Source organism: Gossypium raimondii, chromosome 6, assembly GCF_025698545.1.
Source record: "Gossypium raimondii isolate GPD5lz chromosome 6, ASM2569854v1, whole genome shotgun sequence".
In the NCBI taxonomy this organism is placed as follows: domain Eukaryota; kingdom Viridiplantae; phylum Streptophyta; class Magnoliopsida; order Malvales; family Malvaceae; genus Gossypium; species Gossypium raimondii.
The window spans coordinates 20,931,263-20,992,210 of NC_068570.1; the positions used below are offsets into that span (position 1 = coordinate 20,931,263).

General features: G+C 32.3%; 2 protein-coding genes across 2 annotated transcripts; one reads left to right on the forward strand and one right to left on the reverse strand.

Moving 5' to 3' along the window:
* The first annotated feature begins 26,550 nt into the window (after positions 1-26,550).
* LOC105773956 (leucine-rich repeat receptor-like protein kinase TDR) lies at positions 26,551-30,353 on the forward strand. The gene is made up of 2 exons (XM_012596189.2): positions 26,551-29,138; positions 29,808-30,353. Exons 1-2 carry the CDS (start codon positions 26,597-26,599, stop codon positions 30,116-30,118), a joined length of 2,853 nt encoding a protein of 950 aa, XP_012451643.1. The 5' UTR covers positions 26,551-26,596; the 3' UTR covers positions 30,119-30,353.
* Positions 30,354-53,437: 23,084 nt separating this feature from the next.
* On the reverse strand, positions 53,438-54,334 carry LOC105773239 (uncharacterized). The gene has a single exon (XM_012594964.2). It carries the CDS (start codon positions 54,332-54,334, stop codon positions 53,438-53,440), a length of 897 nt encoding a protein of 298 aa, XP_012450418.1.
* Positions 54,335-60,948: the final 6,614 nt, after the last annotated feature.

Consider the following 60,948-nt stretch of genomic DNA (forward strand, 5'->3'; position numbering starts at 1 on the left):
AGCTTTGTTTCTTTATTAGGTTAAATACTAATTTTAATTCCATTAACCAATAATTATGTGAACCAATTATTTTAAATACAGAACAAGTATAGGTCATACAAATAATATAAATAATTAACAATATATATATACTTTATAAATTTTTTTCGAACGGTTTAATACAAATTTGAATTGACTCGCCAGTTAACATACATTTCAACCTTTTAAATATATTTAAAAGTAAAATAATAAATTTAATCCAAAATTTAAAAGTAATTAATAAAATATTTTTAATTATTTTTTGGATAGGTTGGATACATATATTAAATTAATTTCTAAATTATCGCGTATAACACTCTTTAAATATGTTATTTAAAAATAATAATTAAGTACAATTTTTCTATCCTAGATGAATACTGAAAATTGTCATTATACTTTGCTTTCATTGATATTTGCTATTATATATAGAAACTATGAGTAAATTTAATATGATTGAATTTTACCACTAAACTTTGAATTTTATTAAGGTTTGCCACCAACTTTAATTTTTTTATTAAATTTTACCATTCAATATTAAATTTCATGATTTGAAAATATAATTTGATAAAAAATTCTTTCAAATATTTTATTTTAATAATTAATAATAACTTAAATCATAAATATTAAAAATTAGTAAACTAAATTAGAATTTCTATTTAATAAAATGAAAACTTGAAAAATAATATATATTGTAAAGGAATATTTTATGTTTATTTTATAACATAACCGTTTTATTTAATCTTAGTATTATATTAGTTAACTTATTATTGTTAAATATTAAATTAAAATATAAAAATATTTTATTAAATTTTATCTTCAAATTATTTTAAATAAAAATGAATAGCAAAATTTAATTAAAAAATTTAACTTTAATGAAAAATTCAATCAAATAAAAGTAAAGCCACAGAATTCAATACAAAATAAAAATATAGTGGTAAATTTATCTATAATCTATAAGAATAATAATAAGTATCAATCAAAGTGAAATAAAATAGTAAATTTCGATTTCCATTTAAAGTATAATGACAAATTAGTATATTAACATTTAATAAAACGATTTTAAAAGCTGCCATATATATTAAATCTTTTAAAATTAAAATAAAAATAAAAACAGTAAACTTGAAAAAGAAAAAAAATCATGATGCCATTAAAAGTATATATATGGACAGGTGTCCATCAATGGCTCATTTGGGGATTATTTTCATTAGTATAGATGTTATGCTTTAATTTATTTGATTGTAAAATTTTTAAATGATAATGATAAATTTTGTTATTAATATTTATATTTATTATTTTTGTAATTTTTATTTTTATTTTTTGAGTTAAATTTGGCTTTCAACTTTTTAAAATGAGTTGAATTTAACCATCAATATTTTAAAAGAGTCACATTATTGTTTTTTTAATGAAAATATTAATTAAAGCATTAAATTCTAAACATAGCATCCCACATGACAATTCATGTGTACTTCATGTTATTTTTAAATTTATAAAATTCCTTTTGAATTTTTCTATTTTTGAACAATTTTATAATTTTAAATTATTTGTTGGTGTAGTATATAAGACAAATAGTATCATTTCAAAGATGAAGTACATGTAAACTATCATGCTGCTTACCACTTCAACATTGTTAAAAAACTAATATTTTAGTCAACATTTTCATTAAAAAAGAAGAAGATGGTTTAACTCTTTTGAAATATTGATCATCAAATTTAACTTAAAAATCATAAAATGAATAAAAATATGGAAAAATTTATTTTCATAAAAGGATCCGAAATTAGAGGAAAAAAAACAAAATTCTCTGTATTATTTTAAGGTGACTTTATGGTTATTAAAATATTTTTTACTAAATTGTCATTAAAAAATTCTGCTCAATCTTATGATTTATACTCTTTTTTCCAAAAAAATCACATGGAGTGATAGAAAATTTTTTAACACTACTGTTTTGACACATAATATTATTAATTAATAAAATCAAAATAATTAAAGTAGAAACGAAATTTCAAATTTAATAAAAAAATTGGAGGCAAAAATCATGATTTGACCAATTGTTAATGTTGGGTCGATCTTGGGTTAGCCTTGGTCTTGTCAAGGTCCTCGCTTTAGGCCTCTTCTGGGTTTGATTTGCTACTTGGTCTTATAGATCATTGGGCTTAACTCAACCAATTTTATTTTTATTAATTTATAATTAATTTTAAATTTTCATGATTAAAATTTTTATATAAAAATATTTTTGAATTATTTATTATATTACTTGAATATTTTTAAAACAAATTATATTTATATTTAGCACCCCATTTTTACTCTAAACTATTGACATATTTACGGGGAAGCTAGAAATTGTTGGAAATAAATTTATAAATTTTTATATTAAAACTAAAAATCTAATTTTAAAAGAAAGTAGATGTATTTATGAATTAGGTTGGACAACGTAATGTAAATGATTAATGTAATCTTACCAACCATATTTTTTTATTTTTAATATATAAATTTCTTTTATTAAAATTATAAACCTAACATATTTTAAATATTCACATATATATAATTAAAAAAAAAAGCTGAGCTTAAGTTTTGCATATTGAATATAATAATTTTGTTTGGGAAATAAATTTTAAAGGTGGGAAGGAATCCAATTAAAAGTGGTGCTGAACGGCCATTGGGGTCCTTTCACTTTCTAAAACAACTTTACCTAAAGCTATACGTGGGATTAAATTCAATCCCCCTCTCAACATATCATTAAGAGATTAACCTCAATTCTTGTTGTTCAATAATTGGTAAACTTTACTCACTCCAGCTTTAACTTCTTCAACAATTTTCTACTTAACTTTAAATTAACTACCACCACATCACTTCCTTGGTAGACTTCTTAATTGTAAGTTTTCAAGTTTTCTTTTTGGAAAGTTTCACTTGTACCAAATAATTCTATTGATAAATGTCAATAGTAATATATTTTAGCTTCATTCTTATTGTATTTTTGGGTGCTTCTATGGGATTAATTGTGAATTATATATAACTAATCTTTTATATTCATGTTTTGATGCTTAATAGAGCACTTGGGAGCAATAGGAGTGAAAAACAAGTGGAAATTAAAACATTGGAGCATTCTGAAAGCTGCACACATGCAGCATATTTTCACCCGGGCAAACCTTGTGAACCATATAGGTGTGTGGATTTTGGGAACCACGTGTGCAAACAGCTGAAAATTACGTCTTTTATATTTTTTTAACACTTTGAGAATCTATATGTAATACCTCGAAAATTACTACAGTAAGAAAGTGAGATATTATCTTTGATATAATAAAATAAGGAAATAAAGTGATAAAAAGGGGAATTTTGAGTTATGTCAACACTGGGAAGTATATTATGATATATTAATTCAAGAAAGAACTAAATCGCAAAAGTGAGAAAAGTTTTGTTGCCTAAGAGTAAATACTCAAAATTTGAGGGGTTAAAGTGTAAATATGAAAAAGCTGAAGGACCAATAGTGTAAATATTTTAAGGGTGAAATGATCTAGAGAGAGAACTCTGGAAGGCCATGATGATGTTGGTGATATTTTAGATTAATTAAATAAATATTAGTTTATTAATATTTTGACTTGATTTTTAATTATATTTTTTAATTATTTTATTTAGTATATAAGGAAATATCTTCATCTTTCCATGCACCCACGTGAGAAGAAGAGAAAGAAAAGAAATTTTCTTTTTCTTTACAATTTGGTCTTTTTACAAAAAAATTCACCATTTTCACTTTGAAACCAAAAGAATTTACATAGCTACCAAGAGAGAAAATTAATAAGGAGACTATGGGGAGCTAGGATATCAAGTTAGATTCAAGAAATAGAAGCTGGAGGAGAGAGAAAATCAAGTTAAAGATTGAAATCAATGGGATAAGGTAAGAACATCAAGATTTCAATATAATTTTTAAGTTTGATATTATTGAAAAGGCATGAAAATGATGTTAAAGTAGAATTTTATTATATAAGGTTCTATGTTCTTGATATGTTAGTGAAGGAAATAATAGGAAGTGATGGGAAATATTGTAGAGAAAGGAAATGAGGGTGTTATAAACTTAGTTATCAGCATTTTACACTAAAATAGTTTTGGACAATAGCAGTAGTCTGACTTTGAAAATTTACCAAAAATTGTAGAAATTGAATTAGAGGTTAATTAAAGTATTAAATTAAAGCCTATTGAGTCTAGTTTTACATAGAAGAAACGTTGCAAGCAAAAGAATTTCATATTATGAGATATATGAATTTTTGTGAGACAAGGTCAAATTGATTTCGGGTTCCCCTGTTTTGACTTTGGAAAATCATCAAAAATTTTTAAAAAATAATTATGGGTTTAAATTTATATGTTTAAATTCTTAATGAGTCTATTTTTAAGAGAAACAACGGAAACATCATCCAAACCCGATACGAAGAGATGATTAATTTTTAGTAAAGAAAGGTTGAAGCTGTCAAACAACAAAACAGGGATAAATTTGAAGATTTTACTATACTTATTGGTTAAATATTAAATTCTAAAATTTTTATGGTAAAAATAAATTTGATACTAGTTTCAAAAACATCAAGCGGATCTTAATTTAGAATGCTGTAGCTCAAGATATAAATAATTTAGTGACTATGACTCAAGTGGACAGCTTTGATATAAACATAAGTAAATAGTGGAATTATAAATAATGTTACATATAAGCATGTTATATACATTAAGGATGTGGAATGGAGAGGAGGAGGAGTAAAATATATGAATATTCAGCTAGCATGGGTTTGCATTAAAAATGGCTAATTTGCATGTTTTAGGCTCAGGGACTAAATTGAATAAAAGTAAAATTTTAGAGGTAATTTTGTAAAAATATAAAAAGACCAAATTGCATGAAATGAATTTTTTATTGTCTAAATTAATATATATTGAAAGAAATTATTAATATCAAATGGGTTTAGAGCTTTAATTTTGTTGTATGATTATATTATAAAGTGATTTTGTGAAAATAGTTAAAATATTAGGGTTTGGTATTAAATTTATGTTTTATTAAGGGTTGTATTATAGCCTATAATATTTGTATAAATTATTAATTGAGAAAAATTAGTTGATTTGATAGATTAACTAGCTAAGGGACTAAATTGTAAAAGTTGTAAAAGTGGGTAATTGTGTAAATTAAAAAATTGAAGGGTATAAATTGTGAAATAAATTGGAACTGAAATATATGCTAATGAATGAGTAATTTTATATTTTAGATCAAGATTTTGTAGATACTTGTGAAAAAGGAAAAATAGTGTAATAGCCCTAAACTCCTGCAATTATTACAATCAAATTCGTAAGTTCGTATGGTTAAAGCTTAATAATTATATTGAATTGACGAATGATGTTACGTATTTAATATATTGTTGAAAAATGGAATGTTGCTAAATTATTATGTATTTAGCATATTGTTAAAAAAATGAAATATTGTTAAATTATGAATTGAAAAGAATATCCGGTTAAAGTGGAACGCGGGATTGGATACAATCGTTCTGTGGTAAAGGATGAATTGACGGCAAATGAAAAGGATGAACTGACAGCAAATTATCCAAGTAAACCGAGGTTTAGTATCTGTTGCGAACTTTCGTGTTTACTTTCCGTTTAGCTCTCACAAGCTTCTGTTAACTCATATGAGTTTTAGTTTAACCCTTATGGGTTTCTGTTCAGCTCTTTTAAGCTTTAGTTTAACCCTTATGGGTTTCCGTTCAGCTCTTTTGAGCTTCAGTTTAACCCTTATGGGTTTTTGTTTAGCTCTTACGAGCTTCCGTTCAACCCTTATGGGTTTCTGCTTATCACTTATGTGCTTCTGTACAGACTTCGAGATTCTGAAAACGATGTACTCATATCCATAAGTCATTCCCTGATTCGGTAAGATCTGATAAGTGACATATGAAATTAATGTTTGAAGACTTAAGGTTATTATTGGTGTTGATCTAAAATAAGTGTATTCATCGATTGAAATTGTGATGAGTAATAAATTCAAGTGTGATATGTTGATAAAATAAGTTTATTAATGTTGAATTTATATGAAATATGTTCAAGTATGCTAACAAATGTTGTTGTTGATGCTTAGACAAGTGCTAAGCTACTGGTTAAATGGTAATATGTTTATTTATATGATGCGTTGAAAGGGTAAGTGCTCAAATGAAAATATACTTGTGCTCATGAAAGAATGGTAAGTTTTAAGTTATGCAATTTCTTATGAAATGGTTTATCATGTGATTAATTTTAAAAAAGGCTATGTTCAAATGCATTAACTTGTGGTTATGGTGGTATGGTATGTTTATGACTAGTGAGTTATGCAGATGGAATGAGTGAGGAAAGTAAAGAAATGCAAATGAAAATTTAGAAATTTGGAATAGTTAAAGTTGTTGAATATACTTTATGATAAAAGGTTGCGCGCGGACCAAGATCGAGTTGTCAAGTCACGGGAAACTCCTACGAAAACTCTAAATGTTTGGATCTGAAACGAAACAGCAAAGCTTAATTAGAATCAATTAGATCTGGAAACTAAAAATCCCCAAATCAATAAAGAACAGACAAGAATCAAAACACTTATGAATAGATGTTCTTGGAAGCCAAGAACATGAAATTAAGCCCCAAGATTAACTTCCAATCAGCCGAATCTATCAAAGAACACAAAACAACATATAAATTAAAACAGATTACGAAATCAATTGAAACTAATTCTAGGGATTGGACGGTAAGAAAAAAAGGGTTTTTGTGAAATCAAAAACGTTTCTTTATGTCCAAGGAAGTGCCGAATCAGATCTTGGAGTTTTGGAAAGGCTGAAACACAACAAGAACAGCAAACAAAGTGATTAAATAAAATCGACACAAGCAGAATTTAAAAGAAAAAAATTGACAGCAAGAAATTAAAAGATAAGTCCTAAGAAGCCTTGAAATCCCGAAAGATATCACAACTTCCTTCAAACGGCTCTAATCTCCCCTCCAAAGGAATATCAATGGCAAGAAGAAGGCTGAAGATGACTCCCACAATCAAAAGATTGTTAAAACAACTTCTAAAGAAAACTCAAAAGAGAATTCTTGGAGAAAAACTCAAGGAGAATTCTGCACTTAAACAAATCTGAAATTTTTAATATATTTGAGAAGTGATTTACAAGGGTGGCCGGCCATGCCTTTAAATAGGCCTTATACTAGTCCTAATCTCATTAGGAAAACTTAAGAATAAAACCTAATTAACAAAAATAAGAGGGAAATTCGGCTAATTTACCAAAAAAGCCCATTTTTTTAAAAAATTACCGAAATGAGCCGGTTTTTTAATTATTTACCGGAACGGGCCATTTTCCGCCAAATCGCGGCCACGTCAGCGCGATGTCGGGGTACGTGACAGGACATCGCGTCCACGTCGCCAGTCGCTACCGACGTGACGCGATGTGGACGCTGCGTGAATAAGGTTTAACGGTCAAAAAATTGACCGCTGCCCCCCAACGGTCAAATTTTTTTACTATATAAATCCCCACCCTTTTATTTTCACAGACAAATTCAATATCAATTTCCTTCAAAAATTCTCTCAATTCCGTTCAAAATTCTCTCAAATTCCTTCCAAAATTCACTCAAACTCTCAAATTCATTCCAAAATCCTCTCAATTTCCTTCAAAAATTTCCAAATCCATATTAAATTTCTTTTCCATTAAATTTCATTATTTTAAGAAAATTTTAAATTTTTTATTTTTTTAAAAATAATTTTAATAATTTTAATATTTTCAACAATGGCAGGATCATTGATTCGTCTTGATAAGAATCACATATCGGTGGAGCAAATGAACATGGTAAGTATTAAATTTAAATTTTAAATTTTATTTAAGATATTTTTATTTATGTATTTTTAGATATTTATTAATTTATTTTTTGTTATAAAAGGCTGAAGATCGGGTATTGGAATGCAATATTCGGAATATGCATGCTCCTCCATCACCGTTAGTAGAGAACTACTTGCGGGAAGCGGGATTTTGGCACGTGGCGACCGTAGGCCGGGGATGCAAGTTGGAGCCGAAACTGATCAGTGCGTTGATCGAGAGGTGGAAACCTGAGACGCACACATTTCATCTTCCATGTGGAGAGTGCACTATCACTCTAGAAGATGTCCATCTGCATTTGGGATTGCTTGTGGGCGGGCACCCAAGGATCGGTCCGCCCAATCTAGCAATTGGGAGGCGGTGTGCTACGAGCTTTTGGGCGCCTTTCCGGATAAAATGGATGGAGGTAAGGTGGAGATGGGCTGGTTACGTGCTACCTTCCCCGATCTGAATGAAAATTCAACCGAAATTGAAAGAATCCGATATGCTTGATCATACATTCTTCAAATAATTGGAGGCTATCTCATGGCCGACACGTCACGGAGCCGTGTACATCTAAGGTGGCTGCTAAAACTCGTTGATTTTAGAGCAGCCGGTGAATTTAGTTGGGGGTCTGCCGTCTTGGCAAAACGGAGGTGAGCAGCCGTGTGCAAGGCGACCAAACCGAGGAGAGCAAAAATCGGAGGATGCCTGTCACTACTGCAATCATGGGCACGGTTTCGCTTTCCATTTCTACGTCCTCGAGTGAACCACCCATATACATTCCCACTCGTAACGAGGTAAATTTTATATTACATTTTGAAATTGTTATGTAGATTTTGTAAGAATAAAAGTATGCTAAAAATTTATTTAATTAGGTGGAACCATCCGGCGAGTTATCGTGGATTACCGTCTGAACTTGAAGATATACGGCTTCTATTGGACCAACGGTCGGAAGCAGAAGTAAGTATTATTGCAAATAGATATTTCCATACATTCGCTAGTGGATTGATATTTAGTATTTACTATTTAGTATTATGTATATAAGTAATATTTCTATCATGTTCATGTAGTTTCAATGGACAGCATACGAGGATCTGGCAATCCGGGCAGTAATCCCGGAAGAGTTTTTACAAAATTTGGACGCTTGGCACATGAAAGTGGTGTTGATCAACTATGCAACTGTGGAGCCCCACCAGACAGACAGAGTCCTACGATAGTTTGGATGTAGACAACCGATCTCTGCGGACCCTGAGGTGTTTAACGAGCACCACAAAATCGACCTTCGGCTATTAGGTACGGATTGGCCTAGATACTGGTCAGAGTACACGGAAATGTAGGAAAATCGGTATGAATATCTACCTACTCGGGAACAAATCATTGTTCCCAAGTTAGCGTGCGTTCCAGAATACATGCCATGGTTTAGGATCTATGGGAAGTCGTATTTACTTACGCTAGAGGAGAGGCAGCGGCAAATACGTGTCGGAAGGGAAAGGCGCGGGCCTCTAAATCCAAGGGGACAAGACTACGAGGGCAGCCCATCAACGAGGCCCAGACATTCACCCGGCTCATCATCAGAGGCCATGCAATCACCGTCCCCAACGAGAGCACCGACGCAGTCACCTGACGCAGCAATTCAACAGATGATACCCACGCAATCGCCTTTCCCTATGATGCCAGGTATGTTTCCTAGCCCTTATATGTACCCTAACTCGTTCATGTATCCTTTTCCGAATCCTATGGCAGGTTGGAGCCAAATGCCCGGATCAGCTCCATTTCCTGTAATGCCGAGCGGACCACCGTTGGGGAGCTCTCCTTTTTACCAATCGCCAGCAACGCATGGCTTTCAAACTCCGTCGCTGTTCATGATGCAAACACCTCCATATACACTATTCTTTGAAGGTGGATCATCGTCCCAAGTCCGACAAGCAGATGCCGAACCGAAAGAACAACAATCACCACCGAGGAAGAACAACCGCCGGAAGCTAGAGGAATGAGGAATCCAATACAGAATCACGACGGCCGCCATGTGGAACCGAATCCCCCGGTCATAGACATTGATTACCGTATTAAAATTTATCATTTGATGTAATGAAATAGAAGTTTATGACGATATAATACACATAGAAATTTTTCCGAGTTATTTTGACATTATTTGATTAAAACCCTAACCCTAACCTAATTTAATTAAAAACCCTAACTTAACTTAATTAAAAACCCTAACCTAACTTAATTTAATTAAAACCCTAACTTAACTTAATTAAAACCCTAACCTAACTTAATTTAATTAAAACCCTAACCCTAACCTAACTTAATTAAAACCCTAACCTAACTTAATTTAATTAAAACCCTAACCCTAACCTAATTTAATTAAAACCCTAACCTAACTTAATTAAAACCCTAACCTAATTTAATTTAATTAAAACCCTAACTTAACTTAATTAAAAACCTAACCTAATTTAATTTAATTAAAAACCCTAACCTAATTTAATTTAATTAAAACCCTAACCTAATTTAGTTAAAAACCCTAACCCTAGCCTATTTTAATTAAAAACCTAACTTAACTTAATTAAAACCCTAACCTAACTTAATTTAATTAAAACCCTAACCCTAACCTAATTTACCTAAAACCCTAACCTAACCTAATTTACCTAAAACCCTAACCTAATTTAATTTAATTAAAAACCTAACCTAATTTAATTTAATTAAAAACCCTAACTTAACTTAATAAAAACCCTAACCTAATTTAATTTAATTAAAACCCTAAACCCTAATTTAATTTAATTAAAAACCCTAACCTAATTTAATTTAATTAAAAACCTAACCTAATTTAGTTAAAACCCTAACCCTAGCCTATTTTAATTAAAACCCTAACTTAACTTAATTAAAAACCCTAACCTAGTTTAATTTAATTAAAACCCTAACCTAATTTAATTAAAAACCTAACCTAACTTAATTTAATTAAAACCCTAACCCTAACCTAATTTACCTAAAACCCTAACCTAATTTAACTTAATTAAAAACCCTAACCTAATTTAATTTAATTAAAACCCTAACCTAATTTAGTTAAAAACCTAACCCTAACCTATTTTACATGAAAACCCTAACCCTAACCTATTTTAATTAAAATCCTAACCCTAACCTAATTTAATTAATGTAAAACCCTAACATAACTCAATGGATTTGATAATCTTACTAACCATTTAAGAAATTGTAGTTTTACATAATGTTGGATTTAAGTAAAATGTTTTGACTAGTACTAACATTTAAGAAATTGTAGTAATTTGATAATTTTACTAACAATTAATACAATCATCAATTAATAATTGAATAAAAGGTAATTTTTTCTATAATTACATTCAACTATTGCGATTAGGGCATGATCGACTTGTATGGCCTGGGTTCCTACACCATCCGCACAACTTTTGTTGATCGGTCGTTTCTGATATCCATATTGTTCCGTATTCTAGTGGAGAAAGGTCGACCCTTGACTATGCACGCAATTCTCTATCCATGAATGACTTAAAAGGAGCAAGAGATACGGAGACCACTTACGTTCATCTGGGACCGGTGGGAAAACGTGTCTCCACGTTGTACATGTTTTCTAATTTGTACACTTCGTCCACATAACTCGGGGATCCGACGGAGTTTCGACGAGCTATAATAACATGAGCGCATGGATAACGGCGCATCGAACTTCCCATACCACAAGTCCTGTTTATGGCGTACGATATTGCCCGCCAACAACACCTTGGTGCGGTATGTCGAACTCCATCACGCGAAACCATAAATTGTCTCGATCGTGACACACAGCGTGCATGATGTTTGCCCTCGCCTTCGCCTTGTTAATTTCTTGAACTACCTTACTGCACCATACATGCCCACCCTGCATCTGGCCTGCATAAGTTGCTGCTCGCTTTGGAAATAGCGCCTCCAAACAGAAATATGTCTCTCGCACAACCGCTGTTATCGGTAGATGGCGCGTTCCTTTAAGAACAGAATTTATGCATTCTGCCAGGTTCGACGTCATATGGCCATATCGTAGGCCTCCGTCGTATGCTTGTGCCCACTGTTCGAAACGTATGTTGCAAAGGGAGTCCGCCCCTTCTCCGTTTTGGGATCGCAAGATTGCCAACATCTCGTGAAAATGATCTTTATTCATTTCATACCCTACCAATATAAGAACATAGTGAATATTTTATACTACTTCTACCAATAAAACTAATTCAATTTGACAAACGAAATAATACAGTTATACAGTAAATACCCATGTTGGTCACTTGTCGTCGTTCCGTCTTAGATGGATATTGCCTGTAGTAGCTCGAAGCAACGTGTCTCAGGCAATATCTATGGTGTGTACGCTGCCACAAGCTTCCCTCTCGATCAAATGTAGCTAGTATACCGGCGCCCCGATCTGAAATAACACAGATATCAGGTTGGGGGCACACATGTCTCCTTAACCTAGAGAGAAAAAAATCCCACCTCTGCGCCATCCGGCCCGGGCTCTCGAGGTGGATCCACATCGGAGTTACCTTCTAACCCACAATCATCTGCAGCGTACGACGTCCCCTCACCGGTTGATGTCGTAGGTAGTACGTCATCCCTTCTTCTGAGCATTTGATAACGTCCCCAATTGGATGTAGATTGTCATCCAGTAGAACTTGATGCAGTTCCCCAGCTCGTATTTCCAGCGTCAAATGTCGAGCCACTGACGTACATGTCCCATCCACCGACAGAGTGTCTTGGGGGGATGTGCATTCGACACCACTACCAAATATGGGCTGTTCCATATTTTGTAACACGCTAACTGAGTGTCGGCCAGGGGTCGTGTATACTTCTCGAACACCGGACGGAAGTACATCAGTTGGTGACGTAAATTGTACATATAACTCAATATAAGTTACTCCGCTAGCAAGATGAGTCTGCACCATTGCCTCCAAGCTACAAGCACATTTTATGTCGAACGAGTCATATGTCACCGGATCAACAGAAGAACAAAATCGATACGTTATTGACAGAACTTTCATTGGCGTCGTTCCGAAGATTTTACGCCTAATTCTTTTACGGAGTTCTGTCAAGTCTATGTTTTGGCTAAATGACAGTCGCACCGTATTCTCCGACAGAAAAACAACACCATTCTCGGTGTGGCAAACCTCACCATCGTAGTAAATAACAGCACTAATACGTTCACTCATTTTGAAACTCCAAGTTTCTTAGCCTCTCTAAAATGTTTCTGCTGTGAGTTATGCATTCTAAGAACATTTTTTGCCTAATTTATAGCCTCAGCCCAAACTTGCTACTGTAGCAAAATCGCGTCCACGAGGGCGCGATTTGACACTATTTGCTTAGAAACGTCAAAAAAAATATTTCCTACATGACCAATTGTAGCGAAATCGCGTCCACAAGGGCGCGATTTCACAATTTCTTCTCATATAGCATCCTGGTATCAGCGATTTTATACTATTTGCTCAGAAAACGTCAAAAAAAATTATTTCTTACATGACCACTGTAGCGAAATCGCGTCCACGAGGCCACGATTTCACAATTTCTTCTCAAATAACATCCTAGTAGAAGCGATTTCCCACTATTTGACCAGATACGTCAACTCGAAAAAAATTTTCCGGGACCCCTAACCCCTAAAAAGCTTGCACCCTAAACCCTAAAATCTAAAAAACCCAAACGTAAAATCAGCGTCAAAATCGCGTCCCCGGTACCGCGCTACGTGACAGGGCATCGTGTCCACATCAGCGCGACCTGCTGACGTGGAAGGAAATTGCGTCCTTGAGGAAGCGATTTCATTCCACGTCAGCAAGTCGCGCTGACGTGGATGCGATGCCCTGTCACGTACCCTGACATCGCGCTGACGTGGCCGCCATTTTGCGAAAAATAGACCATTCCGGTAAATAATTAAAAAACCGGCCCATTTCCGTAATTTTTTAAAAAATGGGCTTTTTTTGGTAAATTGGCCGGGAAATTCAGCCAGGCATTTAAATGGGCTGCTTGGGCCGAATTTTAACATATAATATTCCTAAAGCCTAAAAATTAAATTTACCAATTAAAATGTTTGCAAATTGGGCCCTTTATAAATTTGGCCTGATTTTCAACTAAGTATGGGCGGACTTCTTGATTGGGCTTGAAATCTTCTTATTAGGCCTTGCCTTCAAGAACTTGGGCTTGTGATCCATCTCCTACCGAAATTGGGTCGTTGACGCTCGTAACGGAGATCCAATGCGCTTTGGCTGCAAGATTCGGTTTCTTGGACCAAGATTTCCAAGATTTGAAATCTTGATTTTCTTGATTCTTGAAATCTCTCCAAACAGCAAGATTGGGCCAAGATTCGATTTCTTGATTTTCTTGAAAACAAGAAAGTGAATCTTGATTTTCTCTTTCTTTCGTGTACGCATCCTAAGGCCTTTGTGACTCGTATCATTCCCCCTTCCTCAAAAAGATTCGTCCTCGAATATGAAAAATCAAATGGAGATAATTCAGCCACATTGAATAAATCGCGAGTAATCATCTCAAACTGTTTCCACAAACCATGAATAAATTGCGAGTAATAAATCAAATGGTAAACGTAATCGTCACAAGTAGGTATTTGAAAAGGTTCACACGGTTCATAGAGTTGCACAATCATACCATGCATTAATCGACGAACTATAGATTCACTCACATATGCATCAAAAACAATAATATTTTTATCAACCATTAAAACAGATAGATCATCAAGAAATAAAATAGGATAGTCAAGCACATTTCGATCTAAGTGTTTTACAAAAATTAAATCATCAACACGATCTTTGTCACTATCCGAGGAGTACAAAGGTGTTTCAAAAGTTTCAAGCATCTTATCTTTATAAGCAGAAGAATAAGGGTCAATTTTACCTTTTTCATTGAATACAAACCTTCGCTCATCGGGGGCATAGTGTAGTCGAAGCTCCGTTGTTGAGTTAACCATTGTCAAATGGAACTCAAATTTTATGTATAACCACAGAAATTGTTTAAGGTATGAATATAAATTGAAAACAAACTTGGCAAATTTCATTACCTTATTCAAAAACCAAGTATCAAAACAATAGAAAGTATTTGCCAAAACAGATTTGCACAAATTCGAGGATTTTACACAAGGCAAATTAAGAGAATAACAACTCATGCTTCCTTTCGTAATGACTTTATCAACCACAATCGAAGAATAACAATTAATCGGATCAAAATGAATGGATCTTTTAAGAACTAAGTCACCAATAATTTTCAAATCTGCACGGGACTCTGTTGCTAAAATTTCCTTACCTCGCTTACCTTCGGGCTCATGTAGTGTGATTTCATCTTCAACCTTGCCTATGTTGATCGTATGAAAGCGTCTTTCATCGGAAAGGTATTGAAGTTGAAAGTTATCTTTCGGTATTTCAGGAACTTGAAAAGTAGCAACACAAGAAAAAATCGTATCTTTGTTAGTGGAAACATTCCTCACTACCCTTTCCTCGTCTTTTTCTTTTGTTTCTTCAATTTCTTTTTCAATTTTCTTGTCTGTATCACATTCCTTTCCACTCTCAATCTCTTTTTTCTCTTTTTCATTCTCTTTTTCTTTTTTGATTTCTTTTTCTGTCTTTCTTTCATTACAAGATAGAGATGTTACAAATGAATCAGAACGAAAAGACTCCCGTTGGGTATGTACGGAATGACTTGCATACGAACAACGATCCCCTTGAAAAACTTCACTCTCGAAACTTGCTTTGCATCGTCTTGAATTCCTCGTTGAATAGGAGTCATGATATGAATCTCTTCTCGAATATTCGTTGGATGTTCGCTTTCTTGGCACTCTCATTTCTGCCCTTTCACTTGAATTAAGTTGTCCTCGTTGGGCTCTTTTCTCCACTCGCATCTCATTGATAGTAGCACTCAATGTTCGAAGTATGGCAGCTCGTTCGTCTAACTATTGTTGGATCATTTTCAATTTATTATGGACATCATTCTCACCTTGACCAACCTTAGACATTTTCAAAAACCTGCAAAATAAACACTCAACACTCAAAAAGAAAGTTAGCAAACCTCATCGTAATCACTCAAAAAGAAAAATCAAATTCTCAATGAGGTAGAATTCAGTCTTGTGAGTTCTTTAGTAGAGTCTATATCAACCAATTAGAAAGTGTATGAACCGAACTACCAAAGAATCTTAATTTGCACTAGGAGTCCAAAAATTGACGAGACACCAATTGATTCGTGTTGCACCGAGGAAGAATTGTGCACACGTTTAAATCCTACTAACACAAGAAACAAGAAGGTGTTAGATATTGTAAAGGAAGAATAAAAAGCAAACAAATGAAAACCTACAGCTAAAAATCAATAAAAATTGCTGAAATCCAAAAACCCGAAAAACTGCGGAGTAACTTGACAACTTTGTCTGAGGTGTTACTGATCTCCAAAAATCACGAAATTAAATCTGGAATGTCCTTAAATATTAAATTTTTGATCTGGAAAGTTTGGGCACCAAACTCAACCCGCTGAATCTTTTTTTAAATTTTTATTGGATTTCGTCTTTTTCAATTTTTTTTGACTTTTTTGACTGACTTTTTTGCGGGAAATATTTTTTTATATTCAATCATAGTGCCAAAAATAGCTATGTAAAATTTCAGATCAATCGGACAACGTTTACCCACTGAAATGAATTTTTTTCGAAAATTTTTCTAGGTAAAACTGCTGTTTGTAGTTTTAAAAAATAGAGATCAGTTTAGAAATCAACCAAGAACACCCAAAACGCCCAAAATCTGATACAAAATGATAGAGGGTTGCACGCGGACCAAGATCGAGTTGTCAAGTCATGGGAAACTCCTACGAAAACTCTAAACGTTTGGATCTGAAACGAAACAGCAAAGCTTAATTAGAATCAATTAGATCTGAAAACTAAAAATCCCCAAATCAATAAAGAACAGACAAGAATCAAAACACTTATGAATAGATGTTCTTGGAAGCCAAGAACACGAAATTAAGCCCCAAGATTAACTTCCAATCAGCCGAATCTATCAAAGAACACAAAACAGCAAATAAATTAAAACAGATTACGAAATCAATTGAAACTAATTCTAGGGATTGGACGGCAAGAAAAGAGGGTTTTTGTGAAATCAAAAACGTTTCTTTATGTCCAAGGAAGTGCCGAATCAGATCTTGGAGTTTTGGAAAGGCTGAAACGCAACAAGAACAGCAAACAAAGTGATTAAATAAAATCGACACAAGCAGAATTTAAAAGAAAAAAATTGACAGCAAGGAATTAAAAGATAAGTCCTAAGAAGCCTTGAAATCCCGAAAGTTATCACAACTCCCTTCAAACGGCTCTAATCTCCCCTCCAAAGGAATATCAATGGCAAGAAGAAGGCTGAAGACGACTCCCACAATCAAAAGATTGTTAAAACAACTTCTAAAGAAAACTCAAGAGAGAATTCTTGGAGAAAAACTCAAGGAGAATTCTGCACTTAAACAAATCTGAAATTTTTAATATATTTGAGAAGTGATTTACAAGGGTGGCCGGCCATGCCTTTAAATAGGCCTTATACTAGTCCTAATCTCATTAGGAAAACTTAAGAATAAAACCTAATTAACAAAAATAAGAGGGAAATTCAGCCAGGTATTTAAATGGGTTGCTTGGGCCGAATTTTAACATATAATATTCCTAAAGCCTAAAAATTAAATTAACCAATTAAAATGTTTGCAAATTGGGCCCTTTATCAATTTGGCCTGATTTTCAACTAAATATGGGCGAACTTCTTTATTGGGCTTGGAATCTTCTTATTGGGCCTTGCCTTCAAGAACTTGGGCTTGTGATCCATCTCCTACAGAAATTGGGTCGTTGACGCTCGTAACGGAGATCCAATGCGCTTTGGCTGCAAGATTCGGTTTCTTGGACCAAGATTTCCAAGATTTGAAATCTTGATTTTCTTGATTCTTGAAATCGCTCCAAACAGCAAGATTGGGCCAAGATTCGATTTCTTAATTTTCTAGAAAACAAGAAAGTGAATCTTGATTTTCTCTTTCTTTCGTGTACGCATCCTAAGGCCTTTGTGACTCGTATCACTTTATGAATATTGGGGTATCAATATTGGATTATTTTGAATATGTATAAATTTCTTATTTAATATGAATTGATATGATTAAAGTTTATACGAGCCTACTAAGCATTCATTGCTTACGTAATTGTTGTCCTTTACTTTTCAGATTTTCGAAAGCTCGATTAGGTTGGAAGCTTGTCGGAGATATATCACACTATCTATTGGTTCTATTGGTATTTTTGGATGTTTTAATTTTAGTTATAATGGAATGTATAAGTATTTTGTTTAATGTTGGTCTATATGTAAATTGTTGAGATTGGTCACTTATTTTAGTTTGTGTTGAATGCCATGTTATAGTTTGTAGATTTGTGAATTGGTGGGGCTAGGTTAGTAACAAATTGGGTGAGAAATATGGCTTGTAAAATAACCTATTTTCGTCCACACGGGCATAGACACGGGCGTGTGTCTCAACCGTGTGTGACACATGGCCAGGTGACACGGCCATATGTCTCTTGTATTTTAAATTTGCACAAAACAGAATGCTCACACGGCCTAGCACACGGGCGTGTGACTTGGCCGTATGACCCAAATCAGTATACTCACACGGGCACGGACATGGGCTAAGACACGGTCGTGTGTCCCTATTTCAAATGCCCACACGGCCTGAGACACGAGCATGTCTCCAAACTTAGTGAGTCACACGGCCATGTGACCCATGCAATGTTGAAAATTTTAAATATTTCTGAAATTTTTTTTGAGTTTTTGACTTAGTCCTTATTTGTTTCTAATGCGTAATTTGGGTCTTGAGGGCTCGTTTAAGGGACAATATGTATAACTTTGATTGATTTCTAATATGAATGCTAGATGAAATGAAATGTCTGATAATTAATTTTGTAAACTTCGGTAATACTCCGTAACCTTGTTCCGGTGACAGATTCGAGTTAGGGGTGTTGCACTATAAATAAGAAAATACAAGAGGAATAAGGAGCCTTCCTAGTTTAGAACAAAAATTATGCAAAAGAACATCATTTAAGCTAATTTCTAAACAGTTCTCCATCAAGATTCAAGATTCCAAGTTGATTTCCTAGGAAGTTATCACAAGTTTCTTTTATTTTAATGGTTATACTATATTTACGGTGTTTATTCTTGCAAGTATGAACTAATTTTTTAAATACCTAGGGGAGATAAACCCTATGATGAATTTTATTGTTTAATTTCTAGTTTTATACAATAAAACCTTACTTCTTTGTTTTCAATTATGAATACTTAATTTTTATTGGGTTAATAATTCAAGAATATTAATCCATGTTTGATGTACACAAGTTTGAGGTTGAATAGACCCTTCTTGTGATTAGATCTTGCATAATTGAATGAAGTTGCATGTAATCCTAGAAATAGTGTAACACCCTATACTCGACCTGATCGTCGGGTCAAGGTACTGGGATGTCACATTCGTTGCCAAAGCAACTATAGATTTTACTCATTTTAGTAATAATTGATTTTATGATAGAACTATTTATGAGTTAAAGGAGCTCATTAAAATATGATATTCAATAAAAGATAACAAAGTTTATAAAAGTAACACAATTGTTAAAGTTTTACAAATAAGTCCATTGGAGGACTTGCACTTTCTAAAGTAGTTTACCCACTTTATATATATATATATATATATATATATATATATATATAAATATATATATATTTATTTATTTCAAAATTGTGCCAATTAATTTAATTCTTCATAAAATTTTAGCCAAAATTCCAAAATCACATCAAATAACAATTTCTCACTTATTATTTTATCAATTTGTTTAAATATTCTCACATGTATTAACCATTCCATCACTTATAACCATTTCGTAACATTTCAAATTCATCTAATAATTTTTCCTCCTCCTCCTCCTCCTCCTCTCAATTCCACATCTTTTATGTATATATATTAGAATCTTTAGATTTTAGTATGACATACTTATTTGTAACGTTAACTATAATCCCACTATTTACTTATGTTATCAAAGTTATCCACTTGTGTCATAATCACTAAATTATTTATATCATGAGTTACATAATTCAAAATTAGCATTCGTTTGTTGTATTTGAAATTAGACTCGATAAAACTTTTACCATAAAATTTTGGAATTTCCACATAAGCTAATTAATACAATTTATTTTTCAAAATTTCCCTATTCTCGCTACTTAACTTGACCCTTCTTCACTAAAATTAATTATCTTTTAGTTTAGGATTCGTATCATGTTGCCTTTTTTAACTTGAAAATAGACTCATTAAGATTTTTGGAATATAAATTTCATCTAATAAACATTTTGTACAAATTTTATCATTTTCCAAAGTTAGAACAAGGAACTGAATCCATTCGACCTTATCCTACAAAAACTAATATATCTCAAAATCTATAATTTCGTTGCTTACAACGTTTCTTTCATACAAAACTAGACTCAATAAGCTTTAATTTAATATTTAATTCAACCTCTATCTAAATTTCTATGATTTTCAGTGAAGATTCCCAATTGATTTATTTGGCGATTATCATGAGTTTCTTTATTTCTTTCGGTTATATTGTATCTTGAATGTTTTTATTTCAAGCATGAACTAATTTTTTAAATACCTAGGGGAGATGAACCCTATGATAAATTCTGTCGTTTGATTTTTTTTATATAATAAATACTTAGTTTCTTGTTCTCAATTATGTGTGCTTAATTCTTTGTTTGATATTTCTAGATTATTGATTCATGTTTAATGTGCTTAAATCAGAGGTTGAATAGACTTTGTTTAAGAGTAGATCTTGCGTAATTAGTGGAGTTGCATGCAATCCTAAAAATAGAACGACATAAATCTACCGGATTAGAGTCAAATCTAATAGGGGAATTCATAGCACGAGTTAACGCGATAATAGGGGTTTTAATTAGAAAGAAATTTCAATTAATCAACCTAGAGTTAGTTGCTCTTACTCTCGAAAGCGATATTAGTATAATTTAGGGATTTCTATGGATCAAGTTACTAAGTAAATAAATTGTGTAATTTAGACTGATAGTGACAAATGAAGTCTGGGTGAATTCTTTCATGGGCATTGTTTTGCTTATTGGTTATTACTCGATTATTTTCCTGATTTGTTCCTTGTCGTGTTTATTAGTTAATTAATTTAGTTAATTTTAGTTTTTAATTAATCACTTGAATTATTTGGTTAAATAATAGAAAGATAGTAATTACTAGTATTTTTAGTGTTCATGGGAACAATATCTTTGCTTATCGTAGCTATACTATTAATTGGTAGGTGCATTTGCCTTAGTCAAATTCTTAGTTGGTTTCGTAGACATCAGAGCCCAGGCTTATCAATCGGGCCTAGAATCTTATTAAGGCCTAGCCCATGGACAACTCTAATTGTAATGTATGACATCTATTGTTTCACGAGAAAAAAATTTATTTTTAATTAGTCTTAAACTTTATTTTAAAAAAAACCTAAATGGACTAAAATAATAAAAATAAAGGGCAATTTGGTCCAAATTTTAATATTACATCCATAATTTAAGATAACCTAACGAATGGGTCGTAATGAGATTACACCTTATATTATAACATATTGACACTATTTTGTGATGTGAGATTACAAGATGGACCAGAATATTGACAATCTAATCTCTAAAATGTAACATTATGAGCTGTAATGTTACATTCGGCGAGCCAAACATCCATTAAAAACAAGTTATAGCTTCTTAACTTAGAAGAACCCGAGGTATGAAATAATTATCCCGATTTAAAATTTAGATGATAATTTGAGAACATTAGAGCTGTAGCCAAGAAGGCAAATAGGGTACTTGGGCCCTTTGGTTAAATAGTTTAATTCTATTTCTAATCCCTTCTTAAAATGTAATATTCAATTTAATCCATTTCAATCACTTGAATAAATGGAAAAAAAATGCATTTTTTAGCCATTCCTAGAAATTAATAATTTGATTGGAAAATTTTAACTTTAGCCTCTCAAAATTCTTAATTATATCCAGATCCCGAAGGAAAATTTCCTAAGTTAATCCCTGAACATGTTGGAAATCAACCCTAAACGAAAAACAACAAATAAAATAAAATGGTATCTCCTTTTAGAATCAATCAGAACTTATTTGTCAAGACTTGAAGAAACATTGAATGGCTCCTAGAAATCATAGCAACAGCAGCAGCTTTTGATGGGGGCCTTGCTATTGGTATTTTGTAGAGTTGAAAATAGCATTGAGATTGGCAGATTTTTGTTATCAAGTCCCCCATTAATTGAAACCTTAATAATTACACCCCAAATCATCATCATCACGGACTTCTGAAAATGTGCAGGCACTGCCTCTGGTGAAGTGGGGTTCCAACTTATTTAAGGCCTTGGCCTTGCATTTGCACTCTCTTCCATAATCTGGACAAATATTTCGAAATTTTCAGTGTTGGAAACATACACACACATGTATAACCTTTTGTTTTGTTTTTCAAGATAATAGGACAAGGTTTGTATTGAGTCCAAAATCTTGTGCTTTTGATTATTTCAGGTGTTTTTAATCACCCTTGGTGTGTTAAATGAAGTTTTGACTTCCCTAAATAGGTAACATAATGTGCTCTCTTGATGATGATGAAATGAGTATTTTAGTGGTACTGTTACATAATTTGGACGGTTTCAACAAGTTTTAAGTTGAATGGAATTAGTGTTACTCAAATTCTAAGCTCCATTGCCTTTTCTTTTCTGCCAAAATTCCATTCCTGGTTTTTACTTCCAACTAGATGAACCCCCACAAATGTTAACTCAATCCCCTTCCAATACACTTTTCATGCTTCTTATAATTTAATTTTGAGATAATAAGTCCTTATACTTTTTTATTTAAAAATATTAGTTCCCCCATTTAATTTTCTCGTTGAAGTTGATGATGTCAAAGGTAAAATAACTTTTTTAGCCCTCAACATTTACATTTTTTGTCAATTTGGTTTTTACCCTTTAAAAGTACATATTAAGTTGAACCAACTTCAAAATAGTTAGACCAATTGGTTCTTAAAATGACTAGTTTAATTGTTCCAAAGCAAATAAATTCTTAAAAAATAAAAAAATAAAAAATATTAAAAATTATAAAAATCATATCAACTAGTTCTTTTAGCCTAGTTCAACCAATTCATATTAGTTTGTTGGTCAACCAGTTTTTTTACTTTTCATTAGACCGATACCCCCAGTCAATTTATGGTTCATCTAGGTTGGTCCGATTTAGATAATATTATTTTTTTTAATTTTTCATATTTTTAATTTTTTTTAAAAATCTTTTTTATTTTTGAATTTTAAAGAGTTTTTACTTTTTCATATATATTATTTTTTAAAAGAAAATTATAATTTTATGTTTTTTGTTTAAAATATGATAAAATTAATTTTTAATTTGTTTTTAAAATTTCACATACTTTTAAAGGGTGTGGACCAATTTGATAAAAACTGTAAATGTTGAGGGTTAAAAAGTTTAAATTTTTTAAAAATTGGTTGACCTGTGAATCGATACAGATTGGTTGAACCGGGTTTTATAATTTTTAGTATTTTCTATTTTTTATTTATAATAATTCATTTGCTTTGAACTAGTCAAATTGATTATTCTAAGAACCAATTGGTCAGATCAGTTCGAAATCGGTTCAAATGCTAGTTCAATTGATTTTTTTAGTTAGGTTCAACCAATTTGTATTGGTTTATGAGCCAACCGATTTTTTACCTCACTCCAAACCGATACCCCAACCGATTCTCGGTCCAATCAGTTGATTGGTTGGGCCAATCTGATTTAGATGACATTGAATTTTTTAATTCTTTATATTTTAAAAATGTTTTTTTAATAATTTAAACAGTTTTTATGTTTTTTTCATAATTTTTTATTTTTAAAATTATATATATATTTAAATATTTTTATGTATTTATTTAAAATATAAAAAGATTAATTTTATGTTTTTAACATTTTTATGCACTTTTAAAAGGTAAGGATCAAACTAATAAAAATTACAAATATTGAGGGTTAAAAAGTTATTTTACCTTTGACATTGTTAACTTTAACGACAAAATTAAATGATTGTCCAAAATTTTTAAATAAAAATGATACCAAAATTTAATGTCTCAAAATTAAAATATAATGACTAAATTTTAAAAGAGTATAGAGACTTTTAACAAATTAAAAAAAGAAGAAGATAAAAGAGTTTTTATAAAATTGTCATTTTACTCATATACATATATAAAAAAGATAAAAAGAATACATGTTTAGGTATTTATTTTAAAGAATTATGCTTAAATTAATACAAGACAAAGCGGAGATGATGGAGGATGGATTTGTCCACATTCACAAATGAAGGGGGGTTTACCCAAATTTTTTATTCATCTAAATTCCTTCAAAGACACAAAAGTCCAACGCCATCATGAATCAAGGGCAATGTCGTCGCTTTTATTACAACTTTTGTCATTTACTTTTTCTCTCAGCACTAGCATTATAAATTGAAATTTCAGTCAGTACTCACATACACATTCAAATTAATCTCCTCATAGCTAGAGTATTGGAAGGGTAGCTGCCCCTAAAATAAAAATCTACATTCACCCCTTAAAAATAATAATCTTTTAAAATTATAAAATATAGATTATTAAAATAATAAAAATTACAGCTTCAAAATTTTCAAAATTCAGGGGCATCTCTTTGACCCCATATTTCCTCACCCCATAAAACAACAAATTATTCTCATTTTCCATCAATACCATAATCATTAACGGTCCAAAGAAATGATTCAATAGCAGCTGTCATTGTTATTGCTATTGCTATTAAAGAATGAGTCACCTTTTTCTGTTTAATTATCCCAAATCTGCTTTTTAACTACATACTTAGTATTTGATGATTTTGGTGATGTCCCCCCTCCTATACTAACACACTGCTCATCGTCATGTTAATTTAAGAAATAGATGGCTGAAAATATATCAAAGGCATTCCCCTTTTCTCCTTTCCTTTTTGGGTTTCATACTATTTGATTAAATTTAGAGTTTAATTAAATTAAATTTCAAAACTAGGGTCAAAATATTCCGATCACAGTTTTCTTTATTCATAAATTTTAAATTTTGTTTAAAGGAAATCAAACTCTTTAATCAGGGGCAAAATTAAGGGCTGGTAAGGGCCCGGCCCCTTTAAAATGAAAATTTTTTTATTTAAACCCTTTAAAATTTTTAAAAATTTAAATTAGTAAAGATAAAGTTACATTTTAACTCCCCTAAAAATGATAAAAATTTGATTTAAAATGATGAAATTACATTTTTATTATCGTAAAAATTACAATTTAATTTCAACTCAACCAAGGTCTTTAAGGAGCAATCTAATTTTTCAATTAGTGAATTGGGTCGAGGTGGAGTCTAAGTTTAAGAAAAATCCTCTCGCCTCGCGTTGAAATACTTATTAAGATAGATAATAAAATTTGTTCTTGTATGATTATATCTAAAAAAACAATTAATAGAATCATGAATAATAAAAATAAATTAGTATTCCATTTTGATAAAAAAATTAAAAAAAAAAACATCAAATTAGAGTAGATAAGAATAAGTATAACTTTGATTTTTCTGAAAGCAGGTAATTTAATATGTAAATTGAAATCGATTGGAAGTGTTGAGGGTATATGAAATGAGTATGAGAGGGGCAAAAGAAAACAAAGGCCACGCAGGCCCCATGTTGGGCATCCTAAAGCAATTCAACAATATTCTCTCATAGCAAACTAATCATTAAACGTCGGTTCTTTCCCTTTATGCCGACTTTCCCTATTTCCCATGCTTCAATATTGCTTCCTCTAACATAAAACACACTATCACAGCTTGCAGTGAGCTGAGCTGACTGATTTTTTTTCTATCAAATTATAATTTTGGTCCCTATAGAGATTTAAATTTTATTCCTTAATTCATCTTTACTTTTATACCATTAATTATTTTAATTAAAATGTCGGCTTTAATTTTTTGTTCAGAGCATCTTTTTAAACTCCCATGTTAACATTGACTTTTTGTGTTGGAATACATATTTTTAAGAAAATAACCTCCTTAATATTAACTATTTGAACTAACTAATAATGTTATAATAATAGAGGAACAAATTATGTCAAATTAAACCATAAAGATCAAATTCTAAATTTAAGCATAATAGAAGGATCAAAACCACAATACAACAAAAAGAATCAATCAGCTCAACTAGGGGTATGACTAAGGCATATGTGCTTGTAAGCTACTTGAATTCGATTTTGAAAAAAAAACTCGAACTCAATTCAGTAATAATTGAGTTGAGTTTGAGCCATCGATCAAGCCAAATTTGAATGTGTACAAGCTTAATCAAGCTCGAGTTCAAGTTTGAGTACAAAAATTGATAAATGAGCTCAATTAAGTTCAAGCTCGATTATATCTTAAGTTTAAAAATAGATATTTAATCAAGTTCAAATTGAACATAAAGCTTCGAATTTCAAGTCAAACTCGAGCTCAAACTTACTTGTATTTAGGTTTGGCTCAACTTGATTCCACCTCTAAGCTCAACATGATCAACAATAAAAGTATGCGATGAAATCATACCAAATTAAAAAATAATGACTAAACCCTAAATTTAAGGATAGTGAAGGGACCAAAACCATATTTTGACTTTTTTGTTCCTTTCCTTTTCTTTCTTTTGTTTGTGTTTATAGTTCGTCTCTCTTTACTCTTTCACTTGCGAGTTTCAATGGAGATTTCCCCATGGTCGCTACCCTTCAATCTCCTCTTCACTTCCATGTTAATTGTAGTAGTCTTAGCTGCTGATCCATATTCAAAAGCTCTATTGAGCTTAAAATCACAAATCATCGATGGTTCTAACAGCTTGGATGATTGGAAAGTGCCTCCTGGTGAAACCCCTTCGGGGAAAGTCCATGCATGTTCTTGGTCTGGTGTTAAATGCAACAAAAACTCCACCATTGTTGTCGGTTTAAACCTTTGTATGAAGAATTTAGCGGGCGAGTTACTCGGGAATCAACTCAGTGTCTTTACTGAGCTCGTCGAGCTCAACGTCAGTCAAAACGCGTTCTCCGGCGAACTTCCGGTTGAAATCTTCAACCTCAGCAAGTTAACAACCTTGGATATCAGCGGAAACAACTTCTCCGGCCGGTTCCCGAACGGAATCACCGGTCTAAAAAAATTGGTCGTTCTCGATGCTCTTAGCAACAGTTTTTCAGGGCCGTTGCCGGTTGAGGTAACAGAGCTTGAGTCACTTAAGGTTCTCAACTTAGCCGGTAGCTACTTCGATGGTGAAATCCCATCTTCATATGGGTCTTTCAAGAGCCTTGAATATCTCCATTTGGCAGGGAATTCACTCACAGGGAAGATACCACCAGAGCTAGGGAAGCTCAAAACAGTGACACACATGGAGATTGGGTACAATTTTTATGAAGGGAGCATCCCATGGCAGTTGAGCAACATGACTGAGCTTCAATACCTTGATATTGCTGGTGCTAACCTCTCTGGTTCAATCCCCAAACAGCTCTGCAACCTCACCAAACTAGAATCACTTTTTCTTTTCAGAAACCAGCTCATGGGATCCATCCCATGGGAGTTCAGCCAAATGGTTTCTCTGATAAACTTGGATCTCTCTGATAACTTGATTTCCGGCCCTATCCCGGAGAGTTTTGGTGAGTTGAAGAAGCTGAAATTGCTTAGTCTTATGTTCAACGAAATGAATGGCACTGTCCCAGACACCATAGCTGAGCTTCCATCAATGGAAACTCTGTTTATATGGAACAATTTCTTCACTGGGTCACTTCCAGAAAACTTGGGGAGGCACTCAAGGCTTAGATGGTTGGATGTTTCAAACAATAGTTTCATTGGCAGTATCCCACCTGGTGTTTGTGCAGATGGTAAGTTGTTTAAATTAATGCTCTTTTCAAACAACTTTACCGGCAATCTTTCAGCTTTATCGAATTGTTCGTCGCTCGTTCGTATTCGAGTTGAGGATAATTCGTTTTCAGGTGAGATTCCTTTGAATTTCAGCCATCTTCATGGTATCAGATACATAGACCTGTCAGGGAACAGGTTTACTGGTGGAATCCCTGCAGATATTTCTAAAGCTTTAAAGCTTCAGTTTTTCAGTGTCTCTAATAATCCAGAACTAGGTGGAACCATTCCATGGAAAACATGGTCTTTGCCATTTCTTCAAAATTTCTCTGCATCATTTTGTAACATCTCAGGGAATCTGCCTCCTTTTAGATCGTGCAAGTCCCTTGTTGTTGTTGAATTGCAGAAGAACACTATCTCGGGATCAATCCCGAACAGCATTTCCAATTGCCAGTCATTAGAGATTATCAACTTAGCTAGAAACCATTTAAGTGATCATATACCAAAGGAGCTTGCTAGTCTTCCTGCTCTAGGTGTTGTGGATTTGTCACACAATGATTTCAGCGGTTCAATACCTGCAGAATTTGGCAAGTCTTCGAGCTTGGTACTTTTAAATGTATCATTCAATGATATCTCAGGTACCATTCCTTCACACAAACTGCTGCAATCAATGGGTAGCAGTGCATACGCTGGAAACCCAAAGCTATGTGGGGCACCTCTTCAATCATGTTCGACAGCGATAGATGGAAAAAAGCTCAGGTTAATACTGTTGATATCTGCAGGAGTGGTCATACTCATTGCAGCAACAGTTTCGTTGCTAATCCGTCTTCAAAAAGGAAGCAAAGGGCAATGGAAAATGAACTCATTCATTGGTCTCCCGCAGTTCACGGCCAACGATGTTTTGAGGAGCTTCAATGCCACTGATTCCATGGAAGAATTGCCACCATTTTCCGGTGCATTTTGCAAAGCAGTGTTGCCTACAGGGATTACAGTATTGGTTAAGAAACTAGAATGGGAGCCAAAGAGAGTGAAGATTGCTTCAGAGTTCATAACACAACTGGGAAATTCAAGACACATGAATTTGATCAGATTACTTGGTTTCTGCTACAACAATCAGTTGACTTATCTGCTATATGATTGCTTACCGAATGGGAATTTAGCTGAGAAACTGAGAATGCAAAGAGATTGGGGTATGAAATGCAGGATTATAATTGGGATTGCGAAGGGACTTTGCTTCCTTCACCATGACTGTAATCCTGCAATTCCTCATGGAGATTTGAAGTCAAGTAATGTGATGTTTGATGATAATTTCGAACCCCGTTTAGCGGATTTCGGGTTCAAGCATCTGATACAGTTGATCAAAGGTACAGTTCCAGCAACAAGTTCCACACTGGGAACAGGTACATTATCTATTCACTTCCCATGGATTCTTTTATTCAAATCTTTGTCCTATATAGTTGTTTAGATGTTTATTCGGATCCAAACTCGAAAACTTGTTTCGATTATTCTAAATGTGATACTCTGTTCAACCCAAACCCTAAAATCGTCCAAGTGAGTCAGCCCAATCTGAAAAACTCAACTTACAAACCCAAATGGCTTGGTCTGAACTTGAAATGTCCCAACCCGAAAACCGACTTAATTTGACTTGATTATAGAAAGCCAATAACCCGTCCAACTCAAACCTGAAAATGACCTGTACCAAAGATGACTCGGTTTAGATTAATCCGAACTATGGAAGCTTGAGTATCAACCAAGAATGATATAAACTTGAAATGACCAGACCTGGAAAACGAATTAACCCAAGCCAAAATGATCTGAATTCGAAACAAACTAACCTAAATCTGGAATAATCCGAAAATTTCGAAACTCGAAACCAACCCACCCACCCAATTTCCAGTTCTAATTTGTCGTTTTATTCAAACAAACAAACTTATCATTAAAGTTCAGAAGTCCTAAGATATTCAAAGCTGAAACAATCTCTAAAAAACCCAGAAAATTTTCCTTCCAAAGTACATCTAAATCCTCAGCCGTGATTGTCAGAAATCTTATTGATATCTAATTTAAAACAGGGGAATTCAATGATGCCATCAAAGATGAACTGTACAAAGACATATACGACTTTGGGGAGCTAATTCTGGAAATACTAACCAATGGTAAGGTGATAAAGGGTGGAGCTAGCATTCAGAGCAAGCCCAAGGATGTGGTTTTGAGAGAAATGTACGACGAAAACGAAGCTGGTTCCACCAATTCATTGCAAGAAGACGAAATGAAACAGGTTGTTGATGTGGCTCTGCTCTGCACCAAAAGCAGAGCAGTTGATCGGCCTTCAATAGAAGATGCATTGAAGCTGCTCTCGGGGTTAAAGGCCAACGGTAAATAAATAAATGGCAGTGATATTGAAAGAAGAAAGTGTTCGCAATATTTGTGGAGCTCAAGCTCAACATATACAGTTTAGTAAATAGGTTTTTTTTTTTTGGGGGGTTCAATTATAGTAATTAATAGTTCATTTGATCAAAATATTATTTCTTTTTGGAAGATAGATATTTTGTATTTTGATTTGGTTGTGGCTTGTGAGCTTGTTTATATCAATGACATTGGATTTTTTTCTGGTTTTATTATCTACTTTTAATTTAAGAAAACCAATTTTAAAATTTTGAACAAATTGTTTACTTGTCTTAGAAATTCTATTTAAGTTATCTAAAATAAGCAATTATCTAATTTTAATTCTTTTAACAAATAATCTAATAGTTTTTTTTTGGGATTCTCCATATTCGTTTTATGATCCATGTTTGTCTCTTCCAACAATATCGGACATGAGTTTCCCTTTGGCTGTGAATCTGTACAAAACATATTAAAATTTTAATTTTAATTTTTTTAAATTTCTTATCTCGTTTTTATTTATACGCTTTAAATAATCTGATATTAAATAATTTATCTAATTTTGATTTTTAACCAATGATATAATTATCTAATTCTTTTATTTAATTTAAATTAAATATATTAATATTTTTATAGAATAAATAAAAGAATACTAAGTATATAACAATCGAAATACACTAAGGCACAATTGAAAGGCCATTTAGGGTGTGTCTGGGTATATTGGTTTATAATTACATATGCATGGTATATTTAATAGCTATTGTAATTATTGGATCTTGTGTACACTTTTCATTTCTTAGGAGAAGGTAATAATTGAGTAATTTATGTAGGTAATCACAAATAATTACACTCACATCCAATTTTTTACAATTTTTTAAAACATGTTTATACACAATTTAAGTTTAAAATGTTATTTTTATACGGTAATATAGTATTTTAATTTTATTGCATATATTTTATTTTTAAAATATAATTATATAATATTTTACTAATCCCATTTAAATCATTTGAAAATTTTCTTGACGAGAGGTGATTTCTCATACATTTTGACCTACTAAATAATTAACTAAATTAGATAGTATTTATTATAAATTAACTATTTTGCATACTGTGTGATGTAAGATTAATAGTATTTGCCAATGTAATTACTTTTAAACAAAAATAAAAAATAATTTAAATTAATCTTAACATAAAAAATCGATAATAAATATTAGTAGTATATAAAAATATATTTTATTATGAAGTTTGGAAATATTATATGGAAATGATTATAATAAATAGAGATGTAAATTGTTAAAATGAATTGGAAAGTTTATATTTGAAATATTACATTAAAATGATTATAATAAATAGATATTTTAATATGTTTTTATAAAATTTTATATTAACAAAAATTAATTTATAAAAAATTATAATTAACGGTAACAAAAATAATTTTATTATAAAAAAGATTAATTAAAAAGTCTTATAAATGGTAATACATATCTAATAATTAACTAGATAAATTGAAAATAAGTGCTTCAAGAAAAGGAGTGTCCCATGTAACAAAATTGTAATGTAATCATATCATCAAAATCACAATTTTCATGAAAGTTACAATTTTTTTTATTTTTATTTTGAAATGAAATATCTTAAAATTCAAATGATAAAAAATAGCGTAATTAGAAAAATACGATATCAACAGTGATTGTTTAGAGACTTTACTTGAAAGGTTTTATAGTGATTAATCCTAATAATATAAATATTAGGATAAAATAAAATTTCCGATAGAAAAATATTTATTTTTAATATTTTGATATTTTAAACCACTAAATTTATCACAAAATTTTAAAATATTTTCCTAGTATTTCAAATAATTAATTTATCTTTATGGATTTTATTGGATAGGAAAAGTGATAATATAATTCTTTTTAATTTTAAATTCCAATCATTTAAATATTAGATAAAATTTTGATCTTCATTTTCATTCTAATATTTTAAATTTTAATCATTAAATTTAGGATAGGAAACTTATCTTACTTTTTAAAGATTTACTTTAATATTCTTGAATGATATATTTTAAACAACTAATTTTATATCAAAATTTTAAATTTTTCTTAATATATAAATAATTTAGTAGATTTTAAAATTTATACAAATAATAGGAACTAAAGTTTAGGATAAAATGGTTGTTTAAATATTATTTTTATTGGGTGAGTATGTGGTATACCTTTTTTTTCTAACAGACTAAAAAATTGATATGTCTTTTTTAAATATTTTTATTTAAAATATATATTTTATAAACAACTCTACTTTTTTATTTACTTGTGGAGTCTAAAACTCTACTTGTATAAAAACTATATTTTTATAAGACATTTGTCAACTCTCTAACCCTACTTGTGGAGTCTAAAACTCTACTAACTGTATCAAATAATATAAAATTGTAATTAAAAATATATTATCCATTGCTATTAATGACATGTTAGCAAATTAGAATTTTCATTTGTCATGATATCATGCTTATATATGATTATACTATTTTTAACTAAATTAGATAATATTAATTAATAATATATTTAATGTTAGATAAAGAATAACACAATAAATATAGAATACTAGAGCAATTAAATAAAATTGCATAATATTTTTTCTTTTTTGTTAATAGTAATCTTATTGTGAAATACTTTCTTGGACTAACATACCACATACTGACGATTTAATTTTAAGTTTTGCTACTTGTTTAGAGAACAATTTTCTCAAGTATTATTGATAAGTTTTACAATATTTAATATTTTTAAAATTTTAAAATTATATAGTTGTGTAACTACAAATCATACAACCAAACATGACTCGAGAATTACAACCTAATTATACTATGTTATCCAAACATGTTTAGGATATTATAATTATAAGAGGGTGTAATTACTACATTAATAATTACAATTTCATCCAATTATTTTGTGGTATCCAAACAAGATCTTAGTAATTGGATTTGAGTGTAATTGTTTGTAATTATATACATATGGCATGCTTGAGTAACCACTATAATTAGTGGGTCTCACTGAATTAGGTGTAATTGGAGCCCCCCAATTACACTCTCCAATTCTTAAGGGGAGGGTAGGAATTAGAGTAATTACGCAAGTAATTTCAAACCATTACATCTAATTACTCTATGGCTCTCCAAATAATTTTGTACATGGCTTAAGTTTAAAAAGTTATTTTTATACAATAATAATAGTATTTTAATTTTAGGAGATATATTTTTAAAATATAATTATATGTTATTTTATTAATTTCATTTAAATAATTGAGATTTTTATTGATGAGAGATAATTTTCTATACATTTTAACCTACTAAATAATTAACTAAATTACATATTATTTATTATTAATTGATGATAACCTAACAAATACGGAACGCTAGAGTAATTAGATAAAATTGCTTAGGATTATATTTTTCTTGTTAATTTTATTAGTAATTGTATTGTGGAATACATTTTTTTACTTCGATTTTAGGTTTTTTTGTTTGTTTAGAGACTTTTTTCTCAAGTATTATTGATAACCTTCTATAATAATTATCTGCTTAGAATTTAAAACTATGTAGTTTCGTAATTAAAAGTTGTACCACCAAACACGACATAAAGAATTATGATGTAATTGCACTCTATTAGTCAAACACATCTAGGAAATTATAATTCATTGTAATTACAAGAAAGTATAATTACTACCCTAATAAATACATTTTCATCCAATTATTTTATGGTGTCCAAACACACCTTAGAGATTTTTTGTATTTTTAATTTTTCAGTTACAAGAGGCACTATTTATAAGCCTTTTACATTCAATTAAGTGAAAGACTTAGTTGCTTTTTGAAACATACATAATTTATTGTCATAATTTAATAGAAGGTTTTGTCTAATAAATTAAAGAAGGGTTTTAAGGAGTTATGGATATTCATATTTAATTAATTTATAACACTCCTTTTAAATTTGCATTAAAAAAATGTCTTATTAAAACCTTTATTAAGAAAAATCCCATAAGATAAAAACTTAATAAAAGAAAATGAGTACACAATCTCCCACTTTAAGCCGCCTCATTAAAAAACTTTTAGCATGAAAACTCAATGAGACAACATTGGTTAAAGGAAAATAGTAAAACATGTTTCTGGACTCCCTTTAGTGATAATATCACTTAACATCTTTGAGTTAGCCCATTCCAATTTTGTATACCAATCTTTCAAATGTTGCAATTCATAATGTTTAAGTAAACAAATCTACTAAATTATCATTAGAACGAATTTGTTGAACTTCAATATCACCTTTCTTAAGATCATGAGTGAACAATAGTTTTGGTGAAATATGTTTTTGATGTATCCTCCTTTTAATTAGGCTATACATGTTGCATTGTATTCATATAAGATGGTAGATGTCTTTTCCTATAGAGGTAATTTACATATCTTATGGATATATTGGGTCATTAACCTTATCCAAACACACTCTCAGCTAGCCTTATGTATTTTAATTTTTTCTACATGATTTGAATAGGCAACAAATAATGTTTGTTTTGTCGAATGCCATGATATGGTTGTACCTCCACACATAAATAAATATCCCGTTTGAGACCGTCCTTTATGCAGATCCAATAAAAACCCAACATTAGCATATCCAACTAATTGAGATTGCGAATCATTTGAGTAAAATAGGCCAATACTAGTTGTCCCTCTAAGATATCTAAATATATGTTTAATTCCATTCCCATGTCTACGTGTTGGAGAAGAGAAAAATTTTGCTAACAAACTTACAATAGATGTTATATCAAATAATGTGTTATTTACAAGATACATCAATGCCCTTATAGCACTAAAATATTGTACTTCAGGACCAAGAAGCTTTTCATCATTTCACAATGATGAAAATGGTTTTTGTTCACATTTAGTGATGTTACAACCATTTGAGTACTTAATGTATGTACTTTATGTTGGATCTGGTGCCCTAAGTGTAATAAATTTATTTTGTATACTTGTATTTTTTGAACAAATTGGTTTAATAATAATATCCATTAATTATATTAGTACTCTTTGTATATTATCCTCAATGTTTTTGCACGCAAAGCAAAAATGGAAGAAAATATTGGCTCATTGATTATCTAACGTTTAACTAATACTAGGCGATATTACATGGTCGGATCGTAATATGGAAAGACAACTTGTATTAGTAGATGAACTTAAACATGTCCTTAGTATAATTGGAAATGAGCAAACTGATTGAAAGACTAATATGTCGTATATCTAGTCCAATTGGGGAGATGCTTTGTCTTGAACATCGGAGCAGATGACTCCTAGAAGATAGAGACATAAATGTGACTGATTGGACTGACAATACATTGAACAGGACCCAAGTAGAATAGATATTAGATCTGTTTATGGATTTATTCACTTGTGACGTTCATAGTGTGGCATACTTTAATACTGAGTAGATGATGAACTATGTATGCATGACTTGTATACTTTGATGTAAATAAAAACCTAAGTTCAAAGATATTGAACCACAAGCTGGTGCGTTGGGTATATGGCTTCTGCATTATGTAACATCATTCACAATAGTGAAATTCATAGCCACATGATAAATGAAAAGTAAACATGACCATGAGTCATTTGTCTTTTTGATAAACAACTCGATTACTATTTGATAGTAATTGACTTTTCATGAAGGAAGATATAATGATTACCATGAGATAAAATAGGATCATATTGAGAGAACAAATTTATCTCAAAAATATTAAGGATATCTTATGAGGGTAACACACTTATGAAAAGGTCATTGGAATAGCACTTATTGAGTAGCTTTTATAATGGTGTGTAACTAGGGAGAGCTCAGTCACGATACTATAGTGGGATGACTTCATGACTAAATAAGTTTATAATTAATAGGTGAAAATTTAAAACTTAATTATAAATTATTGGAGTCCTAATTACATGTCCAATTGGTCCATTTGCTTGCTCATTGAAGTCGAAAATGAATGGCATGTAGAACTAAATGAACAAAAATGGATGGAAATGATGAAGTCAGAGAAATGGGTCACATTCACAAATAAATGTGTTTTCTAGTATAGAAATGACTTGAGAAATAATTTAAGTTTTTCGAATTGTTATTTAATTAATTAAATAATTGACATTTGAAAATAGAATTAAATTAATTAGTCATTGTGAATCATTGAATATGAAAATTAAATATATTTCTTCGTAGATTCTTTTATGATAAAGTTGTCATTACTTTAACGAAATTAAATTTGGGTTGAGAAAATTATTTAATTGAAAATTTAATTAAATAATATTTATTTTGGAAAATAGAAAACATATATCGAGTTGAATTAAATTATAAAGTGTTAGGTTGATAATCTAAGAAACACATATAATTGGACTCAATACAAAAGAGACTCAAATACCCTTATCATAAGAGAGAGGGATACATCTCTAGTATTATTTACTAGGGTGTGCTGCACACCTCATTCTACTTAGAGTAGAATATTATTTTCTATTAAATAAATATTGTTTATGTTTTACTAATTCAATCAGATTATCCTATTTCTCCCTATAAATAGATGACTCGTAGAGCTATTTATACAAGTTATTTATAAGTTTGATATATTGCTATTTTGTCAGAAAATAGTGAGAATTTATTTTCTAAGAATAAATTCTATTTTTTGGGGAAATACAATTCTATCGGTTTCTATTGAAAGAGAATTGCTTTCTTACAATTCTATTTATACGGTTCTGTGTTTGGTTCGTGATTGTTCATGCCCACACTCGAAGCAATTTATGGTATGAGAATAGCGAAGAAGGTCATCCGCTAGAAATCCGGGAACGTTTAGGATCCATCTTGGACACAGCATAGGTACTTTTTGGGAAAAAAATATTACTATTAATATCACAAATCTGTGACTGAAAATCTTTTTTCTAAACTGGCATTTTCTAACACTTTATCCATATAAAATTTCTTTAAGATCTTTTCTAGATAAGATAATTGATGGACATGAATCTCACATTCGAGACAAAATTTTATTTTTCTAAGACCTTTCATATCAAATTCTTTCTTTAAACAATTTACTACATTATGAAGTTCTACAAGAGTTTCAATAATTATTTAAATTATCAACAAAAACAGCAATTATAACAAATTTTTATCCAGTTCCTTTTATAAAGACAAATGGACAAATTAGATCATTTTTATAACATTCCTTCAACAAATACTTGCTAAGACGATTGTACCGCATACGTCCAAATTGTTTTAATTCGTATAAGGATTTTTTTTTTAAATTTGATTGAGCAAATTTCTGAGGAAGCCTTGTTTCCTTTTAAGATCTTAAAACCTTCAGGGATTTTCATAAAATATTCACTATCAAGTGAGCCATACAAATAGGTAGTAACGACATCTATTAGTTGCATATTAAGTTTTTCACAAACTGTAAAGCTGAAAAGATATCTAAATGTGATTGCATCAACCACAGGAGAGTATGTCACTTCAAAATCAATACCAAACCTTTGTGAAAGCTCTTGTGCTACAAGTTGTGCTTTATATTTTATGACTTCATTTTTCTCATTTCATTTTCACAGAAATACACATTTAAGTGTTTGCACTAAAGGTCCATAAAAGTAAAACACTGTGAAAAGATAATGAATAAAGAAAATTTTGACTTATTTAAGTTACGATAAAAACATATTATTGATAAAAAAAATAATTATGTTGGATATTTCATATTAAAAATTAGGGTTAGAAATCATATACACATTGTACCAAAAATAAAGGCATAACTTACTAGTGTTTCATTATTGTGAAATTATATCTATAAAAGTAAATTACTAATTTGTCATTAAAATGGTTAATATACTAAAAGTGTCACGCCCCAAATTTAGGGTTAAATTTTTGAGTTATATTTTGTTATTGTTAAAAATTATCTTTATTTTCTAATTGGGTGTACAACTGGGCTTCTGTTGGGCCTGAACTGTTAGAATGCCAAAAACCCTAAACCCTTATGCCACACAAACCTTAAATATATATACTTATACTGGCTGGCCACCACTTTTTCTTTTCTCCCTTGCCCTAGTCGCCTCCCCTTCCCCCTCCCCCTCCTCTCATCTTTCTTTTCTTTTTATTTTATTCTTTTCCCTAAGTGTCACCGCTCCCTCCACCATCATAAGCCGCCATTTTATTTTCTTTATTTTACATTATCGTGCACCTAACCTTGAACCACTGAATTCTCTTGATTGTTCCTCTTGCCGCCGCCTCTACTACTATTTGGGGTTGCCAGATTTCCTTCCTTACTGGATTCCTTGCTTATTCGAACCACTGTTGAAGTTAGACCCCTATTATTTTATAGTAAATCGGTAAGTTAATCGTAGGTATCAATTTAACAATAATTCCCGAAAGAACTAATAGAGTTGTGGTTCATCACTTTTTCTCATTTAATTGATCATATTTTAGATCTACCGGAAACCTCTGTCAATCGATTCTAATATTGCATAATTCTAGGTTTATGATGAAAAAAATGACCAGATTCGAGAGAGTTGGATCGAATCTAATTCGGAAGAGTGTTGCATAGGTTTCTATAATAAGGTGTGTGTCCTAACCTTGAAAATTAGAAGCAAATTGTGTGTGATTTTAGGGTCACACAATCTACCACACGGGTGTGTGTGATTTGCCGTAATTCGGTGTAGCAGATTAAACTAAATTTCACACTTTAGGAGCTTGAAAGCGAGAATTTTCATGAAGTTTTAATTATGTTTTCGTAAGTTTTCTTAAAGTTAATAAAATGTGTAAATTGAGTCTTTTATTGACCTTAGGGGCCAAATGAGGCCTAAAGGTGAGCTAATAAACTTTGTAACTGTGTAGGATACCATTAAAAGGCATAATAAACCGATATTGGTCACTATGTCGCAACACAAAATGATCAATGTCACAACATAGGGAGCATAATAGAGAAATCACAAGACTGCCTTCGATGTTACGACACAACCTAGAATGTCGCCAGATGCCTCTGAAGATATCTCAAGAGGAGTACATTAACTCCTATGTCGCGACACAGGTCCTAGTGTGTCGCGACATCGACTCTAGACAACAATTAATATGGGCCAAGGGCTATTTTGGTCTACACTATCAAATTTAAAGCTCGAGAACGTCAGCTAACCTAGGATTAAGGACAATGACCACCTAAAATTTATAAATAGGCTCATTTGTCAGGCATTATGAACACCAATTCCTTAGCTTAGAATTTCTCTCTTTAGTTTAGTTTAATTTTTCTCTTTTTCTTAGGTTTTAGTTTACTTTCATTTGTCTTTATTTTATTTTGGGAGATCCGATTTGTGAATGCGATAAGTCACTATGGATTCTTTCTTGCTCTTAATATAAATCAACTTTTCCCTAAATCTTATATTTTTTATTCATTCATTATGTCTATCTTTCATATCGATTCTATAGTATTTACGAAAACCATGAGGAACTAATCTCTCTATGGAGGATTAGCGAGTAGAGGTATGATGAATTAACTGTTTTGTAGGGTTACTCAATGGATCAGCTATTTGGGAAAGGAAGAACATGAAACAAAATTTAAGCTTGACGACCTTAGAAAGTTATCAAGGTGGGAATTAACCCAAAATTGGTATGACCCATCCGTGAACACTTTAACCCCGAGCTGGTCTAAACTATAAGGTCGGAAGATAAGTAGTCCTTGCTGACTCATTATTTTAGTGGAAGATCAGAAGATTCTGTTGGGATAGCGACTAGTTGATTGATGAGGAACTTGAACCAACAGTTAATAAAGATTACCGAAGCGAGCTAATCTCCCATAATTAGGTTTGATTAATTCTACTTTTTAGTCTCTTGATATTTATTTCTTTACTTTATATATTTTATTATTATAGAAATCTTAAAAAATCATTTTATTTTTACTTTCATACTATAATTTATTTTGAGTACTAATTAGATCTTTCAGTGTTTAGGTTAAAATTGATTTAGCACTAGCCTCAATTGAATACGATCCTCGGAGTACTCACCTACTCCGTTGTAACTATATTACAACTGGACTCATATACTTGCAGATACCACCTCATTTATATATTTTTTACTACAGTATTCACACTCTGGACGTTAGTATGTCTAGAGGCGATCAGTGTGTCCCACATGGTTGGTTGAGACGGCCATATGCTACTGTAACTTTAGGGTATTTCACTGTCACATGGCCAAAGCTAGGAACACAGCTCAATCACACAACTGTGTGACTATCATTGGGGATTTCGCTTTCTGATCACACAATCTCAATGAGTTACATGGCCTGGACACACGACATCAGCCATTCACACGGCCTGGCCACATGGTTGTTTGACCTTTATTTTGTAGATTTTCCTGAATTTTTTTGTAATGTTTCAGTTTAGTCCCTGTACGGTCCCTAACTTGTTTAAAATTCTCGTAAGCTCAATTGAGACCCTTTTTTCCATATTTGTTCTAAAATCTGTGATCTGCTTAATTATGCATTAAATTTAAAATTGCTACTGATGTATATTTATTGCTACTGTTAAAACTAAAGTTGATACTATTTGCATGATAACCACATGATCATACTATTATCATACTGTTTATAGGTCTATAAAAGTATGCCATACTATTGCAATGGGATTGAGTTATTGAAGAGGAAGTGCTATTTGAGGTTTAACCGCATATCTACTAGTAGTTTATCTGTAACTTTACTGGTAGTTCATCTGCATATCTACTGGTGGTATATCCACACGAGCTTATTGTTCTAGTGTTATGGTGTGTAGGGTTGGACGAGTTCTAAGGAATTCTTACTGTGGAGTGTAGTAGATAGATGGGTAGGAAAATTTTATTGTTGTTCTTGCATACTGTATATTTACTAATATCACTGTGAAAATGATACTCTGATATGCACTGCATATTGCAAAAATGTATGTTGTTATTTACTATTTTATTTGCTATTATTTTGTATGTTAAGACCACAATGAGTTTTATAACTCACCCTTTAGTTCCATATTTTTTCAAATAACTCGAGAGGTTAGGGCTTAGACTTGGTACATTTCTTCTATTTGATATTAATTAGAATAAGGTGTTTCAACCTTACTACACTGCTTCTATTTGACATTGATTAGAATAAGGTTTTTCAACATATAAATAGATGTAGTCTAAACTCCTCTTGCATCATTCGAATTCGACATTAGTGAATTTTCTTCTCCTCTACCCATCGTTTTTTTCCTGAAAAGGTTTCCACGTAATATTTTTGTATTCTTATTTTTCCTTTCTTATTACTTTGCGATCGTTCTATATAGCTATTATCAACATTCAATTTTTACAAATTGGTATCAGAGCTTTTCAATTTGCTTGTTTGGATCACGGTAATGGCGACAATGAAGTATGATATTCCATTGTTGGATCGTAACACCAGATTTACATTATGATAGGTAAAGATGCAGGAAATTCTTGCGCAAATGGATTTGAAGGATGCTCTACAAGAGTTAGATAAGATGCTTTTGACATCGACGGATGAAGAGAAGAAGTGTAAAGATCTAAAGGCTTTAACGCAATTACAACTGCATTTGTCGAATGAAATACTATAGGACGTAATGAAGAAGAAGACCGCCATTACATTATGGAAGAAGCTAGAACAACTATGCATGTCAAAAACCCAAACTAGCAAGTTGAATATGAAGCATCGTCTTTATGCTTATCGTTTGGAGGGATGTGTGTTTGTTCACGAACATTTAACTATGTTTAAAGAAATTCCCTCGAATCTAGAGGCCATGGAGGTTCAGTATGATAAATAAGATTAGGGTTGATTCTACTTTGTTTGTTGCCCCGTCTTATTCAACCTTTAGAGATATGATATTATATAGTCACAGATCTCTCATGGTTGATGAAGTTTATGCTTCTCTTGTAATACCCTGAAAATTTTTACAGTAAGATATTATTTTTGATATAGTAAGGAAATAAAGTGAAAAAAGGAGAATTTTGAGTTATGACAACATTGGGAAGTATATTATGACATTTTAATTCAAGAAAGGATTAAATTGAAAGCGAGAAAAGTTTTGTTACCTAATAGTAAATACTTAAAATTTGAGGGGTTAAAATGTAAATATGAAAAGTTGAAGGATCAATAGTGTAAATATTTTAAGGGTGGAATAATCTAGAAACTAAGGAAAATGGATGAATTGGGACCAAATTGAATAGATGAAGAATTATGAGGATAAAATTGTAATTTTACCAAATTAAGTGATGACTCAAGGATGGAATTTTAGAAGATCGAAAGGAAAAATGGTCAATTAGAAGAGAAAGAAATCTAGAAAATAATGATGATGTTGGAGATATTTTAGATTAAATAAATAAATAAATATTAGTTTATTATATTTTGATTTGATTTTTTTTCTTAATGATATTTTATTATTTTATTTAGTGTATATATACCTGTGGAAAGAAAGATGGAAGCCACCATCCACCATTTTTCCATGCATTAACGTGAGAAGAAGAGAGAAAGAAAGAAAGTTTTGCTTTCTTTACAATTTGGTCCTCTCACCAAAAATTCACCCTTAGAATTAAAAGAAATTTTCATAGCCACCAAGAGAGAAAATTGATAAGGAGACTATGGGGAGCTAGAATATCAAGTTAGATTCAAGAAATAGAGGCTGGAGGAGAGAGAAAATCAAGTTAAAGATTGAAATCAATAGAGCAAGGTAAGAACATCAAGATTTCAATATATTTTGAGTTTGATATTATTGAAAAGTATGAAATTGATGTTAATGTAGGGTTTTATTATATAAGAATCTATGTTCTTGATATGTTAGTGAAGAAAATAAGAGAAAGTGATGGGAAATATTATAGAGAAAGGGAATAAGGGTGTTATAAATTTAGTAATCAACATTTTGCACTAAAACAGTTTTGGACAGCAATAGTAGGTTAACTTTAAAAATCACCATAAATCGTGGAAATTGAATTAGAGGATGAAAAACATATGGAATTAAATATTATTGAGTCCAGTTTTCATAGAAGAAACGTGTAATTAATGGAATTTTAAATTATGAGATATAATAAATTTTGTGAGACAAGGGCAGAATGAATTCGGGTTCCCCTGTTCTGAATTTGGAAAATCATTAAAAATTTTTAAAAAAAATTATTATGAGTTATAATTTATATTATTAGAATACTTAATAAGTTTATATTCAAAAGGAACAAACAAGAACATCATCCTAATTCTGTACAAGGAGAAAATTAATTTTTAGTGAAGAAGGGTCGAAACTGTCAGACAGCAGAACAGAGATGACTTTAAAGAATAAACTGTACTTATTGGCTGGACCAAAAATTCTGAAAATTTTATGGTAAGAAGATATGAGAGTCTAGTTTCAGATAAAATTTACGGACCTCAATTCAAAGTTCTGTAGCTTAATATATAATTAATTTAGTGACTATGACTCAAGTGAACAACTTGTTATGAGTAAACAAGTAAATAGTGGTAGTATATATATTAAGGATGTGGAATGGAGTGGAGGAGGAGGAAAAATATATGTGAATATTCAGCTAATATGATTTTATTTTAAAATAGCTAATTTACATGTTTTAGGTTCGGTACTAAATTGAATAAAAGTAAAATTTTAAGGGTAATTTTGTAAAATGTCAAAAATGACCAAATTGCATGAAATAAATTTTTTATAATTTTAATTAATAAATTGAATGAAATATTAATTTAGATCAAGATTTGGATGGAAATTCGAGAAAAATAGAAAATTACCAAAATGTCCCTAAATTTTGATATTTCTGCAATTTAACCCGGTAAGTTCGTGTAACTTGAATTATGTTCTTAAATGCTTGAAATGTATGTTATTGATGTGAATATGATTTGAATGTTCATTGTATGAAAATTGATGAAACATTGATATATTTGATAAAAAGGGAAAATAAATCCCGGTTGAATGGAGGGAAAATTCGATGGATCTCTGAAAAGGAATTGACGGTAAAAAGGATCTAGCCCGGATGGGTGATCCTATCCTGATATAGCCCTCCCAAAGAATATGTGGAAAATGGATTTAGCCCAGACGGGTAATCCGAATTAGGATCTGAATTTAGCCTGGACTGGTAATTAAGATCCAAGCTCATTAGAGTAATTGTCGTTGCAGAGGATTTAGCTTGGACTGGTAATCCTGCTGTAAGAAATGAGGTTCGCGGGAGTGTGCTCTCTTGCAGGGGATTTAGCCTGGACTGGTAATCCTGCTGTAAGAAATGAGGTTCGCGGGAGTGTGCTTTCTGAATTGGAAAATGCACGCACATGAATATTAATTGACGGACCCGAATTTGTACACTAAAGTGTACCCCTGAAAATCCATCGAAATTTTGAGAAATGCAACGAGATAAAAATAGAAAATGATAAGTACTTAAATCATGAAATTAAACTTGAAATACATAGAAATGATAATTATTTGATATACTAAAATATGACATGGAAAATACATGTATGTGAAACTTGCCTAATAATTATGCATATTCAAGATTATGAACTCTTTGGAATAAATATACATTGAACTTATAAAAAATTATGGTACATGAAATATTGTCATAATGAATTGAATAATTTATATTTAAGAAGAAACAACAAGAAAATGATATGTATCATGACATGTAAATATGAGACTATCTTTGATACGTTGATACAAGGAAAATTATGTGTATTAAGACGAGTAATAAATTTAAGTGAGACATGGTGAGAAAATAAGTTTGTCAATATTAAAGTACGCTGACCAATGTTGTTGCTTGAAGTTTAGGCAAGTGCCAAATTACTGTTGAATGGTAATATGTTTAATTATAAGGTGCATTGGAATGGTAAGTGCTTAGATGAAAATATAATTGATGAAAGAGTGGAAAGGTTTCAGTTATGCAATTTTTATGAAAAGATTTGTTATGTGATACGCCCATATGAACCCAACACCTAATTCGGAAATAAAAAAAATTCTAAAATCTATATATATATATATTTATATTTAGGATTCTGTGAAAAATTCCCTATGATTCCGATTTAAGCCCAGTAGGTTCTTAATAACTGTTTTGGGCTTCGAGAGCCCAATAGAGGGACGTTATGATTATTTTCAGAATATGAATAATAAATGATTCAGAATTATTGAAAATGTTCAGTAAACTCTGGTAATGCCTCGTGCCCTATTCTGACAACGGATATGGGTAGGGGGTGTTAGATCTCTAACCTCGTATAACAAGATGAATTATCTTGGGGTTGGATCTGAATCTTTGGGAGAGGCTTTCATTGTTCGTGAGAGAGAAGAACGAAATACTGATGATAATCATGAGAGGACACATGAATGAAATCCTCACAATAAATCTAAGGGCAGGTCTAGATCTTCAGAGGTAAAACCTGTAACTTCTGTAAGAAGAAATGACACATTAAGTCTGAGTGCTATAAGTTACAGAACAAGATCAAAAGGGAGGCTGCAAATCAAAAGGGAAAACAACCAGAACAATTAGATGAAGCTGATATAGTAGAAGACTGCAGTGATGGTGAACTCTTAGTTGCTTCTGTCGACAACTCTAAAGTGAGCAAAGAGTGAATCCTCGATTCTGGTTGCACGTTCTATATGAGTTCCAATCGGGATTGGTTTACAACATATGAAATCGTGTCTGAAGATGTTGTTTTGATGGGAAATAATGCTTCATATAAAATCGCAGGTGCTGACATGATCAAAATTAAGATGTTCAACGGAGCCGTCAGAACACTTAATTGCGTACGAAATGTACCAAAATTGAAGAGGAATTTGATTTCGTTGAGTACTCTTAATTCAAAAGGGCACAAAAACACAGCTGAAAGTGGGGTTCTGAAATTAGCAAAGGTTCCCTCATTTTAATGAAAGGGTAGAGAAAGACTGCCAAGTTATATGTTTTGCAAGGTTCTACTATTACTGGTGATGTAGCCGTTGCTTCCTCTTCATTGTCAGATGATGATGTTACTAGACTTTGGCATATGCTTCTAGGGTGCAACATCCCAAAATTTAGCTTAATGAGAATGTAGAATTATATAAAAAAATGAGTTAGCTAAGTGGTTAGTTGTTAAATATGAAAGCATGGAATTTTATTTGAGGTCCCAAATTCAAATCCCTTCCCTTGCAAAATAATTAATTTTTTTTACAAAATCCATTGTTTTTAGTGTGTGTGCCGTCCATACCCTTGTAACCTTAGGTATAAATTTTAATTTTACACAAAATAATCAACCTTTATTCTACTTTTTTCTTCACCCTAGCTGTTCCTCCCCTCTCTTCTCTTCCTTGATCTTTAATTTTTCTTTCTTCCTAAATTGTTGTCGTCGCCCATAACACCTAGTTTTATCATATTTTTCTTTACTTTTGCCATAAGATTTTGCATCATCTCCTCCATATTGTTTCCATTTTTCTCCGATTAAATCAGCCCCAAATCTAAAATCTTGAGTCTCTAAGATCGATTCCTAACATTGCCAAGATGTGTCATTGCCGCCCATAACGTCTAGCTTGTGTAAGATCTCTTTCTCTCTCTCTTTTTTATTAAATCTTGTCAAATAAAAACCTAAATTTCTAGATCGAGAATTTGGGGTATTTTTAAGGATTTAATGGGTACTTTTCCGGATTTTTAATCAATTCCTAAAGAGATTTTAAATCAGCCCCAAAATTTGGCCATTGTAGGTTGTGGCGCGCGCCTATGGGCAAGAAAGGGGGCTGTTTTTCTGTAATTCTTTTCCATTTTTTTCTAGCATGATTTTGGTTTCTTGGAACCCTCCTAATCAGCCTTGAAACATATTTTAATTAGGAAAAGTCGTTATTGACCAAATGGCAAATCAAATCTGACAATTTAGGAAGCATAAGTGTGGGTAATCGTAAACTAGTTTGTTGTTTCGACATGGATCTTGGGAAAATGTTATGAATTTATTAAATGAAGGATTTTAATTAAGATTAGCTACTGGTTTTCCAATATTTAAATATGTAAGGTGCTAACCCGAACGCTCCAAATCATTAGTAAAGTCGAACGATGTTTGCACATATGATTCGCCTCAAATTAGTGTAATAAATCTAACTAGTTTGGATTCAGAAAATAATGGTAATTGTGGTGATTGGATTGAACCCATAAATGAGTTTTTAGGGGCTGTATAAGAGGTGTAATTATTTATTTATATACTAATTTATTTTAATTTAATTAATTTAGGTCCATTTTAGAGTTTATTAAAGAAACCGCAAGATTCGCTAGTGTGATGCAAAAGAGCGTGAATAAGGTGTGTGACCTAAACTCAATAACTGTTTAATAATAGTAAATATTATGATTAAATTGATGATTTAGCTTGCTGATTGGGTTTGGCTTAATAGCTAAGAAATTAAATTTGTAAGTGGCCAAATCAGGTACATTTCGAGCCCTAACTATTTGGCATGGTAGCATTGTTACTAGTTTGATTGAATGATTGACATTATCATGAATTGGTTAATTTAATGTATGATTGGTTGTATTTATGGCATGTTTATGAATGAAAACAAGGCTTACCCATGATGTATTCGTACAAGTGAATTGCTATGATATATTTGAAAGACTACTGTATATGCACACAGAAAAAAAAATTGAAAGTACAGGAAATTGTGTTTTGGGAATAATACCATCTTTATGGTGGTTTGAAAGTTAGATTATTGATTCCATATTCTGAAAGTATGTGATAATTGAGGGCATGTATTGAAAATGCCAACTAAGTGTGAAAAATGTTGATCTATGGCTATGTATGAGATAGTATGACATATTGCATGTACATAGGGTGGGATTATATGGATAAAGGAGGAGTTCTATGGAGTTCTGGTGGCATATTATGTTCACATTTATACGTAGTTAGTGCACTACACTTGGAGTATCGAGGGGATCGGTGATTTTATCACATTATATGATATTGGCGATTTTATTGCATTATATGTTATACAGTAGATTTTCTGCATTTATGTTATATGGTGGTTTCTACCACATCGAGCTTTGCTCTCATATGTTGGAGTTTGGGAGACGGGTTTTGGGGAACTCATGGTGTGTAGCGGATGGTATGAGTAAGACTCTCATGTGCATTATGTCATGATCATGTCACATAAGAATGTTATGATTGATGTTGATTGTGTTATTTGGTTCTATGAGAAAATGCTTGAATGTATGTAAAAAGCTTGATTATTTAGACTCACACTGAGCTTGTTAAGCCCACCCCATTACTTCAGCTTCTCAGGTAACGAACAAACTTAGGATGGGAATTGGCATGTGGACGTACGACAGACTTCGGGCACGAAACACCATTACGATTTTATTTATTTAGTTTTCTTTTCTATAATTATTCAGTTTTTGGACTGTAAAATTATTTAAAACTGTGGTTTGGGATTGTTTTCGTTTTGTGGATTTCATGCACACATGATTTTCACATTTAGGATGGATATATTGGGATATATTGAAATTGGAATGAGTATGATATTTGGTTAAGTTTATAATTGGGTTATTAAATATTTTTCAGCTACAAATAAATTAAGTGTTTTTCTTAACAATGACGTGCAAAGAGGTTTTTCTAAAACTTCACATGTTCAACTAATTTGACTTAGTAAAGGTCAGTTTAAATTAAATAAACGTTTTCTCAATATTAACGAAGGCAACTGCTGTTTTAACAAAAGAGAGTGTTTTTGAGGTTTCAATTATCGATAGAGTAGGTTCATCGCTTAGGTGTCCAATGTGACTTTCACGATTCAGCCATAATGTTTAAGCCAAGTTTGGGAGGTTACACAAGGCATATGAGTGAGAACGACATGGCACAATTAAGCAAAAGATGACTTATTAATGGATAAGGCATTGGCAAATTAAAGTTCTGTGAGTACTACATTTTTGGGAAGCAAAAGAGAGTTCAATTCACTAGAGGAATCCATGACACGAAGAAAGGTTGGATAATATTCATTTTGATCTTTGGGGACCATCTAGAGTGCCTTCGAGGGGTGGCGCTAATTATATGCTGACGATCATTGACAATTTTTCTAAAAAAGTTTGGGTATTTTTCTTAAAGTAGAAAAGTGATGTGCTATCCATGTTTAAAAATTGGAAGACTATGATCGATAAGCATATAGGAAAACAAATAAAACACCTCCGCATAGATAATGACTTGGAATTCTGTTTTGATAAGTTTAATGAATTGTGCAAATAAAAAAGGATTGTGATACAATTAACAGTTCGCCATACTCCATAACAAGATGGAGCTGCAAAATGAATGAATAGAAAAATCATGGAAAAAGTTCGATGCATAGTGTTGAAAGCTCATTTATTGAAGTCGTTCTGGGCCGAAGCGACCTCTACATCATGTTTTTATTAACTAGTATTCGTCCGTTGCCATTGGGAAAAAGACTCTACAAGAGGTATGGTCTAGTAATCTTGCTAACTATTCTGATTTAAAGATTTGTGGGTGTCCCGCGTATGCTTATATTGATAATGGGAAATTTGAAGCTAGATCTATTAAATGTGTTTTTCTTGGTTATAAGGCTAGTGTTAAAGGGAATAAGTTATGGTGTTCTAAAAATAGAAAAGTTGTGATTAGTAGAAACGTTATTTTTTATGAAACTGCTATGCTGCTTAACTTATCTTTTAAAGACTCTTTCAACAAAGATGAACAAAAGTAGGTGAAGCTTCGGATTGATCCAGGATCTACAACATAGTCAACTCCTCAAGTTAGTATAGAAACTTAGAGTAGAGTTGCTTCTTCACCACAATATCTTATTGCCAAGAATAGAGTTAGAAGAGAAATTAAACCTCCAAAGAGGTACGCCAAGGCTGATATACTTGCTTATGCTTTAAATATGACTGAAGATATAGATGCAAATCAAGAGCCATCTACTTATTTCGAGTCAATTTGCTGTGAAGATTCAGAAAAGTGGATGATTGTCATGCAAGAAGAGATAAAATCGTTCCGTTAAAACAGAACATGGGATCTAGTGAAGCTTCCTAAAGGTAAAAAGGTTGTTCGTTGTAAATGGGTGTTCAAGAATAAAGAAGGGACTCAAAAAGTTGAAGAATCCAGATATAAAGCAAGGTTGGTTGCAAAAGGTTACAGTCAAATTCCTAGTGTAGCCTTCACAAGTGTGTTTCATCCAGTTGTGAAGCATAATTTGATTCGAGCCTTGCTTGGTATTGATTCTATTACGACTACTCATGATTTCAAAAGAAGTAGCTTTAACAGTTGTGTTTATTATAAGAAAAATAATGATGATTCTTTTGTGTATCTACTCTTCTGTGTTGGTGTCATGTTAATAGCAACCAAAGATAAATGAGAGATAAGAAAGGTCAAAGCCCAACTTAGTAAAGGATTTGAGATGGAGGATTTGGGAGCAACCAAAAAGAAATTTGTGATGGAGATTCTCAGAGATAGAAAAACATGTAAATTATACCTAAGTTAGAAAGGGTACATTGAGAAAGATCTTTGCAGGTTCAATATGCAGAATGCCAAGCCTATTAGTACTCCATTAGCAGCCCACTTCAGACTTTCATCGGCCTTGTCTTCGCAATCAGATGGTGAGATTGACTACATGTCACATGTTCCATATTCTAGTGCAGTGGGATATCTCATGTATGTTATGGTTTGCTCACACCTAGATTTATCATATGTATTTAGTGCAATTAGTAGATACATGGAGAATCTTGGTAAATAACATTGGAAAGCAGTTCAGTGGATTTTTAGATACTTACGAGGTACTACTGATGTTTGCTTACAATTTGGAAGAACTAGAGATAGATTTATTGGGAATGTTGATTCTAATTTTGTTGGATACATTGATAAAAGAAGATCTCTCACAAGGTATGTCTTTACAATTAGGGGTTGCGCAATAAGTTGGAAAGCCACTTTGCAAACTACAATGGGTTTTTCTACCACTGAAGTTGAGTACATGGTGATTACTGAGGCTTATAAGGAACCTATTTGGTTAAAGGGACTCTTTGGTGAACTCAGTAAAGACCTTCAAATCAATATAGTCGTGGTGTTATTGTTGTGAGCAAAGTTAGTACTCATGATAATCCTGCAGATATGATGACTAAGGCACTTCCTATAACCAAGTTTGAACATTACTTGGACTTGGTTGGTGTCCATTGTTAAAGAATACCCTTTAAGGGGTTTTGTAGAAGAGGTGGAGAACTTATTCATTGAGAACTCGTGGTGAAGAACTTGTTCGTTGAAAGTTCGTGTCAAGATGAATATTGTTAGAGTTGTGCGACCCAAATTCATGTTAAAGAAATAAAATACAGTGGCAAAATAAGAGGATTTATGGGGGCGAAGGTCGAGAGTCGAAGTACACTTCTTCTCTTTGATATTGATTAGGATAAGGTGTTTCAACCTTACTACACTGCTTCTATTTGACATTGTTTAGAAAAAGGTTTTTCAAGAAGATTTTTCAACCTATAAATAGATGTAGTCTAAACTCCTTTTGTATAATTTGAATTTGATATTAGTGAATTTTCTTCTTTTCCGCCCGTGGTTTATTCCCGAAAGGGTTTCCACGTAAAATCTGTGTTCTTATTTTTCCTTTCTTATTGCTTTGCGATCGTTCTATATAGCCATTCTCGACGTTAAGTTTTTACAAAATCTAACGAGATGCTTCCACTCAATGAAGCACACAACTCTTGACAAAGTTGAAAGAGAAAACCCTGATTAAGGACTATACTGAATGTGTCGAAGGATCTGTCAGCTCCGAGCATATGATAATTTGAAGATTTCTCCCAAATGAGTTAAAAATCCTTCAACATTAGATCAAGTGGTAGCATAAATTCCCAACAGTGCCAAATAAAAGCATGTGTTCAAACCGTATTGACTGTAAATGCTTACATTTCTTTGGTAGGTGATTGTGCGTCAGACACATTTTGTCTCAACAAGACATTCTTGCTCTATTGAACCCATTACATCTTCATATTTCAGGCACTCAAGCTCTCTACAAAGTCAAAAGATAAAAACTTGATTGAAGATAATATCGACTCGTTGATAGGTTTGTGTCTTCTATTGAACGACATTTTAAAGACTTGTTTAGAAGAATTTGACCATCCTTCAACAAAAAATAATAACCAACATCTACTAAATCGAGTGATAAGGAACGCAATGCCTTTTAAAATTTCAAATTTGAGTACTATGAATGTAGAAACAATGTTGAGAGAGTTTTACTTCTTTAAAAGGTCCAGCCTAATTCAACTCTATATTTAATTGATATCTTATAATGGTATAGACAAAAAATAATAACAATAAAACAATTAATTTTCATTTAGGGCACATTTGAAAAGTCACTTAAAATTAAATTACACATTTATGGCATGTTTAGGTAATTATTGTAATTAATAGATCTTATGGAATTAAGTGTAGTTAGAGTAATTACAAACAATTATGCTTAAATCCATTTACCCTATAATTTTTCAAACATGCTCGTACATGATTTAAATTTTAAAAGTTATTCTTATACAATAATAATATTTTAATTCTAGGATATATATATATATATATATATTTTTAAAATATAATTTATATTATTTTATTAATCTCGTTTAAATAATTTGAAATTTTTATTAATGAGAGATATTTTTATACATTTTGACCTATTAAATAATTAAATAAATTGCATAGTATATTATATTATAAATGATTTATATCAAATTTAACTAAATTCATAATATTTATTATTAATTATTTAACAATTGTTCAAGAACCAATCAATGAGAACAAAGAGTATATATTAAACATTGGGAGAGAATAACCCAATGAATATAAAATGCTAGAGTAATTAAATAAAATTACATAAAATTTTATTTACTTTTATTAATTGTATTAATAATCGTGTTGTGGCTGTTTTCTTGAATTAATGTATTATATAAAATAATTTGATTTTAAATTTTATTACTTGTTTACAAAAATTAATAAATTTTATAATAATTAATATTTTAAATATAAAATTATATAATTTTGTAATTATAGTTTATTTAATTAAACAGTTATACAAAACTACGTTATAATTACATTTTATCAATGCATAAAGGTATTTGCATTTCTTGTAATTGAGAATTAAAATTTCTTATAATTACATAATTACGCATTCACTGAATTACTTTATACTTTCCAAACCCAACTTAGGGTGAGTTTGGATGGGCGGTGCGTTTATCTGCGGTTAGTGTAAAAACAGCGGTGGCGGTGAGATTAGATCATTGTAGCGACATCAGAGCGTGAGACAAAAATAAAAAACGCACCGCACCGCACCCAATCGCTCATCCAAACCCACCCTTAGTAATTAAAAAAAAACTGACATGCGATCTTATTCATGTCCCAAAGCCCTCAAACGCACATCAAGCGCGTCAACTACACCTTGAAAGCTACCAAAATCCGAACTCACAACGTCAACATCCACACCCAACCTCTCCGCCCCCGCCGCCGTGACCGGCCCATGAGCCGCCACCACTAAACCCGGCCACCTCCTTCTGACCGTCCCCCAATCCCACCCAAACTCCTTCAAGCCCTTCAGAAACCCTTCCACTTCCCCACTACTCGTAAAAACAATGGCGGCGTACACTTCACCTCCTTTCTCCTCCCCTTTCTTCACCACCGCCATTGCACAATCGGGTCCTAACCATCTCGTCTCATACGCGTCGATCCGAACCGGAAACCACCCACCGCTCTTCAAATCGTCGAGGAAATTCGGAACGACCGGCGGTTCGTTTAGGCCCACGACCTTCGGGACCGGACACAGCACTTTTCGACCGTATCCTTCTCCGAGCGATAAGGCTAAGCTGTTGGGGGTGGCGGTGGGAGGAACCAAAAGTTTAACCCGTTGTGAATTGGAACAGATTTGGGAGATAAAAGGAGTGTCGATTAGCTCTGAGTCTTTGCCTAAGGCGGCGAGGGTGAATGTGTGGCCGTGAGAGGGGAGGAGGGGTTTAGGGAGAGAGGCGGCAGCTAGGGAGAAGGAAGCGATGGAGGCGCGTGAAGGGAAGGCGACGGCGGAGAAATGAGAGAGGGAGGGCGGGGAAAGGTGGGGAATGAGAGATTGGGGAGTTGGGGAAGTGGTGATGGTGGGGCACCAGAGAGGGTTGTGGCCTTTGAGAGCGAGGAGATCGGAGAGCCTCGCGGCATAGTTGGGTGGGGTGGTGAAGATGACAGCGGGTTTCACGGTGGTGCTGGAGAGAGCGGTGAGAGTGGGGATTGGCAGTGCCATTGAAAAGGTCTCTGCTCTTAACTCTGCTGCTTCCTTGCCAAATAAGATGTCGTATTTGCCCGCGCCATTTTAACTAGATTTTAATTTTGATTTTTGAATTAGATATCATCAGGTCGTTGTAGTATAGTGGTGAGTATTCCCGCCTGTCACGAGGGTGACCCGGGTTCGATCCTCGGTAACGGCGATTTTGTTATTATTATTTTTATTCTTTTCTCATACCTGCTGGTTAAACACATTTTATATTTTGTCAAATTCTATATAAACTCCTCCCAGCTTATTATAGATTAGATGAGTGAGCAAAGTAGCTTAAAATTATATCGTTAAATATATATTTTAGTATTTATAAATTTAACTCTCAATCATTACACAATTATTGAATTAATTACTATTCTTCTATTTGAAGTAAATTTTAAAAATAACTAATAAAAGTAAAGGGTCAAAAAGACTTTAGTAACAAATTAAAAAAATATTAAACACTTTAAAATTCAAAATTATTATAGAATTATAAACAATATTTATAAAAAAATGTTATTTTCTTTTTGAAATAAAATTCTACCGATGCATTAAAAAAGAAGATTAAAGGATAGGATACAACTAGACCTATCCATGGGCCAGGCGGCCCGGCCCTGCCCGACGGCCCGCCCGAAATATGGGAGGGTTTGGGTAAAAATATAAGCCCGAAATATGGGCTTGGGCAAAATTTTAGGCCCGTTTAAAAAATGAGCCGGGCCTCGGGCAAGATTTTTTTGGCCCGGGCCCGGCCCGAAAAATATTAAATATATATATTTTTATTTTTAAAATATAATAGTTTTTATTTTAAGTTTATTTACTTTCATTTCCTTGACTAGTGTTACAAAATAATAATAATAAAACATCAAGTTTGTTTTACTAATCAAATGTTAGATTTTGTTACAACAATTAATACAATTAATACAATTAATAATTTGATAAATTTACTAATCAAATGTTAGATTTTATTACAACAATTAATACAATTAATACAATTAATAATTTGATAAATTTACTAATCAAATGTTAGATTTTATTACAACAATTAATACAATTAACAATTAATAATTTGATAATTTTACTAACAATTAGTTTTAATTTTATTAAAAAAATAATTTTAATTTTAATTAAAAGCGGCCGGGCAGGCTCGGCCCCATATTTTTTCTTCGGCCAGGCACAGGCAAAATCTCGAGCCCATATTTCAATAGGGCGGGCCGAGCCTAGTAAACGGGCTAAATTTTTTTTGTGGGCCCTAGTAAACGACCCGGCCCATGGACAGGTCTAGATACAACCCTAAACCCTGCAACGTTTCAGCCCACTAGCCACCTGGCAGGAGCCTTTTGCTGCTAATGGGCGGTGCCTTGGGTACCCTTAAATAAAATGAAAAAACTTTAACGACAAAACAAATAAAGAACCAATAAAAAACAAGAAGCATTTCCTAAACAAAAATGCAAAACAAACCCTAAGTCTTTCAATTTTCCCTGAATACTCATCCGCTTCCGAAGCACTAGAAAAATTCCTCTGTAGGAGTTGAAAGCCCTCATCCGCTTCACAAATCTCTCTCCTTTAGTCCTAACTCCTCAGATTTTCTGAGTTCCTCGGAGTTTCCAAAACAGAAACCAAACACTCCGGATTCAAATTGAAAAAATCTTCTCTTACCACCGTTGCTCCTTCGTGACGACGACCTCGACGTCCAGTGAAACATCTTCCATTCAGTAGGTCGGGCTTTTACACCGTCGTCCCCAAGTTGCCATTTCGTGTGCTGATCTATTTGCTGCTCACGGGACATATCATGAGGTAAATGTTCTAAACATGGTTGCTCTATTTTTTTTTATCTCATTAATTTTGTTGCATATAATTGATCTATTAATCTCCGATGTTTCTATTCTTTTCAAGACCGGGAGTGCATCACCTTCTACACAAACGTCACCAAAGCCTATTTCTTTTGCAAAAATAATTGCTTGTAAACATGCATGCACTTCTGCCATTGTTGGGTCTTGGACATTTTCAATCGAGTAAACACATGAGCCCATAACCAATCCTAAGTTATTCCTTATAATTACTACTGCAACAAATCTGTGTGTCTACCGTTGGTAGGAGGCATCAAAGTATACTTTAAATTGTTCTCCCTGTTAGAGTTGTGACCCAAATTATTATTAAAATAAAATACAAGTGACAAAATAGGGGGATCCACGAGGAATAAGGCTGAGGTTTTCTAAACATATAAGTAGACGCAATCTATACTTCTTGTAATTATTTGAATTTGACATAGTGAATTTTCTTCTCCTCTGCTCGTGATTTTTTTTTCTAAAAGGGTTTTCATGTAAAATCCGTGTTATATTTTTCTCTCTTTTCTTACCATTATCAACATTATATTTTTTTACACTCCTTTTAGAGGTTCCTACTGTATTTCTCCTATGTTGTTTCGATGTACTGTGATGTCCTCTAACTGTTTTAACTCTACTATGTATGCCTTAATGAAACTGAGAACTTCAAATGCTATTTCTCTTTTACCTTCATGATATAACTTGTTTTTATTGTGCCAAATGGCCCACTATGCAATGGCTATGTTTATGCTTTGCAAACTTTACAATTTAAAGAAAACATATACTAACAAAAATTTCCATCCTTGATTTGTGTTTGTGTGAGAGGATACCATTCTTATCTCTTGAAGCACTTGTTTCGTAAAGGCACAGTCTCAGAAAAGATGGTCTACTATTTCGTCTTAGTTTTTGCAGATCGGGCAAAGGGCCTTCTCCCTTAGCCTTCGATACTTTAGGTTACTTAATATAGACAGAAAATTATTAGAAACCTTCTATAGGTGTATTCTAATTTTATTTGGGATTTTGAGATTCCATAGTTCTGTATAATAATTTTTTGTAGCGATGTCTTGTAAATTATTATCATTCTTTGTCTCGTCTTGGACGCCTGTAATGCACCACTTGTACCCGCTTTTGACCAAGTATTCTGTCGTATTTTCCCCTATCCAGATTAAAGCATTTGGATAAGAGTTGTTCACCAGTGGGATGGTTAAAATCATCTTGGCTTGCTCATTCATGAACAGTATTTCTACTAACTCCGTTTTTTAGGTTTTAGTCTCGCTATTAATGAGGTCTGCAACCTTCGAATATCTAATATCAATATTCTGAATTTTTACCTTCCGATTTCCAGGACCTGGAATCCATGCATCGTTCTATATATTCATTGTCCGGCCATTCCCAATTCTCCAGCCAATACCATCTTCCAAAATGCTACAAGTACCAAAACTGCTTCGCTAGGTAAAAGAAAGGTGAGATCCTAAACCTGCGTTCATAAACTCACTTAGCTTTCATTACTCGCGTAAGTAAACTGGTAGAATTGGTAGTTAGTTTCCAACCCTTCTTCGCTGAAAGGGCTTTATTGAAAATTGATACATCTCTAAAATCAATTTCCCCTTATTCCTTTGGGGTACACATAGAACTCCAATTACTCCAATGTATTCCTTTATTTGTTTTCAAATTGTGCCACCGAAATTTGCACATCAAAATCTCCAATTCTCGACATAAAGAAACTGGCAATAAAAAACACTACATTGTGTAAATTGGAATGACCTATAAAATGGATTTGATAAAAATCTCATTCCCCCTATTGATAGATTGCGTACTGATGGGCGTTGAAACCACCAAATAAAATTTCATACCACAAAATAATACAAAATAGTAGTATAGAGTAGTTGAGTCGAATGCACAGGGATTGGTTGTCTAATTTCACCTTTTCTTATGAACAGAATTACTATCACCGTAATAGTCGTGCCCACGACTCGTGACAAGCTTGCTAAAAAAAAGAAGTAAAATAAATAAGGAGGGGATGAAAATGTTTGGGAAGTCAATAAAATGTAATAGTAGCAAATAAAAATTATATTAATCGTAAATAAAATAAGTAAATGGAGTTTAACTTCATAAGCAATAATATAAAGTCTTAGCCTTAAACTAGGTTAATTTTAGTTCTAAATCGATCCTTGAAAATGAGTTTTCTCCTCCATATGAACAGAATTACTGTCACAGTAATAGTCCTACCCACGACTCGTGCTAAGCTTGCTGAAAAATAAAAGAAATAAAATAAATAAGGGGGAATGAAAATGTTTGGGAAGTAAATAAAATGTAATAGTAGCAAATAACAATTATATTAATCGAAAACAAAATAAGTAAATAGAGTTGGACTTCGTAAGCAATAATATAAAGTCTTAGCCTTAGACTCGGTTAATTCTGGTTCTGAATCGATCCTTGAAAATGAGTTTTCTCTTCCACACCATAAGCTGGTTATAGAGGCTAAAAAAGTCCCAGCCACTAATTTTTCCTTTTGTAGTTGATTCCAGTACGACCTACAAACCAACCCTTACTGACTATCTAATCGCGATACACATGTTCGTAATTCAAGACCCTGACAACTTTGCGTTCTGGAGAACCCAACTCAAATCAACAGCCTCAACCGCATGGGTCGTTTAAATCCGATCACTATCTCCCTTGACAAAGATCCTACTAGTATGACCCTGCCAAGATACACTAATTTGTTCACGAGAATGCGAATATAGCACGACTAACTCGACTTCCCAACTATACGCCAAAAAACTCCTACCCAACATACACTTTTTGAATTGAAACTGAATTGACTTTAAGGGATGAATTTGTACTATCTCATATTCCGGAGAGATGGTGAATACTGTTATGAAAGATTTTTAATGCAGATTCATTTCTCATGATTCTTGACTGGAAAGAATACCGGCCTAAAGCTAAGTAGAAGTTTAGTGAAGCATGAAATTAATCATGCTTTGTTGGTGTATGTAATTGGTTTTAATGGAAATAGTAGAAAGTGGAAAATGAAGGGACTTGGAAGGCAATTAAACAAAATTTGTAAAAGGAAAGTAATATGAAACAAAATGGTTACAAACGCATGAAAGAAATAAACTGCTCTGTATTTCTAGTGTAGTCAAGTGTGTTCTTCAAAGGCCACCACACACCCTATTTACCCATCTCTGTCGCCAGATTAGGGTTATAGAGCGTTATCGTACAATCAAAGACATTTAACATCATAATATTTAAATACACTAAAAAAATCATAATCCAAAACACATACATTATATCCCTAAACCAAGCCCTCGAGGCCATAAAAATAGCTTAGGAGCAATTTAGGACTAATTTGAAACAAAACTGAAAGTTTAGGAAAAACATACAAAAATTTCAAAACAGGGGTTACATGGCCGTGTGCCTCACACGTCCATGTCCCCAGCCATGTAACTTTCGAACTAGGGACACGACCGTGTCTAAGCCCGTATCCTCACCCGTATAACTCATTGAGTAGGGTCACACGGCCGCGTCACACGCCGATGTGCCAGGCCGTGTGTTAGGTCGTGTAACTCACTGAGTTGTACCCTTTGAAATCCTCAGATGACACACGACCGTGTCGTCAGGTCGTGTGCCTCATACGGCTGAGTCACACGCTTGTGTCTCAGGCCATGTGGACCAAAAAATTTACCTAAAGTCAAGCTAATTCAACCCATTTCATGCATAACCTTTCAACCCATTTAAGCACACTTTTAATGGACCTAAACATCACCCTAACATATATCAAAATGCCATTTCAATATCCTAATTCAACTAACCAATATGTCATTCAAAGACACCATAATTATATCAAAACAACATATACCAAAACATGTTAACATTACCTAATTCCATGCATAAAGACCTCATTCTATACTATGCCTAAAACACATCATAAATGACCATTTTCAAGCCAACATCTTGTACCAAAATGCCATACACATTTATTATCAAAAAGTGACCTAAAAGGACTTACCTAACAAGCATTATAAGTTCATCAACCATACATTAACATCAGAGCATAACATACCAAATTTACCATTTACATATTCACCAAAACATCATTATACTAAAGACTTCTCCTATTATATGTCACTTTAACCAACTTCAAACAAGTATAAAATGACTACCAAGGTGTAGATGATAGTGTGTGAGCTTTCAAGTTGATCCAATCGATGCAAAAATTCCAAGAGTCCTACAAGATCAAATCAAACGAATAAGCACGAAGAAGCTTAGTAAGTTCGATAAGTAAACTCATTTGCTATCAAATACTGAATTTCTAAAGGAAATTAACCTTTATTACACCGGCAATAAACCTGCTAGGCACTAAGCCTGAATAACAGTACAGTTCAACACTTAAACATCATTACATAACAGAATTTAAAAATTAAATCACTAACAAGGAGTTTAATTCAACTATACATAAACATAAAACGAACTTACATGACTAGTTTGCAGTAATTGCAAAAGCACATGAACTATTCCGAAGTCTTTCATTTTCCACGATCGTCAACATGCTCGTGATCTAAAATAATAGTTTCATTCAATTAATTACTTCTAAACTTCAATTTAATCCATAATTCATTTTATGTAAAATTACGAAATTACCTCTAACATTTTAATTTTTCACAATTTAGTCCTTAAACTCATAACTTGAAATTTAACTATTTCAAAAAATCCAAATTAACCAATGTTAGAAAGAACCTTGAAATAATCCATATTTACCATCATTTCACTACAAAACCA

Coding starts and splice junctions, on each gene's coding strand:
- LOC105773956 (XM_012596189.2), top strand. CDS start 26,597: ATGGAGATTTCCCCATGGTCGCTACCCTTCAATCTCCTCTTCACTTCC. Junction 29,139..29,807: donor AAGTTCCACACTGGGAACAG/GTACATTATCTA, acceptor AATTTAAAACAG/GGGAATTCAATGATGCCATC.
- LOC105773239 (XM_012594964.2), bottom strand. CDS start 54,334: ATGGCACTGCCAATCCCCACTCTCACCGCTCTCTCCAGCACCACCGTG.